Source organism: Lipophrys pholis (assembly GCF_963383615.2).
Source record: "Lipophrys pholis genome assembly, contig: SCAFFOLD_41, whole genome shotgun sequence".
NCBI lineage: Eukaryota > Metazoa > Chordata > Actinopteri > Blenniiformes > Blenniidae > Lipophrys > Lipophrys pholis.
In genome coordinates this window covers 205,039-275,095 of record NW_028291851.1, presented here as the reverse complement: position 1 = coordinate 275,095, position 70,057 = coordinate 205,039, and the positions used below count along the sequence as shown (strand labels likewise).

At 50.6% G+C, this 70,057-nt stretch overlaps 2 protein-coding genes across 7 annotated transcripts; one reads left to right on the top strand and one right to left on the bottom strand.

The window, feature by feature from the left end:
* Positions 1–9,349: 9,349 nt before the first annotated feature.
* LOC308128434 (uncharacterized protein) lies at positions 9,350–20,638 on the bottom strand. The gene is made up of 4 exons (XM_080494134.1): positions 20,330–20,638; positions 16,547–17,983; positions 11,959–12,066; positions 9,350–11,138 (listed from the first exon to the last, which is right to left on the bottom strand). The coding sequence occupies exons 1-4, from the start codon at positions 20,451–20,453 to the stop codon at positions 11,083–11,085; spliced, it is 1,725 nt and encodes a 574-aa protein (XP_080350260.1). The 5' UTR covers positions 20,454–20,638; the 3' UTR covers positions 9,350–11,082.
* A 9,641-nt stretch (positions 20,639–30,279) lies between these two features.
* On the top strand, positions 30,280–46,729 carry LOC308128430 (lysosome-associated membrane glycoprotein 2-like). Of its 6 annotated transcripts, none has more exons than XM_080494127.1 (7): positions 30,302–30,415; positions 32,814–33,199; positions 36,499–36,618; positions 39,602–39,671; positions 39,946–40,119; positions 45,561–45,742; positions 46,351–46,729. In XM_080494127.1, exons 1-6 carry the CDS (start codon positions 30,379–30,381, stop codon positions 45,698–45,700), a joined length of 927 nt encoding a protein of 308 aa, XP_080350253.1. In that variant the 5' UTR covers positions 30,302–30,378; the 3' UTR covers positions 45,701–45,742; positions 46,351–46,729. The 6 variants fall into 6 exon arrangements, with proteins under 6 accessions (XP_080350252.1, XP_080350253.1, XP_080350251.1 ...); XM_080494125.1 differs by having other exon boundaries at positions 36,442–36,618; XM_080494126.1 differs by having other exon boundaries at positions 30,280–30,415; positions 45,561–46,729.
* The last annotated feature ends 23,328 nt before the right edge of the window (positions 46,730–70,057 follow it).

Genomic DNA, 70,057 nt, shown 5'->3' with positions numbered 1-70,057 from the left:
CCCACAGCACCGGGACCCCACCTCAGCACCAGGACCCCCCCACAACGGTACGGCCCTTAAACTCCAGACTGAGATTAGTTCATCATCAGACCAACGCTCATCATAGACTTTTCTTAGTATTTGTACTTATCTGGCCTGTCTGCCTCTCTCTCTCCCTCTCTCTCTCTCTCTCTTCTATTCCTCTCTCTCTCCCTCTTCTATTCCTCTCTCTCTCCCTCTTCTATTCCTCTCTCTCTCTTCTATTCCTCTCTCTCCCTCTTCTATTCCTCTCTCTCTCCCTCTTCTATTCCTCTCTCTCCCTCTTCTATTCCTCTCTCTCTCCCTCTTCTATTCCTCTCTCTCCCTGTCCTATCCCATGTACTTCTCCCACCAACCCCCCCCCCCCCCCCCCCCCCCTTCCAGAGTCTAGGCTCCGCCCCACGCTTTCTTCCTGAAGAGGGACTTCTTATGAACTTCTCTCCATGCGAGGGAGTTTTTCCTGGTTTCCACTGTTGCTTGTTCCATCTGCTGCTCTGGAAGGTTTAGTTGGGTTCTGTTGTTCTCTATCATTGTAAGAGGTTCTGGAAGGTTTAGTTGGGTTCTGTTGTTCTCTAGCATTGTAAGAGGTTCTGGAAGGTTTAGTTGGGTTCTGTTGTTCTCTATCATTGTAAGAGGTTCTGGAAGGTTTAGTTGGGTTCTGTTGTTCTCTAGCATTGTAAGAGGTTCTGGAAGGTTTAGTTGGGTTCTGTTGTTCTCTATCATTGTAAGAGGTTCTGGAAGGTTTAGTTGGGTTCTGTTGTTCTCTATCATTGTAAGAGGTTCTGGAAGGTTTAGTTGGGTTCTGTTGTTCTCTAGCATTGTAAGAGGCTCTGGAAGGTTTAGTTGGGTTCTGTTGTTCTCTATCATTGTAAGAGGTTCTGGAAGGTTTAGTTGGGTTCTGTTGTTCTCTATCATTGTAAGAGGTTCTGGAAGGTTTAGTTGGGTTCTGTTGTTCTCTATCATTGTAAGAGGCTCTGAGATGCTTGGTGATGGGATTTAGAGCTTTACAAATAAAACTGAATTGAATTGAATTGAATATACTGCTGTGAAATCATGAATCCAGTCTCTTCTGATGTTAATAACTATTAGTTCCAGTGTTTAAATCATTATTCTTGTAACATGTTTGGTTTTAAAGTGACTGTGAACCTCATTGTAATGTTCAACGCTCTTTCTATCCCTAGAATGGAGATTGTCAAAGACCTGGAGAATCTCCCGGAACAAAATCTCCCTCCAGACCCAGTCCAGCTTGTTGAGGAAGAAGGAGATCCTCTGGCAGAGTATGTGTTCACACATTCTGTTGTTTTTAAATCATGCTGTATTCTTTAGGTTGCCCTCAGTTTAGTGACTCCAGTTTACATCTCTGAGTTGTTTTGATGGTTTAACACAGTAACAGGAGTTAAACTCTGAAGAGAAACTTTTTAGTTTAAAAATACTGAAAAACTCCAAATACATCAAAGTTTTAACTAAGAGAGTGGAAAAATATACATTTGACACAGTGCAGTTTTGCACAGCATTAGTTGTTACAGCTATTTAATTATGATGAATGTTTATTAGAAGTGTGATCAGTTGAGTTTATATATACTGCTGTGAAAGAAATCATAAATTCAGTCTTTTCTCATGTTAAGAACTGTTAGTTCCAGTGTTTACATCATTTTTCTTGTAACAGTTTTTACTTCAAGGCGACTGTGAACCTCATCCTAATGTTCAACGCTCTTTCTTTCTCTAGAACGGACAATGACGGAAAACTGAGAGGTTTTCTGAACCAATGCTTCTCACCAGAACTGGTCCAGTCAGTCCTGAATGAAGGAGGTGATCCGGCAGACGTCTCCTTCCACCCTCCTGAGGGGCAGCCTGGACCCCCTGCAGCAGTCGCCCTCCCTCAGCTGGACCATGGACAACTGTCTCAGTGTCCAACTCCACCAACGGCAGCTGCTACCTTCCATCAGGCTCATCCATCCATCCAGACGGCGCCCCAGAGTCAGGGACAGGTGAGACGTTCAGGGACCGTTCGGTGACAGGAACTTAGAGCTGTGATTTCACTTGTTAAGAAGTTAAAGATGTAGAGCAATGTGGGACTCTTCAGGGGATGAAATAGAAATTAAATGTCCACAACTGACGGTTGAGACGGTTGATCATTGAGTTTTAAAGGTAGTAAACATAGAAAATACTTTGGCTGGTTATTGTGATTAAGAAATTACATCTCTCTTAATTGCACAACAAAATATTTTAAAAAAAAGACATTTGATGAAATTACATTGAATTTATTACAAGGGATTATTCAACTCTTAAATCACTCCACAAAAACTCCCCTTTCCTCCTGCAGTCAGCCTTTAAAGACCACCTCACTCCATGTGTGTGTTGCCTCATAATCAATCAAAGTGATCAGGTGTCTCCTGGTGTTGATCTTAACAGTCTCTCAACTTGTGGAACTTGTGCATTTAACACTTTTCCTTTGTCTCCAGGATGTTGTGGGAAACCACCAGAACCTGTGTCCTGTCCACCCTGCTGCTCCTCCTGTCACCTGCAGTTCAAAGTGAGTTCACCTGTCCACTTCTGGCTGTTTGTACCTACATGAACATCATTACATTCAGCTTGTTTACCAGAGCTTCACTTCAAGCTCTGAGTCATTGCACAGTTAGAAAACCTCCGTTTATTTAGTCTCAGTCAGGCCTGAGTGTGGATCACATTGGGTGGAACACCAAACATGGGATTTATGTTTGAAATCTTCCTCAATGCTTGCTCTTAACATTTGGTTTTGGTGCCTGCAGAAAACGCAAGTGAGCCAAGCAGCCCAATGACGAGCGGACCTACGTAAAGAAGCCACCAAACGCCTTCATGCTGTTCTTTTTTTTTTTTTTTTTTCTTTTCCCTTGTCCTGTTCGGCAGCTTGGGCCAACAATATGATGTGATTGAGAGCCTTCGGAGTCAGAACAGATTTTGGTCTTGCAACAGGGAGAGACCTGGAGTCTCCTCCTGTTGCCTTCTCCGTCAGAAGATGGCATGGCTGCCGTACACGACCGGGGGGGAACGCTCAAAGAGAGAGAGAAGAGAAAAGAGAGAAAAAGGTTGAGGGAGGAGGGAGGAGGGGGGAGGGGGTAGGGGGATAACATACAATATCCTTGTTGTGCTACATATATTATTTGCAGTTATCACACTGATCCAAATATTTTCCAACTGTTTTTGGATTAAACCAGCCTGAGCAGCTCTATCTAGACAGTAAAATGATTTCTTAGATTAACCAGCCTGAGCAGCTCTATCTAGACAGTAACGTGAAGCAGGAACATGAATTAACAAAGAGGCGACAACAAAAGAGGAACATGACCTCCAAAGTTTGAGCAAATGATGATAGAGAACAAGCAACTTCAGAAGCACCTTTCGTGAGGAGTGTGTGTGTGTGTGTGTGTGTGTGTGTGTGTGTGTGTGTGTGTGTGTGTGTGTGTGTGTGTGTGTGTGTGTGTGTGTGTGTGTGTGTGTGTGTGTGTGTGTGTGTGTGTGTGTGTGTGTGTGTGTGTGTGTGTGTGTGTGTGTGTGTGTGTGTGTGTGTGTGTGTGTGTGTGTGTGTGTGTGTGGTTTGTCCACTGGGTGGGACCGGAACTGCTGTGGGGGGACCCGTGGCGAGACCCCGGGGTCCGAGGCCATCGGGCCCGGACACCGCCACCCCGGCAGACGGAAGCCCCCCAGGCCCGGGGAAACCCCAGCGAACCACCCCAGAGAGCCACGTCCCCGCCCAAAAAGCACCCGACGGAGAATGCAGAGAGGAATCCCCCCCAGGCAAGAGGGGCCCACAAGAGAAGGATAAAGGGCACAGGGCCTCAGGCCCCGACCCAAGCCGAGAAAAGGCCGGAGCAGGGCCCCCGGGCCGAGCGGGTCGAGAGCCCCCCCAACCCCGGCGGCGAGTCCCGCCGCACCCCCGGGAACAGGCCCACCCACCGCCCCCCCCCAACCCGGCAAGGCAGAGACGGCCCCAGCCGCCGCGCCCCGGACCAGCCCCGCCCCCAGACCCAGGAAAGCGAAGGCCGGCGCAGGCCCCGGTCGGAGGACAGTCAACTCTACACCCCCAGGAGCCTCATATCCCACCCGCCCCATGACCCCCCCCCCCCCGGTTTTAATTGAAATACCCAACCCCTGACCCACCCCCCACAGACACCCACCCCTGACGCAGATGCAGACGCACACACACACACACACACACACACACACTCGGGACGGTGGGGGAGTGATGACTCTCGCCCCCCCAGGCCGCCGGCCGGGCCCCCACCCGGCCACCGCGGTGTCCCAACCTCCACTAATCCAACAGCAAATGGAGAAGGAGCACCGTGCCCCAGCCCCCCCACGAGCGCCATGCCCGAGGGAGCGCGCCCCCCGCATCCCAGCCGCACTCACCCCGGGCCGGGGCGGGACCCCAGCGGGAGGTGCTGGGGGGAGCCACGTCTCCCACCCTTCCCCTGCCCTATATCTCTGACTTGGAGATCTTCACAGAATGTTTTTTCAACGTCTAGCCAGCCTTCATCTAGGGGTTTCTGATTGATCCATTTTACAACATAAAGTAGTTTATTGGCCAAATAGTAATTATAAAAATTTGGGAGTTCTAAGCCACCTTGGTCCTTGGTGTTCTGTAGTGTTTTTAAACTTATACGTGATGGTTTATTTTTCCATAAAAATTTTGAGACATGAGAATCAAGAGTGTTAAACCAGGTTTTTGGTGGTTTTGCTGGGATCATTGAGAAGATGTAGTTAATTTTAGGCAAGACCATCATTTTGATTGTTGCTACTCTCCCTATAAGTGAAATTGGGAGTGTCCTCCATCGAGTGAGGTCCTCCTCTATTGCTTTAATAAGGGGGGTGTAGTTTAAGTGTACCAAGTCTGAGAGTTTGGCTGAGACGTTAATGCCGAGATATTTGATGTTCCCTGGTTTTAGTGGGGTGTTCGGTGTGTGCTGAAATGTAGAGTTGATAGGCAAGATGACTGATTTGTTCCAATTTATAGAATATTCTGAGATTGAGGAGAATCTATCTATTAACCCTATTGTTTCTGGAAGAGAGGTCTGTGCGTTTTGCAGGAAAATTAGCACATCATCTGCATAGACACATATTTTATGTGTTACATTTGCTGTTCGTATTCCTTTTATGTTATTGTTCTGTCTGATGGCTGCTGCTAGTGGTTCGATAAAGATTGCAAAGAGAGATGGTGAGAGTGGACACCCCTGTCGGGTGCCTCTCTCAAGATTGAACCTTGAGGACATTTGGTCATTGGTTTTAACACAGGCACTGGGTGAGGTATACAGTATTTTTATCCAGGAAAGGTAATATTCTCTAAATCCAAATTTCCGTAGTGTAGCAAGTAGAAATTTCCAATTTACCCTATCAAAGGCTTTTTCTGCATCTAAGGAGGTGATAATGGCTTTTTGTTTATTGTGGTGGCAGTGGTCTATAAGATTAATTAATCTACGTGTATTGTTAGTGCAGTGGTCTATAAGATTAATTAATCTACGTGTATTGTTAGTGCAGTGGTCTATAAGATTAATTAATCTACGTGTATTATTAGTGGAGTGTCGTCCTTTAATAAACCCAGTTTGATCTGGGTGTATGATGTGGGGTGTGATTTTTTCCAGTCTGCTTGCTAATGTTTTACTAATTATTTTAAGATCTACATTGATTAGTGATATCGGCCGATAGCTAGATGGTAGTGTGGGATCTTTATCCGGTTTTAGAAGAAGACTGATATTTGCACAGTTCATATGTTGGGGGAGAGTTGAAGATTCTTTAATTTCCTCAATTATTCTGAAAAAAATAGGTGAGAGTAAAGACCATAATTCTTTGTAAAATTCAGTGGGGTATCCATCAGGTCCTGGAGCTTTACCATCAGGCATGTGCTGGAGAGCTTCCTGCAGTTCTTCAATTGAGATGGAAGCTTCTAGACCTTGGATCTGTTCTTCTTTTAATTTTGGGAGGTCGACTGTGCTCAGAAAGCTCTCTATTTCAGATTGTGAAGGGTCAATTTGTGAAGAGTAAAGTTTTTTGTAGAATTCTCTGAAAGTATTGTTTATTTCTTGTGGGTTAAAGGTGATTTTACCATTTTGAGTTTGGACTGAGGGGATCGTACATTTTTCTTTATTTCGTTTTAACTGATTGGCTAAAAGTTTGCTGGATTTATTACCATGTTCAAAGTTCTCCCAGCGTAGTCTCTGCAGTTGAAATTGTGTTTTATGTTCGATTATTTTGTTTAACTCTATTTTCAATTTTCTTAGTTCCATTAATAGGCTGTCGTCTTTGCAGGCAGCAACGTCTTTGCTGTTCTTAAAGGAGCAGAGGCCCATTGTAGCGGCGGAGCTCGGCGTTAAAGAGAGCGCTGCTGTGAATGCAGAGGTGGGAAAGAGGGTAAGTTGGCCGCTCCTACATGTTGGAGATAGAAATTCATTCCTCATGTTTAGAAGCTGGCTTGTCTTTGTGTGTCTGTGTGTGTGCTGACAATGTGTCGTCAACTCTCCACAGTGGAAGTCATTAGCAAAACTGGAGCAGCAGAAGTATTTTGAACTGGCGAGAGCAGAGGCACGACTCCATGAGGAGCAACACCCAGGCTGGTCCAGCGCCTCGAACTATATATGAACTCTCTCCTCACCTAAAACTCACCAATGTTCATATGACGTCACTAAAACTGCTCAAAAGGTTTTTGTTTTTTTATCAACGGAGTTATTAATGTATTTTCTGTTTTTAGGGTAAAAAAAGACCAAGACTGAGAGGTTCCACTCAGACTGGGGCTCCCAACCCTCCACAGACACCAGGGCAGCCTGTTATGTACTTCTGGCTTGACAACTTTGGCCAGATTCATCCGTTCCAGCCACAATCCAGCCCGTCATTCAACCCTGCAGTGACTGAACTGTTCCCTGCTTCACTTCCACAAATCAATCAATAAATATTCATTCTCTTTCTATAATCATTTGTTTTTATTACCATATGATGAGAAGCATTGTTTTATATTTTACTGTGGTGTGAATGGAGTGGGTGTGTCGGTGACATGTGGGGGTGTGTTGGTGACGGGGAGGTCTTGAAAGAGGAGGTCCGGTGTCGCACGTAAAGCACGTTGCTGTCATAAAGGGGATTTCTTCCCATCTGTGTTAGAGTAGTTTAGCCGAGCACCGGTCCGGATGTGTGGCACAAAACATTGAATCGAACTGAATCTGAACGGAGAGAAGTGAATCTGAAATACAGTGTGGATTTTATTCATGCCTTCATCTGTGTTCAAAGTGAGGATGAGGAGGTCTTGTTCCTGTACATGCTCCACTCAGCCTCAAAATGTACATGTATGATCACAGCCAGCGCCACCTGGGGGACATGCCTGCAATCGCTGACAAGGATGTGACGACCCGTCCAACTGTGCTTGTAGCTTTAATTCTGCTTAGTGTGGAGGCACATAAAAACTGGATCTTTGTTAAAGTAGGACTGGTCCTTCCGAGATGTGTCCGCTATAGAACAGATTCATCTCTGATTGATCCGTACAGAGGCAGCATAATAATCTATAAATGACAACACCAACTGTACATTTTTCTTATTTTTATCCAGCATATATATATTTATTAAGCATACAGGGGACATAATACACACACCATAAATAGATACATATAAAAGACAGTTGATTGTAATCCTTCTCAGTTGAGGCTCCACATACAGCTCTGGGGGCCCCCTGGTGGCCTGAAGGTGTCCTAGGCACAGGCCTCGTCTGCCTTTAGAAGAAATGTCCCTGGTCATAGACACCAAATCACCTAATGTATGTCCTTGGAAAGTCTCAATAAACCCCACCAAAGGATTGAACTGAGGATATTCTAGCTGTTGAGCAGGACTTCTATCCATTACACCATCATAAGTCCCAGCAGACAGATTCAGACAAATTCAATTGATTCACAGTAACCACACTTCAGAACATGTGCAGCCGTAAACTGAGGTCTGCCTCCACTCACCCTGAAGATAGCTGTCCCCCAGGGGTTAGGCCTGTGCCAAAGACTGAGACATCACCCGATTAAATCATTGGTCTGGCAAGGTCATCCGTGTCTTTTTTTCTCTCTCGGACCACATCAACATGTCCTTCAGACAAACACTGAAGACAAAGCACAAAGGTCAGAGGGGTGCGATTAGGAAAATGTCACAAGGCTTCATTAGCAGTTCTCTACAAGGTGCCTTTGAATTAAATAAATGATGTATAAATGTTCCTCTCACATGAACAAAAACATCTATTACTGATTGGAGCTGAGAGACCTTCATAAGGTGTTTCAGAGGAGATTGAGGCTCAATTGTGCGGCTGGTCTTCTATAATATATAACCAGACTTTATACAGCAGCAGGGATGGTGAGCACCGTCTCTCTCTCTCTCTCTCTCTCTCTCTCTCTCTCTCTCTCTCTCTCTCTCTCCCTCTCTCTCTCTCTACACCACCAGGAGCTCGCACTCAGTCCGGTGCAGATGTTGGTGCGTCGCAGCACATCCAGCGTGTCACGCTGATGAAGTGAAGCGCCTCCATCCTCCTCCCTCCATCCTCCTCCCTCCATCCTTCTCCCTCCATACTTCTCCCTCCATCCTTCTCCCTCCATCCTCCTCCCTCCATCCTTCTCCCTCCATCCTCCTCCCTCCATCCTCCTCCCTCCATCCTCCTCCCTCCATCCTTCTCCCTCCATCCTTCTCCCTCCATCCTCCTCCCTCCATCCTTCTCCCTCCATCCTCCTCCCTCCATCCTTCTCCCTCCATCCTCCTCCCTCCATCCTTCTCCCTCCATCCTTCTCCCTCCATCCTCCTCCCTCCATCCTTCTCCCTCCATCCTCCTCCCTCCATCCTTCTCCCTCCATCCTCCTCCCTCCATCCTCCTCCCTCCATCCTTCTCCTCCTCTGGCACCGCGCAGGACGCAGTGTCTCCAAGCACCTGCATGGATTTCAAGGAAGTGATTTGCCTCCTTCGTTTCTTTTACGCACCCTCTTGAGGGCACATTGCGGCTGGAGCGTGATGTCCTGGGTGTATTTCCTCCGGAGGCAGTTGAAGTGAGTGAAGGGAAGCCATGCGGGGAGTGGACACGTCCCTCTGTGTACTGTACGCCCAGATGTCATTTCTACAAAATGAATTAAGTACAAAATAGCTACTTCGATTTGTAAGTTTTGTTTCATTGCCAAAAACAGATATCAGCATGTTCTACTGATTAGCATTGTTAACCCTTCCTGCTTTAATCTCCTAACCGGGATTGGGGGACACAGGGGAGATCCGTCTTCTCCAGGGCCGAAGGCAGCTTTTCCTCCGGGGTTACTCCCGGAGACTTCACGCTTGTTCACAGTAGAGGTAGCACCGAAAGAACAGGCCGAAGAGTTGGGGCTTTATTGACTGACTGCACTGTAATATACACATTAAACTTTCTACCTACCCCCGGTCGCCGTGTCTGTCTCTCACTGTCATCACAGGTACTCACACAGCTGTAAGCTCCACAGGCTGATTCAGAAGGGCCTCAGTCACTCATGTTCACGCACTGAGCTGCCTGATCTACACACATTTGAGCGAGACACATCCCACAACAGAAGCCCCACCATGGACTGGTAATTAGCACTAATTCCATTCCATCTAAATAACATCAACTGGTACACAATCCCTATATCAATAGGCCTAAAATGTGAAGAGACAGCTGTGTCCAATATTACATAAATTTATAAATCAATGCAGGTCGGGTTAGTTAATTCTAATAGCAAGTGTCTATTCAGTGATAAAATTAGCAAATTTATCAGTGAACACGAGTGAAAAATATACATTGAAACGCAATTATTTCTATTTAGAAAGAGTACATTACACTTACACAATATATGAGACCTATTCTTTGGCGACCGGGAGTATTGCTGACTGACTGATCCAGTAATCAGAATACAACACTTACAAATGAAATAAAGTGTACGTATGTAAAAACATTGTCTCTTCAGCTTTTGTCTTATTTTTTTTAACAGGAACGATGAAAAAGAAAGAGCTTCTTAGAAAGTACATAGAACATTGTGAACGAGACCAGAGTCCCAAATAGACTGTAAAGCCTCTAGTGCAAATATGAACTGTTTATATGACTCACTCAAGTGACCCAGTCCCCGTACCGGTCCAGTGCTCTGTGCTGACGTTTGGGCCGTGATGCGTGCTGAGCCTGGTGGTGTGACTCTCCCTCCGCACCCCCACCATGGTCAAACATCACATGGGAAGGAGTGGATGGAGGAGACAGGATCCCACTGGAATCATTAGCAGGTGGGGCAGGCGGCCTGGAGTTGCTGGGGCCGTCACTAGTGGCAGTAGAGAAGAAGTTGTGCAGGCCGAGGTCCTGGTCTGCTGGGTCTCCATCCACAGCTGGTGGCAAGATCTCAGAAGGTGCCCAGTTCTGGGCTTGGTCCAGGACACAGGCGTTGTCCAGGGGCTCACGGCTGCGGGAATGTTTCAGTTGATCATGGTGGATGACTTTGACTTTGGCTCTGGGGCTCTTCTGGATCCGATAGACTAGATCATCCAACTGTCCCATAACAAAGAAAGGTCCTTCTTGGGAGGGAAGGAACTTTCTGACTTTATTTTTGAGGAAAGGATCTTTTGGAGTGTGACATTGAAACGTTCAACTTGGCTGTCTGACTGTGGACTGAATGGCGTGGTGTGGGTTTTCTCAATATCGAACAGACGGCACATTTCTTGGAATACCTCTAATTTGAAATCGCGTCCTTGGTCACTGTGCAGAGTGAGGCATTCCGAAACAACACACCCATTCTGTTGCGACGACGTGCACCACTGTCACAGCCTTTTTCGTCTGGGATTGGAAATGATTCAGTCCATTTTGTAAAATACTCCTCTATTACGAACACATAACAGTTTTTGCGATCCGTCTCATTGAGTGGGCCCACAATGTCCAGTGCAATACACTCCATGGGGGCTCCAACCCTGACCGTTCCCATGGGTGCTTGTGGAGTTTTGCGGGGTCTGGCTCTGCATGCACAGTCAGTACAAGTCTGCTCAGGCACACGGATCCAGACCACCCGGACTATTACCTGCTGCTGGTTTGCATCCAAACAGGTTCAGGTCCTTCACCTCTCAGTACCACCAGCTGCTCCAACACCACCAGGAGCTTCTGCTGCTGAACCTCAAGGAGATCAGAGAGGAAAACAGCAACAACAATCATGTCCCAGCTTCTTTTCATCATAAACAAAACATGCTTGCAGCACTGCATTATGTAATGATGGTGCAATATGTAACAAGGTGACACATTTTCAACTCATTAAGTCGTAACGCAGCATTTTTTAAATAATCTGCTGTATTTTGTAATAAAATTCTTGAATGCATATTCTAATAAACTTTGCCACTTTTTTTAAAAACATATTGCAACAGTTTATTACAGAATGTGGGTTAAATAATTAAATGCACTCAGTGGCACTTACAATCTAGTTTCATTTCTTCAAGCAAAAAGAAATGGCTGGTGGAAATACTGACTGGCTGTTAACTTTTAAAATCTACCAGCCACTATTGCAGGTGATCTAAAGTTCAACCTGATTTAGAGCCCTGCATTCTACAATTGCTCTGCCGGCAGGACATGAGCAAAAGCAAAGAGGGACTTATAATTCTAGTCCAACTGAATCATATTTTTTTTATCATGATTAAACATAGAACCATGCATACGGATTAAGGACGAAATGTATTACATAGCACACCAAATTATTACATTTCTCAAAAGTGGAACACCCATATTTTGTAATAACTTGTTGCATATGGCAAAATGTGGCAAAGTTTATTACAAAATGCGTTCAAGAATTTTATTACAAAATGTGGCCTTATTACATAATAAGTTGAAAATGTATTACATCATTACAAATTGCACAATTATTAATAATAGGGTGATCCAATAGTCTTAAAGTTTAAAGGAGTGTGTTTGTGTTTCCTCCGTCTGCCGGTCCACCATGAAGCACCTGCTGAAGACGGTGGAAAGTGGGATTCAGGCCAGCAGCTTGGTCTCGCCGTACCCCTGCAGCACTGCAATGCTGTGAGGGTGTCGTCTGCAGCCCTGCAGCTCTTTTCTGCCACACACATTTACATTCAAGAGGGAAGAAGAAATTCTTCTCACTTCATCTGTCTGCTGTGACATTCATCCTCTTTTCCACTTTTTACTGTAAAAACCCCCCAAACAAACACATTTGCTGATGATGTCAATAAGTTTGACGAATCGGCTGTTCACGGCAGCGAACACGCCAACCAGGTGGAGCGCAGGAAGCAGCGTCTCCTGGAGCAGATCCAGTCCCACCGGTTCCAGGACTGGGACCAGGATCAGGATCCTGAGATTCATTGGTACAGCTCGGAGTGGCCGGCACAGCTCCCGTTCTTCAGCCCCGACCTGGACTCACGGAACCACAAAGCAACAGGTCCGAATCCACAAACACGTCAGATCATTCGATGTGGTTTCTCCTTGATTTCACCATCAAAGGATCTTTGACCTTTCTTTGTTTGTGCTTAACAAAATGCAATAAGCCATCCAGTCCAATTTAAGTAGTTTTACAAAAGTAAATAAAAGCCCCAAATGTTAATGAATAGGAAAAACTCTGCAAAAATTTGAGCAACTGCTGCCAGAAAATCAGTCATCAAGCTGAGTCAGCCTTCATAATCATAGCATTTGTACTCAGTGTAACTAACACTAGTTGTTGATGTTGCCAGAAGATCATTTATAAATCAATTTTACTCTCTGAGGAAAGTTAACAAAACTACCCTGTATAAAGCCAAACCTCCATCAGACAGCACTGTCAAGATTATGATGACGATCACCTCCAGAAACTGTTTCCCGGGTCCCTGGACATGTTTCCCTGCTGTAGGCAAACGAGGGTGCCCACTCTTTGCCTACACGTCACACAGACGCACACCTACGCGTCACGCACGCACGCACGCACGCACGCACACACACACGCTTACCTGCGGCTGGAACTGTCAAACCGAGGTACTTCCGGGTTCGCGGTTAAGAGCGCTTAGTGGCGCGCAAAAAGAAACAGGGTGATACCATTATAGGGCGTATAATTGGTATACCCTATGGTACCGGGCTTAAACCGGCCTGAAGAATCCGGTATGAAAAGGGCTTTCCCTGTGGACAATTATGTAAACGTTTATAATTGTTTGCAGAATGTTTTGTGTCAGTTACTTAAGTTGTGTAAAGAAAACCCGGTAAGGGATAGTTGGTTTTCCCGAGGGAGGGGCTTGTAGTATAAAGGAGAGCTCTGTTCACTTAAACGGGGCTGTCGCTGAGCCTAGGAGGATGGTGGGTTGTTAGCTGGAAATAAGAAAGTCAATGTCCTCTACAGAATTAGTTTTGTTTCTTTTGTTCTAGTTTAAATCCTGCACTGTAAATATGAGCACTTTGTTGTAAATAAAACCACCCCAAACTGCAGTCTGCCGACTGGCCATCATTTTGTTGCATCGTGTTCTTTTTTTGGAAACTGGACCCGTGACAAAGATCACTGCCCTCTTCCTTCAAAAAGCTGCGGGCGGATCTCATGTGGCAGTTCTTTGCCCCTGGGCAGCAGCTTCCCACGTGACAGCCATCGGGACTCGCTGGGAAACACAACGGCCGTGTGATGGGAGCCCATTTCCTCACAGAGCTGAACAACTCTGGGCTTTGACTCCTCCTGTTTCCATGGAACTGACGGCCAGAGGGGGGAGGAGGACCACAATACTCTACTCAAGGAAAACTACAATCACTTTGAGAAAGCTTTACTCAAGTTCAAGTTAAATTACTAGTCTGAACATGTACTCAAGTAAAAGTATCTCATATAAAAGGTCCTCAGAGTAAAAGTTACTTAGTTACTCTTGGCAGTGGGAGAACGGTCTTCAGTTGTTAAATAAATAGTTTGAGACGAGGAAATCATTGCATGTTTCCACTGAAGAGTTTTACTTCCATGATATGTACTTCAGTACGTGTTGCAGGTAAACAAACAGTAGTTTTTCCTCCGTAGTGTAAAAAGAGAGAAAAATGAAATTACGACTCATTAATGTTAAATAAAAACAGTGAAGAACAAAAGCCATTGGATTCACGTCAACATTTTACTTCCATTACTTCAAAGTTCACATCTGCTCATACAAGATTTTTAACCTCACATTTTCCAAACCACAGAAAGCAGCATTGTTAGAACTACTAATGAAAAGTGCTTCTTTAACCTTCATTATCAAGCAGGGACCTTTCGTCAGCCTCTGTGCAGTTCAACACAAATGGAAACCAAACTGATTGAAATCTTCTCATTTTGGTGACAAAGCAGAAACTAAATGATTTCCTGAAGCGTCTCAACAGGGTTTAAATCAGCAATGTTGACTTCAAACTGGAGGAGACCTTGTGATTCTGGGCTCAAGCTGGACTTCCTGAACCACATCTGTTGGAGCTCCATTCCCATCTCCACCTGTCCAAGTGTCCTTGAGCAAGACACTGAACCCCAAACTGCTCCCAGTGGATGGACTGAGTGCCTTGCCATTGGTGTGTGAATGAATGGGTGAATGTGATGAACAGTGTAAAGCACTTTGGGGCCTGCTAAAGGCCTCTGCATCCTCCCATAAGAAGAAGAAGAAAAGTTCAGCGCTGACGTCAGCCAGCTGCTGGAAAACATGCTTGTTCAGCAGGAGAGTTCATACTCTCACCCCCTCACAGCTGACACTTCTGTAAAACCTTTTAACTTTTCAACTGCAGCTTATTTCTCACTTCAAGCGTTTTCAGAAATACATTTCTCTGAAGTGTTTCAGTAAGAAAAGAGAAAGTTTGTGTCCAGGACATGATGTTGGTCTGGTTTTAACTGCAGGAACTGACAGTCCTGACGGTTGGTACTGCTGAACAAAAAGTCTCTGGCCAGAGGGAGCTGGCTGAAGAACATGACATCATTTAGTAAGGCAAGACTCTGGAGTGCCCAACTTTCTTCTTCTTCTTATGGAGGATGAATCGGCTTTTATACGCTGGAAAAACACTATATAAGTGAAATCCATCCACACATCTCACATAGAGTCTTTCAGGATTTCATCTCTTTATGGGTTTTCATGTGTCGCCGCAATTTTCTACGATCACAGAAACTTTTCCCACATGTTTCACAAGAATACGGCTTCTCACCTGTGTGAGTTCTCTTGTGTATCTTCAAATCATTTGATACACTGAAACTTTTCCCACATGTTTCACAAGAATACGGCTTCTCACCTGTGTGAGTTCTCTTGTGTATCTTCAAATCATTTGATAGACAGAAACTTTTCCCACATGTTTCACAAGAATACGGCTTCTCACCTGTGTGAGTTCTCTTGTGTTTCTTCAAACTATTTGATCCCTTGAAACTTTTCCCACATGTTTCACAAGAATACGGCTTCTCACCTGTGTGAATTCTCTTGTGTATCTTCAAATCATTTGATACACAGAAACTTTTCCCACATGTTTCACAAGAATACGGCTTCTCACCTGTGTGAATTCTATTGTGTATCTTCAAATCATTTGATACACTGAAACTTTTCCCACATGTTTCACAAGAATACGGCTTCTCACCTGTGTGAGTTCTCTTGTGTATCTTCAAACTATTTGATTCACTGAAACTTTTCCCACATGTTTCACAAGAAAATGGTTTCTCACCTCTGTGTGAATTTTTTTGTGTCTCGTCAAATTAGCCTGTCGAGTGAAGCGTTTACCACATGTTTCACAAGAATACGGCTTCTCACCTGTGTGAATTATCTTGTGTATCTTCAAATCATTTGATACACTGAAACTTTTCCCACATGTTTCACAAGAATACGGCTTCTCACCTGTGTGAATTCTCTTGTGTATCTTCAAATGACTCCCTCCACTGAAACCTTTCCCACATGTTTCACAAGAAAATGGTTTCTCACCTGAGTGAATTTTTTTGTGTCTCGTCAAACTAGCCTGTCGAATGAAGCATTTACCACATGTTTCACAAGAATACGGCTTCTCACCTGTGTGAGTTTTCTTGTGTATCTTCAAATATTTTGATACACTGAAACTTTTCCCACATGTTTCACAAGAATACGGCTTCTCACCTGTGTGAGTTCTCTTGTGTATCTTCAAATCATTTGATACACTGAAACTTTTCCCACATGTTTCACAAGAATACGGCTTCTCACCTGTGTGATTTCTCTTGTGTATCTTCAAATCATTTGATCCTCTGAAACTTTTCCCACATGTTTCACAAGAATAAGGCTTCTCACCTGTGTGAGTTCTCTTGTGTCTCATCAAATCATTTGATCCACTGAAACTTTTCCCACATGTTTCACAAGAAAATGGTTTCTCACCTGAGTGAGTTTTCTTGTGTCTCGTCAAATTAACCTGTTGAATGAAACTTTTCCCACATGTTCTACAAGAATACGGCTTCTCACCTGTGTGAATTCTCTTGTGTATCTTCAAATCATTTGATCCTCTGAAACTTTTCCCACATGTTTCACAAGAATAAGGCTTCTCACCTGAGTGAGTTTTTTTGTGTCTCGTCAAATTACCCTGTTCAATGAAGCATTTCCCACATGTTTCACAAGAATACGGTTTCTCACCTGTGAGAGTTCTCTTCTGCACCAACAAACCATCCTGTCCGGTGGAACTTTTAACAAAGATTTCACCACTTTTCTTCTTATCATTGAAAGTTGTTAAATTCTGACGTAATCTAGGTTTTTTCGGGACCATAGTTCCACATGTTTCCTCACAAAGAAGCTTTTCACATTCAGCCTGCTTCTCTGACACAGGGCATTTGTCCACACAATCACTCTGAAACATGCTTCTTCTTTTCATCTCTGCATTTCTACTTGATTCTGAGTCAACAAGTTTTTTCACATCGTGGACTTCAGAGTCATGAGAGAGGAACTGCTCAGTGTCTGGTACTTCTTCTGGTTCACTCAGGGAACTTTGTTCCTCAATTGAAGGAACGCTAAAGGAATCACCTTCAAACTTCAGTAGAAGCCGCTCTCCTTCCTGGCTGGTACAGAGTTCCTGGTGCCCCTCAATCTGTGGAGGTTCTGGTTCTACTGGTTCCTCTTTGATCTGTGGAGGTTCTGGTTCTTCTGGTTCCTCTTTGATCTGTGGAGGTTCTGGTTCTTCTGGCTCCCCTTTGATCCGTGGAGGTTCTGGTTCTACTGGTTCCTCTTTGATCTGTGGAGGTTCTGGTTCTTCTGGCTCCCCTTTGGTCCGTGGAGGTTCTGGTTCCTTTTTGATCTGTGGAGGATCTGGGTCTACTGGTTCCTCTTTGATCTGTTGAGGTTCTGGTTCTTGTTCCTCTTTTATCTGTGCAGGTCCTGGTTCTTCTGGTTCCTCTTTAATCTGTGGAGGTTCTGGTTCTTCTAGTTCCTCTTTGATTTGTGGAAGTTCTGGTTCTTCTTTCATATGTGGACTTTCTGGTTCCTCTTTGATCCGTGGACGTTCTGGTTCTTCTGGTTCCATTTTGATCTGTGGAGGTTCTGGTTCTTCTTTGATCCATGGAGGGTCTGGTTCTTCTGGTTCCTCTTTGATTTGTGAAGGTTCTGGTTCATCTGGTTCCTTTTTGCTCTGTGGAGGTTCTGGTTGTTCTGGTTCCTCTTTGATCTGTGAAGGTTCTGGTTGTTCTGGTTCCTCTTTGATCTGTGGAGGTTCTGGTTGTTCTGGTTCCTCTTTGATCTGCGGAGGTTCTGGTTGTTCTGGTTCCTCTTTGATCTGCGGAGGTTCTGGTTGTTCTGGTTCCTCTTTGATCTGCGAAGGTTCTGGTTGTTCTGGTTCCTCTTTGTTCTGTGGAGGTTCTGGTTGTTCTGGTTCCTCTTTGATCTGTGAAGGTTCTGGTTGTTCTGGTTCCTCTTTGATCTGTGAAGGTTCTGGTTGTTCTGGTTCCTCTTTGATCTGTGAAGGTTCTGGTTGTTCTGGTTCCTCTTTGATCTGTGAAGGTTCTGGTTCTTCCTGCTCCAGACTGGAGTTTGTTCCCGGTTTAAAGAGCTGCTCCTCCCTACAGTCACGGTGCAGTTGGAGCTCTGGAGAGACAAAAAAGTACAAAATAAAAGTTACATTACTTCTACAGCTCCCGATTTAAAATGACTCAGACGAGTAATTTCATTACAATAAAATCACCTGAGGGAATTATGGCAATGAATTAAAGATGAAAACCAAATGTGTTAAAGGACCAATGAAAATATGAGCAGTAATAAAAAAGAGAATGAAAATGTCTGGTTCAATCTGCAGGGCGACTAAAATAGGAAAGAATTTAGATTTTCTTCCTTCAACCATAAACGGGGGATTTCATAGGAGGGAATCCAAATGGCTGCTCTATATTGGACGGCTTTTCAAAAAGGGAAAATAGGAAACCATTTGAGCAGCTGAAAACTGAATTTGATCTGCCAACACAAGACTTTTATAAATTCTTACTAATTAGAAGCCGTCTTCTAAAACACAAAGGATGGGAATTCTTAGGTAAAGAACCAAATGAAGTAGAGAAAGTACTAATGACCAAGCTGGAGAAGAAGAAGAAAGTCTTTTCAAAGCTTTAGAAAGCAGCTGAACAAGACAACAACATGAGCTTTAAATAGAAATGGCAAAGTGAAAGAAAGAAGAATTGGGGGGAATCATTTAAAGAAGGACATCAAAGGTTTAGGAGCATTATATGGAAAGAAGGTGAATGAAATGAAAAACACAAGATGTTCTGGTCCCACTAAATATGTCCTAATATAGTAAAACATGTGATCAATGCTGGAGGGGTTGTGGTCCAGTAGGAGACTAGAGACATATATTCTGGGACCGTCCCAAACTCAGAGAATATTGGAAAAATATACAGAAAGAGATCAAAAGAATCTTGGATGAAAACATTGATTTAGACCTGAAATGATTTTTATTGGGTTTTAAACCCAATAATAGAATGTTACTTATTGTAGAAAAGTAAAAGATTAGAGTGTGCTGGCTGGAACCAAACCCCCCCTGCATAAAGCAATGGTGGGACCCAATCAAAGATGTGCTGACTATGGAACAAGTAAGAGCAAGGTTCCAAAACAAAGTGAAGGAATGTGAAGACCTGTGGTCTCCCTATATACAAAGGAGGATTCTAACAGAATCACCCCACAAGGGACTTACTTCATTATTTACAAAGCACTCTCATTAACATCTACTGGTTGGTTGGTTTTGATTTGAATTAACATCTCTAACTAAGGTATTTACTTGTTGTGTTTGCATGAAGCAGATTTGTTTTAGGATCATTTCATTACATTATTTAGACATTTAAGAAGCGGGTGTCTGGACACATGGTGAAAGGGGGAGAAGAATAAAGAGGTAGAAAGGTAGACAGACATTCTAGGAAGGAGACGGAGGGCATCCATCTTTCTCTTTCTTTTTCCTTCTCTTGATTGGATGGAAGGTTTTTTAACAGACCTTCAGTACGGCTGTTTGTATGGAGGGACGGCTGTTTAAAGTAGGAATGGAAAAGACAAGTTTCATTGATCTACAATCTATTTATTTATCTTTTCATTTACTTAATGACAAAAGACTAGATTAATAGGAGGAACAGAGGAGGAAGAGAAGGGAGGGTCCCACATTTGTTGATGATGTCATTTAGTTGTTTGGTTCTTTTGGTTTTTATGTCCTTCTAAACAGATATTGGAAATGTATTTGTAAGATAAGAATACTGCATGTACCATACTCATATGCTGATTTGAACAAATAAAATAAAAAAGGAAGTGTAACAATCTTTTCAAACATCTTAGATGTTCATATTTCTAAAACTCTAGTTGCTGAAGTATTTTAACTTGATAATTCTTCCATGTTGTCATTTGGAGCCTCACTGTTCCAGAGACAAGAGGTTTACATTCTTCCAGGTGCTTTGGCCTCCATGTTCCTCCATGTTGGTTTCACTGATACTCAGAGACAATCGTCTTTTAATATGGAAACCTGGAGCCAGGAAGTGTCTGCATCCTGAGGCTGGAGGCTTGAGGAGGGACTATTCTCTGCTGTGATTGGACTGGAGAGGACAGGAAGTGACCAAACACAGGAAGTGACCAAACAATGCAAATCCACTGAAATCAGAAATGATTAAGAAAAATCCCCTCTAGGTTTTGTCAATGGCTGCTCATATTATTATTTTAACCTTGTTTCAATGTATTGTCAGGTAGTTCCAGGTGATTCTAGACGCTCTTCTCCTGTTTCTGACTTCAACTACAACTGTGTATTGATTAAAACCTGGAAACATGGAAAAGAGTCAAAGTCTGAGTTCAATCCAAGTTTCCCTCCAGAAACACAAATCCTGCTTCTGTGTGCGGTGGATAAACCAAACCCAGTCAGAACAATGGAGATCCTGCTCCAGTCACATTCATGTGTTCATTCCCACTTTTCCAGACCTGTTCTGTGGAGCTTGATTTGAGGGTTCCAGATGGTTTCCAGCAGTCTGTGCTGAATATCAACCTCCTCCTCGTGCTGGACGATAGTTTGTTCAAACTCTCCCAAAGCCTGAACTGAACTCATTGTTGCTGCACGAGATGAAATGTTTCCTCTGTGAGACACGACAACACAGCCGAGAGAGTCCAACAAGCTCCAAACAGTAGTGGAGGGCGGCTCGAGCTAAAATATCCACGTATTCTCCGTGGCTCTGCACACTCCTGGAACGCCACTCGCGCTTGCTCCATTCCTCCCGTTCCTGTTTCCGGTCTGATGTCACGTGACCACCCAGGAACCATAGACATAAACACACGAGACTCCGCGCAGCCTGTGTCCGCCCAGCGCTCCGATACGTCAGAGCGGCCGCCATCTTGTGAGGGGCAAGTCTGCCCCGTCAGCCTAAACAACTCTGTGTGACAGCGACGTGTTTCTGAAGAAAACCACGCAAATATACATTTACAGGACTGTGAAGAATTATTGCTTTCATTTTTAATTCATTAAACTAAAAAGTATTTCATTTATATATTTATTCAATGTAGCATACTTAGAGAAAGTATTGAGAGGAAATGGAAGCAGTCTGAAGACGGGACATTGGGACGCTGTCCTCTCCTTTTAGAGCAACAACATGATGGAGCCATGACAACAATATATAAAGTCTTTATTTACACACAATATGGCATTTATGTACAATGAACATGTACATTAGTACAAGTTATAACTTTTTGTGTAACAAATTTAGATTTGTTTTTTACATATTTACACACAATAACATATTTACCTGTTATACTTTCATTTATTTGTACATAGTTACCTTTAATATTACATAGAAAATACTAGTTAGATATTTACCTATTCCATATTTATTTATTGACACATTTATCTATTATTCCATATTATATGACATATTCTCTTCCAGCTCTTCAGTTATTAGATGTTTCCCTCTCAGTTCCTCCAGAAGACCCCCCACTGTGCTCTTTGCCCTCCGTTCTCCATCTCTTCATTCCTCTCCTCTCTTCTCAGACTCTCCACCTCGGCCATGGCTTCACTGAGTCTGGCTGTCAGAGCATCAGGACATGTGGGCAGTGATAGGAGAGGTCCTAGTGAGGACCAGATGGACCTGTTCAGAGTCCTGTGTTATCACATTCATTCACTGCTTGTTCAACGTGCAACCAGTTGATCTGCTCTCCTAATCAATATATATAATAATACTGTCTGTGTACATGTCAGTATGTCTAACAGGAGTGAGGGGTGACATGTTGCTCAGCTGTTTGAGAACAGCCAGACAGAACTTCCTACTGGGATCAGGCTGAGGTTCTCCTGCTGGAACAGGCGGGGAACAGAACACTGACTGGTTCTGAGACACTGGTTCTTTAGAAATGTAATATTCTCCACACTGTAACTAAAAGAGCCTCCGTCAGATGAACCCAATAGACCTTGATATTGTTGTTGTTGTTTGAGGGCGAGCTTAAGCCAGGGAATAGAGAGCATTCCCCACGGCTCCAGCTCATCTATGTCCCAAGTTAATGTTATATGATCTAAACACAACGACAACAACAATAAATATGTTTGTCCTCCCTGTGGAAGGTAATCCCACGCTGTCCATTGTCCTCATTGTCTCTGTTTGGACAACCTAAAGCAGAACAGTGATGTGGTATCGTTGCTGAAGTCCTGACAAATGCCCCTCCCAAGATGGCGGACGCACTGACCGATGTTCCTGCCAGTCGGTGAGGCGTCTAGTGTATATGTCTATGTTGTGAACGGCTGCATAATGACGCAGGTATGTGACATCATCAGCAGAGAGAGATGAGACTGTGGCCGTTTTCCAATACCTATACTTGTCTATACTTGTGCTCTCGTGTACTCGTGAAACGTCATCAGTGGGAGACCAAGTACTGTTCCAATTCTTAGGCCGTTGTAGGTACCAGATCTGTCCGGGCTACCAGATCTGTCCGGGGCGGGGCTTGCGCATGCGCCTGTCGATGACGTCACACAATGTGACTTACGGCAACTCCATCTGGACAAACTACATTACGGATTCATTGATGAATAGATAGATCGATAGATAGATAGATGGATGGATGGATGGATGGATGGATGGATGGATGGATGGATGGATGGATGGATGGATGGATGGATGGATGGATGGATAGATAGATAGATAGATAGATAGATAGATAGATAGATAGATAGATAGATAGATAGATAGATAGATAGATAGATAGATAGATAGATAGATAGATAGATAGATAGATAGATAATTACTGTTACTTTTTGTTTGACATATTTTTGTATAGTTTTCATTATTAATATACACACACCTGGACAAAATCTTTGGTACACCTTTGTTAATCAAAGAAATACCCACAATGGCCAGAGAAATATCTTGAATCTGACAAAATTAAAAATAAATAAAAATGTAATGATTTTTCCTCCTTGGTTGTCTCCCATGAAGTCTACTGTGGCTCAAACAATGACGAATGGTGCAATCTGACACTGATGTACCTTGACCTTGGAGTTGATCTTTAATTTATTGGGGTATTGTTATGGGCTCTTTTGTTACCATTCATATTATCCATGTCTTTACTTTGTCATCAGTTTTCCTCCTGTGGCCACGTCCAGAGAGAGTGGCTACAGTCCCGTGGATCTAAAATTTCTGTATAATATGTGAAACTGTCATCACAGGAGCATCAAGCTGCTCTCATTGCGGGGCAAGTTGTGAAGACAGCCAATCAGAGCGAAGCTCAGAGGGCAGGTGGCTGTAAGTGAAAGCAGCTGAGACTTTTAAGAGACGTCTAAACTTTACACATTTTGCAGGACGTCTACGCATCAGTTCCATTGATTACGTTATATTTATATGATGTAACGTTGCAGTCTTAGTTACACAGTTTTGCTTGATTCCAGTTTACTTGCAGTATCACTTTACCTTCGCTCATTAAGCACTAGAAGAAGGTGTGTTGCCGTGCAACAGCAGCAGCAGCAGGTCACAAACTACTGGAATGACATCTGGTCACACGTCACACGTGACAACCAGGACAAGAAGCTAAAGGTGCGCTACCCAAGTGGCTGCACGGTACAACAGCTCCTGACTTTTTCCTACTTTTTTCCTATTTTCTCCTACTAACTGTTCTTATAGTGGATCTTTTTTGTACGACAATCATCCTGTCACAAGATGGACAGAACTCTGGCCAAGTCTGTCCTGGTTTTTCTCATTTTAATAACTTTACTGGCTACACCTGTGATCGCGGATGCCGGGCGCTGTGGCGGTCCTATAGTTTACACTCGGGATCAGCTGTTAGCCCTCGGTAACGCAGCTAAGCTAACCGGCCAAAGACCCGATGTTCCACCCGGGCTGAAGAGAAAGACCCGATGTTCCCCCCGGGCTGAAGAAAAAAAACCCGATGTTCCCCCCTGGGCTGAAGAGAAAGACCCGATGTTCCCCCCTGGGCTGAAGAGAAAGACCTGATGTTCCCCCCGGGCTGAAGAGAAAGACCTGATGTTCCCCCCGGGCTGAAGAGAAAGACCCGATGTTCCCCCCGGGCTGAAGAGGAGGAGACGGGGGGGCCGTGCCGGGGTAAAACACTGCAACAGGAAGCGACGCTACAAACCCATCCTCCCATCGATCGTCACCGGGAACGTAAGATCCCTTACAAACAAGATGGACGAGCTCGCGGCGCTAACCCGGCATCAGAGGGAATATCAGGAATGTAGCCTGATGCTATTCACGCAGACCTGGCTAACGGAGCTAACACCGGACTAGAACGTTCCGCTGGATGGTTTCCACCTGACAGGAGACAGGACAAAGGAAGGTCAGAGGAAAGGAGGAGGGCTGGCAGTGTTTGTGAACGATAGACGGTGTAATCCCGGTACATCACTGTTAAAGAACAACTCTGCTGTCAGGACATTGAACTGTTAGCGGTTAGCATGAGTATTACCTGCCGCGGGAATTCTCACAGGTTATGGCGATAACTGCGTACGTTCCCCCTCTGCTAACGCCCACGCAGCGTGTGATGTCCTGCACTCGCTCACAAACAGGCTGCAGACACACCACCCACAGGCTCTCCTCCATCACCGGGGACTTTAATCATGCCTCTCCTTCCTCCACCCTGTCCACCTTCAAACAATATGTCACCTGCTGCACCAGAGACAATAAAATACTGGACCTTTTCTATGCCAACACCAAGGGGGGATACCCCTCATCTCCTCTCCCTCCCCTTGGCCGATCAGATCACAACCTTGTGCCCCTCCTGCCTGTGTACAAACCTCTGGTACACAGACAACCAGCTGTGACCCGCACAATTAACATCTGGTCCGATGAGGCAGAAGAGGCTCTCAAAGACTGTTTTGAGACAACTGCATAGGAAGGGTTCTATGAGGACCACGGGGAGGACATCGACGGCCTCACAAACTGCATCACAGACTACATAAACTTCTGTGTGGATTACACGGTACCCACCAAGACCATACGCTGGTTTGCCAACAGCAAACCGTGGATCACTCCTGAGATAAGGGCCGTCCTCAGGGACAAAAGGACGGCCTGTGAATCAAAAGACAGGGAGGAGATGAGGACTGTGCAGAGAGAGCTGAGGAGGAAGATCAGGGAGGGGAAAAGCAGCTACAGGAGGAAGATGGAGGAACAGCTGCAGCAGCGGAATGTCAGCGGAGTCTGGAAGGACCTGAAAGCGATCTCGGGTCACAAGGACTCCAACACCGAGCTGGTTCTGGACCAGGAGGGGGTGAATGATCTGAACATTTTCTTCAACAGATTTGAACAGACATCCGCCCCTCCCCCGACCCATTCTATCCCGCTGAAATCACCACCACCAGCTGTCCCCACCCCCATCCCACCCCCCTGCACACTGCTCTCTGCTCCCCTCAGTGTCAGCCACACCCTCACTCCCACAACTACCCCCCCACAGCCCCCCTGCTCCAGCCTGTCCTTCACAACAGCCCAGGTGAACAGAGAGCTGAGGAGGCTAAAGGTCAGGAAGGCTACCGGTCCGGATGGCATCAGCTCCAGACTCCTCAGAACCTGTGCAGACCAGCTCAGTGGGGTCATGGGGCACATGTTCAACCTGAGCCTTCAACTGGGGAGAGTACCACAGCTCTGGAAGACGACCTGTGTGGTACCGGTGCCGAAGATCTCCCGCCCCAAGGACTTCAACCACTTCAGGCCGGTGGCGCTGACATCACACCTGATGAAGACCTTGGAGAGGTTGGTCCTTCTCCATCTGGACCCCCTGGTGAGCTCATCGATGGACCAGCTGCAGTTGGCCTACCAGCCAGGCATCGGGGTGGAGGACGCTGTCCTCTACCTCATGGAGAGATCTCTCTCTCACCTGGAGAGGGCTGGGAGCACTGTGAGGATCATGTTCTAGGATTCCTCCAGAGCTTTCAACACCATCCAGCCCACGCTTCTGGAGGACAAGCTGCAGCACACTGGAGTCGACCCACACCTCACATCCTGGCTCCTGGACTACCTGACCAACCGGCCACAGTTTGTGAGGACACGGGACTGTGTGTCTGACCTGGTCATCTGCAGTACGGGGGCTCCACAGGGGACGGTCCTGGCTCCCTTCCTCTTCACCCTCCACACTGCAGACTCCTCCCACAACACATCCACCTGTCACCTGCAGAAGTTCTCTGACGACTCCGCCATCATCGGCCTCATCACCAACGACAACGAGGCGGAGTACAGAGAACTCAACCTGGACTTTGTGGACTGGTGCCAGCGGAACCACCTCCTGATCAATGCGGGTAAAACCAAAGAGCTGGTGGTGGACTTCCGCAGGCGGAGACCCACTCCCCCTACACCGGTGAACATCCAGGGAAAGGACATTGAGATAGTGGACTCTTCTAAGTACCTGGGTGTTCACCTGAACAATAAACTGGACTGGTCTGACACCACCCAAGCTCTCTACAAGAAGGGCCAGAGCAGACTCCATCTACTGCGGAGACTCAGGTCCTTTGGACTGCAGGGAGCGCTCCTGAGGACCTTTTATGACTCAGTGGTGGCATCAGCCATCTTCTATAGAGTGGTCTGCTGGAGCAGCAGCACTCCGGCTGCAGACAGGAACCAACTGAACCAACTGGTGAGGAAGGCCAGCTCTGTCCTGGGCTGCCCCCCCTGGACCCTGTGGAGGTGGTGGGAGACAGGAGGATGTTGAAGAAGCTTTCATCCCTGATGGAGACCGTCTCCCACCCCCTACATGGTACCGTCACATCACTGGGCAGCTCCGTCAGTGACAGGCTTCTCCACCCGCGGTGTCTGAAGGAGAGACTCCGCCGGTCCTTCCTCCCTGCTGCAGTCAGACTCTTCAACCAAGCCTGCTCCCAGGAGACCACTGCACACCACCACCGGACAATATCACTCCACTCCAACTGGGCAAGAAGTAGTGCTATAACTATAATAATCTATAAGAACGTATTTACTATGTAAAATACATCCACCCCCATATTCTGTACATGTCCACACTTATAGGCTCCGTGTGTATATTCTTCTATTATATTGTATTTGTATCTGCTTTTTTTAGTTCCTGCTATGTGTACTTCTTTCTCTGTACTATCCTGCTGCTGTACCACTGCACATTTCTCCACACGTGAGATAAATAAAGGGATATCTTATCTTATCTTATCTAAGAAGACCGTCTGTAAACAGTGTGGAGCAGAAATCAGTGGGAAAACTCCACCAAGCTCAAGCGGCACTGACAGACTTCTCATCCAGAATTACATGTGAAGGGAAACACACATGCTGAGGTTATTTGATGGGATAAAGCACCACGTTTCAGCTAAACTTGGAATAAAAGAGAAGCTAAAAGAACCTACCTCTGAACTGTATCGATTAGAAGATTGACTCACTGAACTAATATGAGTATAAGTATAAATATTCAATGTGCTCAAATTGAATCAAATGTGTTTTATTATAGTGACGGTGTGTGTGTGTGTGTGTGTGTGTGTGTGTGTGTGTGTGTGTGTGTGTGTGTGTGTGTGTGTGTGTGTGTGTGTGTGTGTGTGTGTCTGTGTCTGTGTCTGTGTGTGAGTGTGTGTGTGTCTGTGTGTGTGTCTGTGTCTGTGTCTGTGTGTGTGTGTGTGTGTGTGTGAGTGTGTGTGTGAGTGTGTGTGTGTGTGTGTGTGTGTGTGTGTGTGTGTGTGTGTGTGTGTGTGTGTGTGTGTGTCTGTGTCTGTGTGTGTGTGTGTGTGTGTGAGTGTGTGTGTGAGTGTGTGTGTGTCTGTGTGTGTGTCTGTGTCTGTGTCTGTGTGTGTGTGTGTGTGTGTGTGAGTGTGTGTGTGAGTGTGTGTGTGTGTGTGTGTGTCTGTGTCTGTGTGTGTGTGTGTGTGTGTGTGTGTCTGTGTCTGTGTCTGTGTCTGTGTCTGTGTGTGTGTGTGTGTGTGTGTGTGTGTGTGTGTGTGTGTGTGTGTGTGTGTGTGTGTGTGTGTGTGTGTGTGTGTGTGTGAGTGTGTGTGTGAGTGTGTGTGTGTGTGTGTGTGTGTGTGTGTGTGTCTGTGTCTGTGTGTGTGTGTGTGTGTGTGTGTGTGTGTCTGTGTCTGTGTCTGTGTCTGTGTGTGTGTGTGTGTGTGTGTGTGTGTGTGTGTGTGTGTGTGTGTGTGTGTGTGTGTGTGTGTGTGTGTTCCGGAGGATCAGCAAGCTTGTTTTCACAACTTTTGTGAAAATGCCATGCTCACGTTTTTGACATCAAGAATGACATAAAATACATGTTTTGTAATATACAACTGTTAAACCTGTCTGTATTGCATATTAAAACTTGAATACCATTCTATACCATACTGGTGGATATTTCTTATGACTGGATATTGTGGAGAAACACTTCATCGACTAAGTCCACCATGGATGTCGTCATATTTTATTGACTAAACTAGACTAAGACTAAAACGGTTTCAGATGACTAAACTAGACTAAGACTAAAACGGTTTCAGATGACTAAACTAGACTAAGACTAAAACGGTTTCAGATGACTAAACTAGACTAAGACTAAAACGGTTTCAGATGACTAAACTAGACTAATACTAAAACGGTTTCAGATGACTAAACTAGACTAAGACTAAAACGGTTTCAGATGACTAAACTAGACTAAGACTAAAACGGTTTCAGATGACTAAACTAGACTAAGACTAAAACGGTTTCAGATGACTAAACTAGACTAAGACTAAAACGGTTTCAGATGACTAAACTAGACTAATACTAAAACGGTTTCAGATGACTAAACTAGACTAAGACTAAAACGGTTTCAGATGACTAAACTAGACTAAGACTAAAACGGTTTCAGATGACTAAACTAGACTAATACTAAAACGGTTTCAGATGACTAAACTAGACTAAGACTAAAACGGTTTCAGATGACTAAACTAGACTAAGACTAAAACGGTTTCAGATGACTAAACTAGACTAAAGCTAAATGGTGTACTATGGGTACTCAAAAGACTAAGTCAGAATTTCTAACAGTGGTATAGTCATACAAGCCAACACTGATTTTGAGTCAGCAGGTCAGATGACTTGGGAATTATTGTGTTAGAATTAGTGACAGCTGGCCAATAGAGGGCGCTAACTATAAAACTTATTCCAAAAAATGTCACAAAATCCTTGATGCATTTGCTCTGAACCACAACAACCGAGGTATGGTTTAATCATGACCTCTAATGCAAAGTGCATGATTATGGAGAGCTGACTTGTGACTCCTGGTTAGCTCTACACGGTGGTTCTTAAGATGTCATCACATCAATTGAAGCACATCTTTTCCTTTCAGTGGAGGTTTTGGTGACTGGCAGCAAGAGTTGTTGGTCTTTGTGTGTGAGATTGAAACCGTGCTGTGTGTTCTGCTTCCTGCTGTCAGTGACATCCTGGTGTTTGCCTTCTGAGGCGTGTTTGAGTGGCAGGCTAGGAAACCTCTTATCTTTGGTTCTGACTGGATGTGAACGACTGTTCCATGCATGGTGCCATGCATGCATATTGTCGCTGCTGCAGTAGAAAATAAACTAGAGATGCTTCCCAGCATTGTCAGTGAAAGATGGAGCTCCCATAACCAGCAGAACATGATCCGAGCAGAAGTCCTGCATCGGAATAGAACCGCAGCACGTTAGCAGAGTGGAAGGATAAGGACATCCTGCAGCTGGGAATTGGGATCATTCCTCGTTGGGGAGGTTTCAGTTCCCTATTTTACAGCATTCACTTGACAACAACAGAGAAGTCCAGCAGTGTGGCTCTATGCTGCTCTAGAATATAGAGCTTTTAGCTTCAGGCGTCTTATTGCTGCTCTAGAATATAGCGCTTTTAGCTTCAGGCGTCTTATTGCTGCTCTAGAATATAGAGCTTTTAGCTTCAGGCGTCTTATTGCTGCTCTAGAATATAGAGCTTTTAGCTTCAGGCGTCTTATTGCTGCTCTAGAATATAGAGCTTTTAGCTTCAGGCGTCTTATTGCTGCTCTAGAATATAGAGCTTTTAGCTTCAGGCGTCTTATTGCTGCTCTAGAATATAGAGCTTTTAGCTTCAGGCGTCTTATTGCTGCTCTAGAATATAGAGCTTTTAGCTTCAGACGTCTTATTGCTGCTCTAGAATATAGAGCTTTTAGCTTCAGACGTCTTAGTTCCTCCAGAAATACACTATAGAGTATCTTTGAAGTAATAATGTGAGTATCGGATCGGGAAAGTATCGGTATCGGCCGATACTCGATTCTGAAAAACCGGATCGGTATCAGGAGCCAAGATGTGTGATGGGGACGTCCCTACTATCTATTTATTTCTTTACTGTGACTGTCTTATTGAGATCATGTTTCTATTACTGTTCCAGGAGCCAAAGCTTCTATCACATCCTCTTGTTTAGGTAAACTGTCACCAGGACCAGGTGTGGACGTTCATTCAGATCAGGTGATTTATGTGTGGGCGGGGCTTCTCGCCCGAAGCCACGCCTCCCTGCATAATGACACCGACGCAGCTGCACTCGAACGCAGCACAAGCAGGTCGACGCACGCAGAGTTAGTATCGGGAGCAGAGAGCTGAAACCATGAAGGCTGCCGTGCTCATGGGCTGCTTCCTCACAGGTAGTCAATCAATTCATCTGTCTGTCTGTCTCTCTCTCTCTCTCTCTCTCTCTCTCTCTCTGTCTCTCTCTCTCTCTCTGTCTCTCTCTCTCTCTCTCTCTCTCTCTCTCTCTCTCTCTCTGTCTCTCTCTCTCTCTGTCTCTCTCTCTCTCTCTCTCTCTTCAGACTGATGATTTAAAACTTGTTCATTGTTTTTCTAACTTCCCTGCTCGGTGGATTAAACTGAAGAACCAGAGCAGGTCGTCACGTGAGCTGAGAGAAAACACTGACACTTCCTCAAACAATCCAGGAAGTGACAGTTCATCTGATACTATTCTAACGCTGAAGGTTTAATGCTGAAGGTTTAATGCTGAAGGTTTGATGCTGAAGGTTTGATGCTGAAGGTTTGATGCTGAAGGATTGATGCTGAAGGATTAATGCTGAAGGTTTAATGCTGAAGGTTTAATGCTGAAGGATTAATGCTGAAGGTTTAATGCTGAAGGATTAATGCTGAAGGTTTGATGCTGAAGGTTTGATGCTGAAGGATTAATGCTGAAGGATTAATGCTGAAGGTTTGATGCTGAAGGTTTGATGCTGAAGGATTAATGCTGAAGGTTTGATGCTGAAGGTTTGATGCTGAAGGTTTGATGCTGAAGGTTTGATGCTGAAGGTTTGATGCAGGTTTAATGCTGAAGGTTTATTGCTGAAGGTTTGATGCTGAAGGTTTGATGCTGAAGGTTTGATGCTGAAGGTTTGATGCTGAAGGTTTGATGCTGAAGGATTGATTCTGAAGGATTAATGCTGAAGGTTTGATGCTGAAGGTTTGATGCTGAAGGTTTGATGCAGGTTTAATGCTGAAGGTTTGATGCTGAAGGTTTGATGCTGAAGGTTTGATGCTGAAGGTTTGATGCTGAAGGTTTGATGCTGAAGGATTAATGCTGAAGGATTGATGCTGAAGGATTAATGCTGAAGGATTGATGCAGGTTTAATGCTGAAGGTTTGATGCTGAAGGATTAATGCTGAAGGTTTGATGCTGAAGGTTTGAAGCTGAAGGATTAATGCCGAAGGTTTGATGCAGGTTTAATGCTGAAGGTTTGATGCTGAAGGATTAATGCTGAAGGTTTGATGCAGGTTTGATGCTGAAGGTTTGATGCTGAAGGTTTGATGCTGAAGGATTAATGCTGAAGGTTTGATGCAGGTTTGATGCTGAAGGATTAATGCTGAAGGTTTGATGCTGAAGGTTTGAAGCTGAAGGATTAATGCTGAAGGTTTGATGCAGGTTTAATACTGAAGGTTTGATGCTGAAGGTTTGATGCAGGTTTAATGCTGAAGGTTTGAAGCTGAAGGTTTAATGCTGAAGGTTTAATGCTGAAGGTTTAATGCTGAATGTTTGATGCTGAAGGTTTGATGCTGAAGGATTAATGCTTAAGGTTTGATGCTGAAGGTTTGATGCTGAAGGATTAATGCTGAAGGTTTAATGCTGAAGGTTTGATGCTGAAGGTTTGATGCTGAAGGTTTGAAGCTGAAGGATTAATGCTGAAGGTTTGATGCAGGTTTAATGCTGAAGGTTTGATGCTGAAGGATTAATGCTGAAGGTTTGATGCTGAAGGTTTGATGCAGGTTTAATGCTGAAGGTTTGATGCTGAAGGATTGATGCTGAAGGATTGATGCTGAAGGATTAATGCTGAAGGTTTGATGCTGAAGGTTTGATGCTGAAGGTTTGATGCTGAAGGTTTGATGCTGAAGGATTAATGCTGAAGGTTTGATGCTGAAGGTTTGATGCAGGTTTAATGCTGAAGGTTTGATGCTGAAGGATTGATGCTGAAGGATTAATGCTGAAGGTTTGATGCAGGTTTGATGCTGAAGGTTTGATGCTGAAGGTTTAATGCTGAAGGTTTGATGCTGAAGGTTTGATGCTGAAGGTTTGATGCTGAAGGATTAATGCTGAAGGTTTGATGCTGAAGGTTTGATGCTGAAGGTTTGATGCAGGTTTAATGCTGAAGGTTTGATGCTGAAGGTTTGATGCTGAAGGTTTGATGCTGAAGGTTTGATGCTGAAGGATTAATGCTGAAGGTTTGATGCTGAAGGTTTGATGCTGAAGGTTTGATGCCTTGAAAAAAGAATTTAAAAGTTGACTGGAAAACGTCTTAACTTTCTGACGACATGTGAAGAAGAATTCTTGAGGGTATTCTACATTAATAAGGTGGTGTTTTAGTCGGAGTGGCCGGAACCTGCAGAACCAGAGTCAAATGAGGTGGAGAAACCTGCAGAACCAGAGTCAGAGGAGGAGGATAACCCTGCAGAAGCAGACTCTGAGGAGATGTTCATAGTGTTGCTCCATCATGTACCACAGGTCTTCCAGGTATCGTCCAGCCTTGATGTGTCAATGAATAATTAATGTCTCTGTCTCTCATTGAAGCTTTGTCTCTGACTGAGACCACCCAGGTCTCCAGACCCGCTGCAACAATGTCACCTGCAGACGCATTTAGCTCCATCATCACCACCACCACCACCACCACCACCACCACCACCACCACCCCTGGTCCCACCACCACCACCCCTGGTCCCACAAACACCACCACCCCTGGTCCCACCACCCCTGGTCCCACAAACACCACCACCACCCCTGGTCCCACAAACACCACCACCACCCCTGGCCCCACCACCACCACCTCAACAACTGCCCATCCACCTACCCCGACTCCCCCTTCCAATGTGACGGTGGGAAACTACACCCTGATGAAGGACAAAGCGGTCTGTCTGATGGCTCTGATGGCGCTTCAGATCCGGTTGCAGACCCCAGAGGTACTTTAGATTTGTCAACAAACAGAAATCAGAAGATTGGATTGAGATCCAGTTTCCTCTAGATCATGCAGCAACTTCTGACACAGCTTTAGTTGAGGTTCAACAAACTCGGAGTCTCTCCTGAACTCTGAGTCGACCGACTCTGACATGAAACTCTGAGTTTCCGGTTCTAGAACAGCTGATCTGAATTACTTCAATCAACTCTGAGTATTTTCACCTTGAATTATTCGCCTGAACAACAAAAATAAAAAGTTTCATCAATGGAGCCCCGATACCTCCGGTCGCTATGGCAACAGACCCAAAACCCTGTTCTTTCACAGTAAAGTACTAGAAAAAACCCTGTTCTTTGACAGTAAAGTACTAGAAAAAACCCTGTTCTTTCACAGTAAAGTACCAGAGTAAACTCCGTTCTTTCACAATAAAATACCAGAATAAACCCTGTTCTTTCACAGTAAAGTTCCAGAATAAACCATGTTCTTTCACAGTAAAGTACCAGAATAAACCCAGTTCTTTCACAGTAAAATATCAGATTAAACCCAGTTCTTTCACAGTAAAGTGCCAGAATAAACCCAGTTCTTTCACAGTAAAGTCCCAGATTAAACCCAGTTCTTTCACAGTAAAGTTCCAGAATAAACCCTGTTCTTTCACAGTAAAGTTCCAGATTAAACCCAGTTCTTTCACAGTAAAGTACCAGAATAAACCCTGTTCTTTCACAGTAAAGTACCAGAATAAACCCAGTTCTTTCACAGTAAAGTACCAGATTAAACCCAGTTCTTTCACAGTAAAGTACCAGAATAAACCCAGTTCTTTCACAGTAAAGTTCCAGAATAAACCCCGTTCTTTCACAATAAAATACCAGAATAAACCCTGTTCTTTCACAGTAAAATATCAGAATAAACCCAGTTCTTTCACAGTAAAGTACCAGATTAAACCCAGTTCTTTCACAGTAAAGTACTAGAATAAACCCAGTTCTTTCACAGTAAAGTACCAGATTAAACCCAGTTCTTTCACAGTAAAGTACCAGATTAAACCCAGTTCTTTCACAGTAAAGTTCCAGAATAAACCCAGTTCTTTCACAGTAAAGTACTAGAATAAACCCAGTTCTTTCACAGTAAAGTCCCAGAATAAACCCAGTTCTTTCACAGTAAAGTACTAGAATAAACCCTGTTCTTTCACAGTTAAGTTCCAGTGCTGCAGCAGAGGAGAGAGACAGACTGGCAGGAAGTTGCTGCTACAGTCAACACATGAGTTTGAACGCTCTCCTCCATTGACTAAACATTTAAATAAAGATGGCAGTGGACGGGGAGAAGTGATTAGTGTAAAATCTGAGTTTCATTGTGGAGCAATCCAACAGGAGGAATTTCCCACATGGGGAATTCCTACAGTGCAAGAACAATCTCATCTGGGCTGAAAGACTCGTGATGTGACTCATCTCAAATTATTTCTGGAAGCTTCAGGTGGGAGGAGCCAGTAGAAACTCAGGGTTTCCTCTACAAAACCTGCCAGTGAGCAGGTCACGTATGTTCAGAGTCTGTTACCATGGTAACTTAGAGCTTAACTCAGCTCGCTGTTTGTGACCGATAACTCAAAGTTTCCCTCATTGCAGGGTTAATGTACTCATAATGATAATTTCACTTCAGCTGCTTTCTGGAATGGCCCCTGCTTTCCTCTGACCCCCTGCTTTCCTCTGACCCCCTGCTTTCCTCTGACCCCCTGCTTTCCTCTGACCCCCTGCTCTCCTCTGACCCCCTGCTTTCCTCTGACCCCCTGCTTTCCTCTGACCCCCTGCTTTCCTCTGACCCCCTGCTTTCCTCTGACCCCCTGCTTTCCTCTGACCCCCTGCTTTGCTCTGGATACTGCAGGAGGGGCTGACCCCCTGCTTTCCTCTGACCCCCTGCTTTCCTCTGACCCCCTGCTTTGCTCTGACCCCCTGCTTTCCTCTGACCCCCTGCTTTCCTCTGACCCCCTGCTTTCCTCTGACCCCCTGCTTTGCTCTGGATACTGCAGGAGGGGCTGACCCCCTGCTTTCCTTCCTCTGGATACTGCAGGAGGGGCTGACCCCCTGCTTTGCTCTGGATACTGCAGGAGGGGCTGACCCCCTGCTTTGCTCTGGATACTGCAGGAGGGGCTGACCCCCTGCTTTCCTTCCTCTGGATACTGCAGGAGGGGCTGACCCCCTGCTTTCCTTCCTCTGGATACTGCAGGAGGGGCTGACCCCCTGCTTTGCTCTGGATACTGCAGGAGGGGCTGACCCCCTGCTTTCCTTCCTCTGGATACTGCAGGAGGGGCTGACCCCCTGCTTTCCTTCCTCTGGATACTGCAGGAGGGGCTGACCCCCTGCTTTGCTCTGGATACTGCAGGAGGGGCTGACCCCCTGCTTTCCTTCCTCTGGATACTGCAGGAGGGGCTGACCCCCTGCTTTGCTCTGGATACTGCAGGAGGGGCTGACCCCCTGCTTTGCTCTGGATACTGCAGGAGGGGCTGACCCCCTGCTTTCCTTCCTCTGGATACTGCAGGAGGGGCTGACCCCCTGCTTTGCTCTGGATACTGCAGGAGGGGCTGACCCCCTGCTTTCCTTCCTCTGGATACTGCAGGAGGGGCTGACCCCCTGCTTTCCTTCCTCTGGATACTGCAGGAGGGGCTGACCCCCTGCTTTGCTCTGGATACTGCAGGAGGGGCTGACCCCCTGCTTTCCTTCCTCTGGATACTGCAGGAGGGGCTGACCCCCTGCTTTGCTCTGGATACTGCAGGAGGGGCTGACCCCCTGCTTTGCTCTGGATACTGCAGGAGGGGCTGACCCCCTGCTTTCCTTCCTCTGGATACTGCAGGAGGGGCTGACCCCCTGCTTTGCTCTGGATACTGCAGGAGGGGCTGACCCCCTGCTTTCCTTCCTCTGGATACTGCAGGAGGGGCTGACCCCCTGCTTTGCTCTGGATACTGCAGGAGGGGCTGACCCCCTGCTTTCCTTCCTCTGGATACTGCAGGAGGGGCTGACCCCCTGCTTTGCTCTGGATACTGCAGGAGGGGCTGACGCAGCTTTAAGGAGTTTGAGGAAGTGAAAACGTTTCCATGTGATTCTCTCAGTGACAATGAAAGATTGAACTTGTGTCATTTTGGTGTGGACACTTGCAGCAGCTGTTGTGGTCAGAAGTCCTGCAGGACTGTGGACTGTAGTCCAGGGCCTGGGTATTCAGTCTCTGGTCCTCCCTGAAACATCCCTTTTTTTAATCACACTTTGCAAGGTTAGTCCACAGGCCAGGTCTTTCACCCCCCCAGGCTCACCACGTCTGTCTCTTCAGGCCACTGGAACCTTCATTGTTCAGCCTCAGAAAACCCAAACTGAAGGAAGCTGTAAAGACTCCACCGCTAACCTGACACTGGTCTTCACCGAGGGCTTCATCAGCTTCCTCTACAACAAGGTGCGGGTACCTTCCTCTCTTTTCACTCTCATCACCACTTCTCATCTGGAGGGGGGGACAGAAGAATGTAAGACTCCACGTGATGAGGGAAGAAACTGAGTGCCGTCAGCAGTGACCATCAGAAATGTATTTACTAACTTTAACAGTAAATATGAGTCATTCTGAATAGTCATGCAGCTTTAGATTTTCTTTTTTTAATAACTTTTTTATTAGTAGTTTCACAGGTTACCATAACCCCCAAAACAATCCAGTGTAATGCAGGAAAAAGTAATCCGTAAATGAGAGGGTCCCCAGCTCCCACTCCCAGGACTCCATTGGGCCCAAAACTGGGCTGTCACTGATCGGATTAATAAGACTGGAGATCAGATAAACACTTGGGTACAACGACCATTTTAACCAAATGAACTCTGCCCACTAAGGGTAATAGAAGCTGAGCCCATCTATCAAAATCAAGCTTCCATCGTACAAGGAGGGGAGAGAAATCTTTTGAGAAAAGTTGATCAATTAATCAAGTCTGGGCTATATTTTTAGCTGCAGTATTGATGGGAAGAAATTGGCTCTTGTTGAGATTCAGGTTCTAACCAGAATAGAACCCACATTTGTCAAGGATATCGAGAACCACGGGGAGCGAAGGAGCCAGATTGGATAGGTACAATAGGAGGTCGTCGGCATAGAACGACAGCTTGTGAACTTTTCCTGCACGAGTTCTGCCCTCAAACTCCACTTCCTGTCATAGCCAGATAGCTAGAGGTTCACTGGCTGGGGCAAACAAGAGTGGGGCAGGAGGCAGCCCTGCCTAGTTCCTCTGTAAAGGGAGAATGAGGTAGACTGGAGACCATCTAGATGTACTGAGGCCACTGGGCTAGCAGAAAGCAATTTAATCCAGGAGATGAACTCCAAACTGAAAGCACATTTCTGCAAAATAAAATCAAGATATTTCCATTCCACCCTGACGAAGGCCTTTTCCGCTTCTAGTGAAATAATTACTTCAGGGAAACTGGAACTGGGAGAGTTGATGATGTTTCAGAGCCTCCTTGTATTATGGAATGAAGGTCTTCCCAGCATGAATCCTGTTTGATCAGTTCACATTATGTTGGATAGGACCTGCTGTGAACGTTGGGCGAGGATCTTTGACAGGATGTTCAGGTCTACATTTAGAAAGAGATTGGTCTAGAACTGCCCCAAAGATATTTCAACAGTAAAGCCATCAGGGTTTGTCCTTTCTGCAGTGAGATGATAGCTTCCTGCACCTCCTTGATGGAGATTGGCTGCCCAGTTCACCACTCAAGTCTTCATTAATTTTAGGAAAGACAATATACGGAGAGGGTTATCTCCCTCCCACACCTCTGTCGGGCACTGTGAGGAGTAGAGGTCTGAGTAAAACTGACAAAATATCTGATTAATCTCCACAGGATCTGAGGTAACTTCATCGGTTGTGGATTTGATCTTCGGGATCAGGCTGGATGGCGTCGCCGCCCGTGTCTGATGAGCTAGCAGTCTTCCTGCTTTACTTCCGCCAAGAATAACTGTTTCTGTGTATTAGTTGTAGATAATTAGTCAAATTTAGACTGGAGCTGAAGGCGTTCTTTATAAAGATGGGGGGAGGGTTGACGCGTATAAGAGATCAACTGGATATGTTCCCTCAGTAATCACCTCTGACTCAGTCTGCTCTGCTTTCCTTAGCGTTGAGACGTAAGATAGAATGTGCCCACGTATGACTGCCTTAAAGGTTTCCCACAGCGTGGGTCCAGAGCTCTCTCGAGAGTCATTGGTATCCAGAACCAGACCCATCTGAGCACCAAGGAATTCTGCAAATGGAGCTTGGGCAGCTTTCGATTTTCACTGTCAAAGGATACTGTCAATGAAGGTGAAAAGTTATAATCAAAGAAGATCTGCTGCAGCGGCTCCTCCCGATTGGCCCTAAAAGTTATAATCAAAGAAGATCTGCTGCAGCGGCTCCTCCCGATTGGCCCTAAAAGTTATAATCAAAGAAGATCTGCTGCAGCGGCTCCTCCCGATTGGCCCTAAAAGTTATAATCAAAGAAGATCTGCTGCAGCGGCTCCTCCCGATTGGCCCTAAAAGTTGAAGAGCACATGTGAATTCCCGTCTTTCACTGGAGCACTGAAGAAAGTAGTCAACTTGGTCTGCCGGCACACATTCCAGTGTTCTTCTGAGAAATGATCTTGATTGTCCCTTTAGAGGACATTCTACTGCCAACAGAGGACACTGTCCAGCCATACACAATGAGTTTAAGAAAATCCACACGAGGCAGGTGTATAACTGGACATGCTTTTGCTGCTTTCATGTGACAAGACAAACTATGAACTGTTGCATCCAGCCCTCAGATCCACACGCTGGCTGGTCCCTGGGATCCACACGCTGGCTGATCCCTGGGATCCACACGCTGGCTGGTCCCTGGGATCCACACGCTGGCTGGTCCCTGGGATCCACACGCTGGCTGATCCCTGGGATCCACACGCTGGCTGGTCCCTGGGATCCACACGCTGGCTGATCCCTGAGATCCACACGCTGGCTGGTCCCTGGGATCCACACGCTGGCTGGTCCCTGGGATCCACACGCTGGCTGATCCCTGAGATCCACACGCTGGCTGGTCCCTGGGATCCACACGCTGGCTGATCCCTGGGATCCACACGCTGGCTGATCCCTGGGATCCACACGCTGGCTGGTCCCTGGGATCCACACGCTGGCTGGTCCCTGGGATCCACACGCTGGCTGATCCCTGGGATCCACGCCTGGGATCCACACGCTGGCTGGTCCCTGGGATCCACACGCTGGCTGGTCCCTGGGATCCACACGCTGGCTGATCCCTGGGATCCACACGCTGGCTGGTCCCTGGGATCCACACGCTGGCTGATCCCTGGGATCCACGCCTGGGATCCACACGCTGGCTGATCCCTGGGATCCACACGCTGGCTGATGAGACCACCTTCCATCACGAGTTGTCCTTTTTTCTCTCCTCAGAGCGTTCAGGATGACCGCGTCTACGTCAACGCCCTGAGCTTCAATCTGTCCTATGCTTTCATCCAAGGAGGTGTGTGTGTGTGTGTGTGTGTGTGTGTGTGTGTGTGTGTGTGTGTGTGTGTGTGTGTGTGTGTGTGTGTGTGTGTGTGTGTGTGTGTGTGTGTGTGTGTGTGTGTGTGTGTGTGTGTGTGTGTGTGTGTGTGTGTGTGTGTGTGTGTGTGTGTGTGTGTGTGTGTGTGTGTGTGTGTGTGTGTGTGTGTGTGTGTGTGTGTGTGTGTGTGTGTGTGTGTGTGTGTGAGAGATTAAAAAGTCTGTCAGGCTCAACAGGACTTCCATTTCTCCAGGTAATAAGAGCCACAGTGCGGAGAACAAGACGGTGCATCTGTTCAGTGCCAGAGTGGGACACTCGTACTCCTGCAGGGGGGAATCGCTGGACATGGGCCGTGGATTGTTCCTGGATGTCACTCAAGACAGGATGCAGGCCTTTAATCTGACCAAGGCCAACGAGTTCGGCACCCGTAAGTGTGTTGGTACCGACCCAGCCGGTCATACAGCTGCAGTGAGGGCTGACCCCAGTCTGAAGGAAGAACCAGAGACAAACACAGGGACAGCCCTGAGTCTGCATGCAGCACCAAACCGCTCACACTGAAGCTAGACCAGAGACATGTAGTCAGGGTAGGCATTATGATTTAGTTTTCATTGTCAGACGGCAGAACCTGTTGGTTTGAAAGTGTCAGCATTTTGTGCTTTTCACAGCCTAAATGACTCAACACCGCCATCTCCTGGTATGGCAGAGAGGCTGCACAAGTCACTCACTCCTTGGCTGTTTAATGTGAAGGCCACGCCCTCTCCTGAAGGTCATGCCCCCATCATGAAGGCCACGCCCCTCCTGAAGGCCAGGCCCCACCAGAAGGCCACACCCTCTTCAGATGGCCACACCTACTCCAGAAGTCTATGCCCTCTCATGAAGTCTATGCCCTCTCATGAAGGCCACGCCCTCTCCAGAAGGCCAGGCCCCTCCAGAAGGCCACGCCCTCTCCTGAAGGCCACGCCCTCTCCTGAAGGTCACGCCCCCATCATGAAGGCCACGCCCCTCCTGAAGGCCAGGCCCCACCAGAAGGCCACACCCTCTTCAGATGGCCACACCTACTCCAGAAGTCTATGCCCTCTCATGAAGTCTATGCCCTCTCATGAAGGCCACGCCCTCTCCAGAAGGCCAGGCCCCTCCAGAAGGCCACGCCCTCTCCTGAAGGCCACGCCCTCTCCAGAAGGCCACGCCCTCTCCAGAAGGCCACGCCCTCTCCAGAAGGCCACGCCCTCTCCTGAAGGCCACGCCCCTCCTGAAGGCCACACCTACTCCTGCTGGACATATCCAGTGTATGGATGTTTGCTCATGGGCAGTCAGTTCTCCAATATGAAAATCATTTAGGTAAAAAGACGGGTCACTATGCTGCCTTTGGGCTAACCGTGCTATGCTAAATGCTAAAGGTACGTTCACAGTGCATTAGTGAATTGATACAGCGCGGCTACGCTCTCTAGCTAGTTGGCGGGTTAACAGGCAGGATGGCAGCTGTAGAGACGATAAAGACATTTTCACTACTTTCTTTAGAGGACAAACAGTCACTTTAAAAGATGAGAGACCTGAGCTACAGACCTCCAGCAACAGACAGATCAGAACATTGTTCTACTTTCATGTCAATCTGGGGAGCAGACGTTCTGCACGAGTGGTTTCACCACCACAGACGTTCTACAGGAGTGGTTTCATCACCACAGACAGGAGTGGTTTCATCACCACAGACAGGAGTGGTTTCATCACCACAGACACTCTGCAGGAGTGGTTTCATCACCACAGACAGGAGTGGTTTCATCACCACAGACAGGAGTGGTTTCATCACCACAGACAGGAGTGGGTTCATCACCACAGACACTCTGCAGGAGTGGTTTCATCACCACAGACAGGAGTGGTTTCATCACCACAGACAGGAGTGGTTTCATCACCACAGACACTCTGCAGGAGTGGTTTCATCACCACAGACAGGAGTGGTTTCATCACCACAGACAGGAGTGGTTTCATCACCACAGACAGGAGTGGTTTCATCACCACAGACACTCTGCAGGAGTGGTTTCATCACCACAGACAGGAGTGGTTTCATCACCACAGACACTCTGCAGGAGTGGTTTCATCACCACAGACAGGAGTGGGTTCATCACCACAGACACTCTGCAGGAGTGGTTTCATCACCACAGACAGCAGTGGTTTCATCACCACAGACAGGAGTGGTTTCATCACCACAGACACTCTGCAGGAGTGGTTTCAGCACCACAGACAGGAGTGGTTTCATCACCACAGACAGGAGTGGTTTCATCACCACAGACAGGAGTGGTTTCATCACCACAGACACTCTGCAGGAGTGGTTTCAGCACCACAGACAGGAGTGGTTTCATCACCACAGACAGGAGTGGTTTCATCACCACAGACAGGAGTGGTTTCATCACCACAGACACTCTGCAGGAGTGGTTTCAGCACCACAGACAGGAGTGGTTTCATCACCACAGACACTCTGCAGGAGTGGTTTCATCACCACAGACGTTCTACAGGAGTGGTTTCATCACCACAGACAGGAGTGGTTTCATCACCACAGACAGGAGTGGTTTCATCACCACAGACACTCTGCAGGAGTGGTTTCATCACCACAGACAGGAGTGGTTTCATCACCACAGACAGGAGTGGTTTCATCACCACAGACACTCTGCAGGAGTGGTTTCATCACCACAGACAGGAGTGGTTTCATCACCACAGACAGGAGTGGTTTCATCACCACAGACAGGAGTGGTTTCATCACCACAGACAGGAGTGGGTTCATCACCACAGACACTCTGCAGGAGTGGTTTCATCACCACAGACAGGAGTGGTTTCATCACCACAGACAGGAGTGGTTTCATCACCATAAACACTCTGCAGGAGTGGTTTCATCACCACAGACAGGAGTGGTTTCATCACCACAGACAGGAGTGGTTTCATCACCACAGACAGGAGTGGTTTCATCACCACAGACACTCTGCAGGAGTGGTTTCATCACCACAGACAGGAGTGGTTTCATCACCACAGACACTCTGCAGGAGTGGTTTCATCACCACAGACAGGAGTGGGTTCATCACCACAGACACTCTGCAGGAGTGGTTTCATCACCACAGACAGCAGTGGTTTCATCACCACAGACAGGAGTGGTTTCATCACCACAGACACTCTGCAGGAGTGGTTTCAGCACCACAGACAGGAGTGGTTTCATCACCACAGACAGGAGTGGTTTCATCACCACAGACAGGAGTGGTTTCATCACCACAGACACTCTGCAGGAGTGGTTTCAGCACCACAGACAGGAGTGGTTTCATCACCACAGACAGGAGTGGTTTCATCACCACAGACAGGAGTGGTTTCATCACCACAGACACTCTGCAGGAGTGGTTTCAGCACCACAGACAGGAGTGGTTTCATCACCACAGACACTCTGCAGGAGTGGTTTCATCACCACAGACAGGAGTGGTTTCATCACCACAGACACTCTGCAGGAGTGGTTTCAGCACCACAGACAGGAGTGGTTTCATCACCACAGACAGGAGTGGTTTCATCACCACAGACAGGAGTGGTTTCATCACCACAGACGCTCTACCGTCAGAGTTGTTTCCATTTTCTCTGTTTGAGTTTCCAACATGAACAACAGACGCTCTGCTCTGCCAGGCCATGAGACTGATCTTGTGGGGAGAGTCTGCAGACTTTTACCCTCTGGTGGTGATTCAAATGTCTTCCAGTGTCTCGTTAGTGTTGGTCAGGATTATGTTGTGTTTTGTGAGGGGGGTGCAGTATAGTGTGTTTTGGGGGGAAATATGCAGACTGCTCTGGGGGGAACATGCAGACACTGTGGGAGGGAACATGCAGACTGTGCTTATAGTGTGTTTTAGGGGGAATATGCAAACTGTCCTAGGGGGAGACATGCAGACTGCTCTGGGGGGAACATGCAGACACTCTCGGGGGGAACATGCAGACTTCTCTGGGGTGGGATATGCAAACTATCCTAGGGGGGTACTTGCAGACTGTCCTCACAGTGTGTTTGGGGGGTACTTGCAGACTGTCCTCACAGTGTGTTTGGGGGGGGAATTGCAGACTGTCCTAGGAGGGTACTTGCAGACTGTCCTCACAGTGTGTTTGGGGGGGGAATTGCAGACTGTCCTAGGAGGGTACTTGCAGACTGTCCTCACAGTGTGTTTGGGGGGGAATTGCAGACTGTCCTAGGAGGGTACTTGCAGACTGTCCTCACAGTGTGTTTGGGGGGGAATTGCAGACGGTCCTAGGGGGGTACTTGCAGACTGTCCTGGAGGGAACATGCAGACTGTCCTCAGTGTGTTTGTGGGGGAATTGCAGACTGTCCTAGGGGGGTACTTGCAGACCGTCCTGGAGGGAACATGCAGACTGTCCTCACAGTGTGTTTGGGGGGTACTTGCAGACTGTCCTGGAGGGAACATGCAGACTGTCCTCAGAGTGTGTTTGGGGGGGAATTGCAGACTGTCCTGGAGGGGTACTTGCAGACTGTCCTCACAGTGTGTTTGGGGGGGAATTGCAGACTGTCCTAGGGGGGGTACTTGCAGACCGTCCTGGAGGGAACATGCAGACTGTCCTCAGTGTGTTTGGGGGGGGATTGCAGACTGTCCTAGGGGGGTACTTGCAGACTGTCCTCACAGTGTGTTTGGGGGGGAATTGCAGACTGTCCTAGGGGGGTACTTGCAGACTGTCCTGGAGGGAACATGCAGACTGTCCTCAGTGTGTTTGGGGGGGGATTGCAGACTGTCCTCACAGTGTGTTTGGGGGGGAATTGCAGACTGTGCTAGGGGGGTACTTGCAGACTGTCCTCACAGTGTGTTTGGGGGGGAATTGCAGACTGTCCTAGGAGGGTACTTGCAGACTGTCCTCACAGTGTGTTTGGGGGGGAATTGCAGACGGTCCTAGGGGGGTACTTGCAGACTGTCCTGGAGGGAACATGCAGACTGTCCTCAGTGTGTTTGTGGGGGAATTGCAGACTGTCCTAGGGGGGTACTTGCAGACCGTCCTGGAGGGAACATGCAGACTGTCCTCACAGTGTGTTTGGGGGGTACTTGCAGACTGTCCTGGAGGGAACATGCAGACTGTCCTCAGAGTGTGTTTGGGGGGGAATTGCAGACTGTCCTGGAGGGGTACTTGCAGACTGTCCTCACAGTGTGTTTGGGGGGGAATTGCAGACTGTCCTAGGGGGGTACTTGCAGACCGTCCTGGAGGGAACATGCAGACTGTCCTCAGTGTGTTTGGGGGGGGATTGCAGACTGTCCTAGGGGGGTACTTGCAGACTGTCCTCACAGTGTGTTTGGGGGGGAATTGCAGACTGTCCTAGGGGGGTACTTGCAGACTGTCCTGGAGGGAACATGCAGACTGTCCTCAGTGTGTTTGGGGGGGAATTGCAGACTGTCCTAGGGGGGTACTTGCAGACTGTCCTGGAGGGAACATGCAGACTGTCCTCAGTGTGTTTGGGGGGGGGATTGCAGACTGTCCTAGGGGGGTACTTGCAGACTGTCCTCACAGTGTGTTTGGGGGGGAATTGCAGACTGTCCTGGAGGGGTACTTGCAGACTGTCCTCACAGTGTGTTTGGGGGGGAATTGCAGACTGTCCTAGGGGGGTACTTGCAGACTGTCCTCACAGTGTGTTTGGGGGGGGATTGCAGACTGTCCTAGGGGGGTACTTGCAGACTGTCCTCACAGTGTGTTTGGGGGGGAATTGCAGACTGTGCTAGGGGGGTACTTGCAGACTGTCCTCACAGTGTGTTTGGGGGGGGATTGCAGACTGTCCTAGGGGGGTACTTGCAGACTGTCCTCACAGTGTGTTTGGGGGGGAATTGCAGACTGTCTTCACGCCTGCTGTGGTCTGTGTTGCAGCTGACCCGTGTCCTGCCGACCAGCCAAACTACCGTGTGGCGGTGGCGGTGGGAGTGACGCTGCTGGTGCTGCTGGTTGTGGTTCTGCTGGTCTACCTGCTGGGCCGCCGGAGGAGGACTGATGGATACCAGTCTCTGTGAGCTCCACCTGGACCTGCTGCGGCAGAGAGCCTGTTTCTTCAGGTCTCTCATTCTCCCCTTCCTTTGTTTGCACTGTTTGCTTGGAGGCTGCAGAGCCTCAGCTGAGCCCTGCTGCTCGCCTGTAGGGGGCGCCACAGGAGCAGGTTGCCAGGGATTTGCTGTTTCACCTCATTTCTTTGGTTGATTGATTTCATCCTGATTTTGTTTTTTCCTCTTAAAATGTAAAACACATTTTCTGTGCTTTGGAGTGTTGAGACAATTTGTTTTTAAAACCATGAGAATAGTTGCAGATTATATTTAAAACACTGCAGATTATCATTGGCAGAAAAATCCAGCCTCCATATTATAATCTGACCTCTAGATTATTGTCACAACAGCCTTCAGATTATTATCAGGCCAACAGGTTGTAATCCACCATACAGATTATAATCCATTTTAAAGATTTTAATCCAGCCTGCAGATCATCGTTAGAACGGCAGGCACATTATAATTCAGCCTTTTGACAGTTAGAACAGCGAGTAGATTATAATCCGGCCTGTTGAATTCATTCAGATCCAGAACTCATCAAGAAGCACTGACAGGCTCCCTCCTCAGTCTTTGTGCTCTTTAGTGGAACTGTTGGAGCACTAAAAAGATGTTCTCTACTTCAGGGAGGTGCAGTCTGCAAAGATCCGTACATTCTACAAATACTTGGTAGAACTTCTTCCTCCTGACGTTCTCTGGCTGTTCTCCTGTCAGCGCCTGGTTCCGTCCTCACATACACAACTGATTAGGAATCTGCATCATATACATCGTGTGTGTGTGTGTGTGTGTGTGTGTGTGTGTGTGTGTGTGTGTGTGTGTGTGTGTGTGTGTGTGTGTGTGTGTGTGTGTGTGTGTGTGTGTGTGTGTGTGTGTGTGTGTGTGTGTGTGTGTGTGTGTGTGTGTGTGTGTGTGTGTGTGTGTGTGTGTGTGTGTGATTCCTCCATGTTACTTTCCTGTCCCAATGAACTGTGATTGACAGATTATTAAAGATGTCTCTGCACTGCTCCTCACATGGGTCGAGTCTTTCTGTCCACATCAATCAGAGGATGAGACATTTAGTATTTTCAGAAACAATAGAATCCAACTGAGTTCTGCAAAAGGTGGAGTTTGTAGTTTCTTAGATGAACGTGTAATAGAGTCAATTAGAAGCTTCAGAGCTGCAAATAGCAGCACATACCCCTCCTTCAACCTGCTTCACTAGTCACTGGTTAACCTGCGTCACTGGTTAACCTGCTTCACTAGTCACTGGTTAACCTGCTTCACTGGTCACTGGTTAACCTGCGTCACTGGTCACTGGTTAACCTGCTATACTGGTGAACCTGCTTCACTGGTCACTGGTTAACCTGCTTCACTGGTTAACCTGCTTTACTAGTCACTGGTTAACCTGCTATACTGGTGAACCTGCTTCACTGGTCACTGGTTAACCTGCTTCACTGGTGAACCTGCTTCACTGGTTAACCTGCTTCACTAGTCACTGGTTAACCTGCTTCACTGGTCACTGGTTAACCTGCTATACTGGTGAACCTGCTTCACTGGTCACTGGTTAACCTGCTTCACTGGTCACTGGTGAACCTGCTTCACTGGTTAACCTGCTTCACTGGTCACTGGTTAACCTGCTTCACTAGTCACTGGTGAACCTGCTTCACTGGTGAGGGTAGGGAGGTAGAGACTGAGGGGGTGGAGACTGAGGGGGTGGAGACTGAGGAGGAAGTATGTCCCTCGGAAGTCTTTTGTGTGGCGGCCATGATAAGGACTGTCTGAATTCTCAATAAGGCTTGTTACTTCCTTTAGAACCTCCTTTAGCCTAGGAACCACTGATGCTTCCTTTAGAACCTCCTATAGCCTTGGAACCACTGATGCTTCCTTTAGAACCTCCTTTAGCCTTGGAACCACTGATGCTTCCTTTAGAACCTCATTTAGCCTTGGAACCACTGATGCTTCCTTTAGAACCTCCTCTAGCCTAGGAACCACTGATGCTTCCTTTAGAACCTCCTCTAGCCTAGGAACCACTGATGCTTCCTTTAGAACCTCATTTAGCCTAGGAACCACTGATGGTTCCTTTAGAACCTCCTTTAGCCTTGGAACCACTGATGCTTCCTTTAGAACCTCCTTTAGCCTTGGAACCACTGATGCTTCCTTTAGAACCTCCTTTAGCCTAGGAACCACTGATGCTTCCTTTAGAACCTCATTTAGCCTTGGAACCACTGATGCTTCCTTTAGAACCTCCTCTAGCCTAGGAACCACTGATGCTTCCTTTAGAACCTCCTCTAGCCTAGGAACCACTGATGCTTCCTTTAGAACCTCATTTAGCCTAGGAACCACTGATGGTTCCTTTACCAAAGGAGACCAGCTCATGTTCCCCCACAATTCCTTGCAGCGACAACATTTAAAGGAACCCGCTCATCGGAGCGTTCAGGGAAACTCAGGATGACTGAAGAAGGAGCAGATCATGTAAGTTACCAAAGCAATAATCTGCCTAGAACCACTTGAAATCCTCTAGAACCCAGATGAACTTTTTCTAGTTCATTTTCAGAAACTTGTAGTTCTTTCCCCACCATGGCAGACGTCACTAACTAGAGCCGCCGTCGCTTTATTATGACGTCACTAAGGGAAAGTCTGACTGCCTCACCACCGTGATCTCCTTTACTAACTCCTATAGGAAGCCTCCTAACACCTTTCCTAACTCCTTTAGGAAGCCTCCTAACACCTTTCCTTAACTCCTTTAGGAAGCCTCCTAACACCTTTCCTTAACTCCTTTAGGAAGCATCCTAACACCTTTCCTAACTCCTTTAGGAAGTCTCCTAACACCTTTCCTAACTCCTTTAGGAAGCCTCCTAACACCTTTCCTAACTCCTTTAGGAAGCATCCTAACACCTTTCCTAACTCCTTTAGGAAGCCTCCTAACTCTTTTACTAACTCCTTCAGGAAGCCTCCTAACTCCTTTACTAACTCCTTTAGGAATCCTCCTAAACCTTTTAGTAACTCCTTTAGGAAGCATCCTAACTCCTTTACTAACTCCTTCAGGAAGCCTCCTAACACCTTTCCTTAACTCCTTTAGGAAGCCTCCTAACTCCTTTACTAACTCCTTTAGGAAGCCTCCTAACACCTTTCCTAACTCCTTTAGTAAGCCTCCTAACACCTTTCACTAACTCATTTAGGAAGCCTCCTAACTCCTTTACTAACTCCTTTAGGAAGCCTCCTAACACCTTTCCTAACTCCTTTAGGAAGTATCCTAACACCTTTCCTTAACTCCTTTAGGAAGCCTCCTAACACCTTTCCTTAACTCCTTTAGGAAGCCTCCTAACACCTTTCACTAACTCCTTTAGGAAACCTCCTAAACCTTTCAGTAACTCCTTTAGGAAGCATCCTAACACATTTACTAACTCCTTTAGGAAGCCTCCTAACTCCTTTCCTTAACTCCTTTAGGAAGTCTCCTAACACCTTTCCTTAACTACTTTAGGAAGCCTCCTAACACCTTTCACTAACTCCTTTAGGAAGCCTCCTAACACCTTTACTGACTCCTTTAGGAAGTCTCCTAACACCTTTCCTTAACTCCTTTAGGAAGCCTCCTAACTCCTTTACTAACTCCTTTAGGAAGCCTCCTAACTCCTTTCCTTATCTCCTTTAGGAAGCCTCCTTACTCCTTTCCTTATCTCCTTTAGGAAGCATCCTAACTCCTTTCCTTATCTCCTTTAGGAAGCCTCCTTACTCCTTTCCTTATCTCCTTTAGGAAGCCTCCTTACTCCTTTCCTTATCTCCTTTAGGAAGCCTCCTTACTCCTTTACTAACTCCTTTAGGAAGCCTCCTTACTCCTTTCCTTATCTCCTTTAGGAAGCCTCCTTACTCCTTTACTAACTCCTTTAGGAAGTCTCCTAACACCTTTCCTTGTCTCCTTTAGGAAGCCTCCTAACTCCTTTCCTTAACTCCTTTAGGAAGCCTCCTAACACCTTTCCTTATCTCCTTTAGGAAGCCTCCTTACTCCTTTCCTTATCTCCTTTAGGAAGCCTCCTTACTCCTTTCCTTATCTCCTTTAGGAAGCCTCCTTACTCCTTTACTAACTCCTTTAGGAAGCCTCCTTACTCCTTTCCTTATCTCCTTTAGGAAGCCTCCTTACTCCTTTACTAACTCCTTTAGGAAGTCTCCTAACACCTTTCCTTGTCTCCTTTAGGAAGCCTCCTAACTCCTTTCCTTAACTCCTTTAGGAAGCCTCCTAACACCTGTCCTTAACTCCTTTAGGAAGCCTCCTAACACCTTTCACTAACTCCTTTAGGAAACCTCCTAAACCTTTCAGTAACTCCTTTAGGAAGCATCCTAACACATTTACTAACTCCTTTAGGAAGCCTCCTAACTCCTTTCCTTAACTCCTTTAGGAAGTCTAACACCTTTCCTTAACTACTTTAGGAAGCCTCCTAACACCTTTCACTAACTCCTTTAGGAAGCCTCCTAACACCTTTACTAACTCCTTTAGGAAGTCTCCTAACACCTTTCCTTAACTACTTTAGGAAGCCTCCTAACACCTTTCACTAACTCCTTTAGGAAGCATCCTAACACATTTACTAACTCCTTTAGGAAGCCTCCTAACACCTTTCCTTAACTCCTTTAGGAAGCCTCCTAACTCCTTTCCTTATCTCCTTTAGGAAGCCTCCTAACTCCTTTCCTTATCTCCTTTAGGAAGCCTCCTTACTCCTTTCCTTATCTCCTTTAGGAAGCCTCCTAACTCCTTTACTAACTCCTTTAGGAAGCCTCCTAACTCCTTTCCTTATCTCCTTTAGGAAGCCTCCTTACTCCTTTCCTTATCTCCTTTAGGAAGCATCCTAACTCCTTTCCTTATCTCCTTTAGGAAGCCTCCTAACTCCTTTCCTTATCTCCTTTAGGAAGCCTCCTTACTCCTTTCCTTATCTCCTTTAGGAAGCCTCCTAACTCCTTTCCTTATCTCCTTTAGGAAGCCTCCTTACTCCTTTCCTTATCTCCTTTAGGAAGCCTCCTAACACCTGGGTTAGGGTTAGAGGCTGTTGCAGTCGTCCAGGCGTGAGGACACAATGCGTGGATGATCATTTGGAGGTCTTCTCTGGACATCATGGACCTGAGCTTGGTGATGTTAGGGAACTGAAAGCAGCAGGTCTTTACCAGCTGTCTCCAGTGATGGTCCAGGGACATGGACGGGTCAAAGATCAGCCCTAAGTTCCTCAGCTTTGTTTTGGCTGAAAGGCTCAGTTCACCCAGGTTCTGTTTGGTAGAGGGGGGACCACTATCTGGGGACATAAGTGCTTACCAAACCCTCTGTAGAGCGGTGTTTACCAACCCCCCTGTAGAGCGGTGCCTACCAACCCCCCTGTAGAGCGGTGTTTACCAAACCCTCTGTAGAGCGGTGCTTACCAAACCCTCTGTAGAGCGGTGTTTATCAGACCCTCTGTAGAGCGGTGTTTACCAGACCCTCTGTAGAGCGGTGTTTATCAGAGCCTCTGTAGAGCGGTGTTCATCAGAGCCTCTGTAGAGCTGTGTTTACCAGACCCTCTGTAGAGCGATGTTTATCAGAGCCTCTGTAGAGCGGTGATTACCAGACCCTCTGTAGAGCGGTGTTTATCAGAGCCTCTGTAGAGCAGTGTTTATCAGAGCCTCTGTAGAGCTGTGTTTACCAGACCCTCTGTAGAGCGATGTTTATCAGAGCCTCTGTAGAGCGGTGTTTACCAGACCCTCTGTAGAGCGGTGTTTATCAGAGCCTCTGTAGAGCAGTGTTTACCAAAGCCTCTGTAGAGCGGTGTTTACCAGACCCTCTGTATAGCGGTGTTTACCAGACCCTCTGTAGAGCGGTGCTTACCAGACCCTCTGTAGAGCGGTGCTTACCAGACCCTCTGTAGAGCGGTGTTTACCAGACCCTCTGTAGAGCGGTGCTTACCAGACCCTCTGTAGAGCGGTGCTTACCAGACCCTCTGTAGAGCGGTGTTTACCAGACCCTCTGTAGAGCGGTGTTTATCAGAGCCTCTGTAGAGCGGTGTTCATCAGAGCCTCTGTAGAGCTGTGTTTACCAGACCCTCTGTAGAGCGATGTTTATCAGAGCCTCTGTAGAGCGGTGTTTACCAGACCCTCTGTAGAGCGGTGTTTATCAGAGCCTCTGTAGAGCAGTGTTTATCAGAGCCTCTGTAGAGCTGTGTTTACCAGACCCTCTGTAGAGCGGTGTTTATCAGAGCCTCTGTAGAGCGGTGTTCATCAGAGCCTCTGTAGAGCTGTGTTTACCAGACCCTCTGTAGAGCGATGTTTATCAGACCCTCTGTAGAGCGGTGTTTATCAGAGCCTCTGTAGAGCGGTGCTTACCAGACCCTCTGTAGAGCGGTGTTTACCAGACCCTCTGTAGAGCGGTGTTTATCAGACCCTGATTGAAACACATCAGAGATGTTATGAGACTCCAGAAATGAGGACAGTTACAATGAGACCACTTCATCCTTCCATCCATGTTCCTTCTCTTACCGGGTCTCATCGGGTGGTCCGGGTCACGGGGGGGGGGAGCCTTCCTGCAGGTGCTGCAGGTGCTGAGACCACACGAAGACGTTTTCCATCAGATTGTCCAAAAGGGATGTTTAGAAATGGTCCTGAAGTTCCTGAGGGTCCAGATTGGGTTTTTAACTTTCGGTTCCACAAGAGCGAGTTTGAACAGATTAGGGAACCTGCCTGAAGAGAGCGACGGATTAAAAACCCTGGTCCTGTTGGGTCAAAGGTATAGAGGTATACATCACATAGAGCCTAGACGGCCGTGTGTCTTCAGAACTGGAGGACGGGTTCATTTTAGCCACCAGAGCAGAGACGTCTTCAAGACACACAGGATTAAAAGAGGACCACAGTTAGGAGGAGGTTCATTTGGAGATGGGCTCTGTGAGGAGGTGGAGACTGGGAGGAGGAGGAGACTGGGAGGAGGAGGAGACTGGGAGGAGGAGGAGACTGGGAGGTGGTGGAGACTGTGAGGAGGTGGCGACTGGGAGGTGGTGGAGACTGCGCGGAGGTGGCGACTGGGAGGTGGTGGAGACTGAGGGGGGGTGGAGACTGAGGGGGAGCGGAGACTGGGAGGTGGTGGAGACTGTGAGGAGGAGGGAGACTGAGGGGGGGTGGAGACTGTGAGGAGGGCGACTGTGAGGAGGTGGAGACTGTGAGGTGGTGGAGACTGTGAGGAGGTGGAGACTGGGAGGTGGTGGAGACTGCGCGGAGGGAGACTGAGGGGGGGTGGAGACTGTGAGGAGGTGGAGACTGTGAGGAGGGAGACTGTGAGGAGGTGGAGACTGTGAGGAGGGACACTGTGAGGAGGTGGAGACTGGGAGGTGGTGGAGACTGTGAGGTGGTGGAGACTGGGAGGAGGAGGAGACTGTGAGGAGGTGGAGACTGTGAGGAGGAGGAGACTGGGAGGAGGTGGAGACTGTGAAGAGGGAGACTGTGAGGAGGAGGAGACTGTGAGGAGGAGGAGACTGTGAGGAGGTGGAGACTGGGAGGAGGTGGAGACTGGGAGGAGGAGGAGACTTGGAGGTGGTGGAGACTGGGAGGAGGAGGAGACTGGGAGGTGGTGGAGACTGTGATGAGGGAGACTGGGAGGTGGTGGAGACTGGGAGGAGGAGACTGTGAGGAAGGAGACTGGGGGGGGTGGAGACTGGGAGGTGGTGGAGACTGGGAGGAGGAGGAGACTGGGAGGAGGAGGAGACTGGGAGGAGGTGGAGACTGTGAGGAGGTGGGAGACTGTGAGGAGGTGGAGACTGTGAGGAGGAGGAGACTGTGAGGAGGGGGACACTGTGAGGAGGTGGAGACTGGGAGGTGGTGGAGACTGAGGGGGGGTGGAGACTGAGGGGGAGCGGAGACTGGGAGGTGGTGGAGACTGCGCGGAGGGAGACTGAGGGGGGGTGGAGACTGTGAGGAGGTGGAGACTGTGAGGAGGGGGACACTGTGAGGAGGTGGAGACTGGGAGGTGGTGGAGACTGGGAGGTGGTGGAGACTGAGGGGGGGTGGAGACTGTGAGGAGGAGGGAGACTGAGGGGGGGGTTAAGACTGTGAGGAGGTGGAGACTGGGAGGTGGTGGAGACTGCGCGGAGGGAGACTGTGAGGTGGTGGAGACTGAGGAGGTGGAGACTGGGAGGTGGTGGAGACTGTGAGGAGGTGGAGACTGTGAGGAGGAGGTGACTGTGAGGAGGTGGAGACTGAAGAGGTGGAGACTGGGAGGTGGTGGAGACTGCGCGGAGGGAGACTGTGAGGTGGTGGAGACTGTGAGGAGGTGGAGACTGGGAGGTGGTGGAGACTGGGAGGAGGAGGAGACTGGGAGGAGGAGGAGACTGGGAGGTGGTGGAAACTGGGAGGAGGAGGAGACTGGGAGGAGGAGGAGACTGGGAGGTGGTGGAGACTGCGCGGAGGGAGACTGAGGGGGGGTGGAGACTGTGAGGAGGTGGAGACTGGGAGGTGGTGGAGACTGCGCGGAGGTGGAGACTGGGAGGTGGTGGAGACTGAGGGGGGGTGGAGACTGAGGGGGAGCGGAGACTGGGAGGTGGTGGAGACTGTGAGGAGGAGGGAGACTGAGGGGGGGTGGAGACTGTGAGGAGGGCGACTGTGAGGAGGTGGAGACTGGGAGGTGGTGGAGACTGCGTGGAGGGAGACTGAGGGGGGGTGGAGACTGTGAGGAGGTGGGAGACTGTGAGGAGGTGGAGAATGTGAGGAGGTGGAGACTGTGAGGAGGTGGAGACTGTGAGGAGGAGGTGACTGTGAGGAGGTGGAGACTGAGGAGGTGGAGACTGGGAGGTGGTGGAGACTGTGAGGAGGTGGAGACTGTGAGGAGGAGGTGACTGTGAGGAGGTGGAGACTGAGGAGGTGGAGACTGGGAGGTGGTGGAGACTGCGCGGAGGGAGACTGAGGGGGGATGGAGACTGTGAGGAGGTGGAGACTGTGAGGAGGTGGAGACTGTGAGGAGGGAGACTGTGAGGAGGAGGAGACTGTGAGGAGGTGGAGACTGGGAGGTGGTGGAGACTGTGAGGTGGTGGAGACTGTGAGGAGGTGGAGACTGGGAGGTGGTGGAGACTGCGCGGAGGGAGACTGAGGGGGGGTGGAGACTGTGAGGAGGTGGGAGACTGTGAGGAGGTGGAGACTGTGAGGAGGGACACTGTGAGGAGGTGGAGACTGGGAGGTGGTGGAGACTGTGAGGTGGTGGAGACTGGGAGGAGGAGGAGACTGTGAGGAGGTGGAGACTGTGAGGAGGAGGAGACTGGGAGGAGGTGGAGACTGTGAAGAGGGAGACTGTGAGGAGGTGGAGACTGGGAGGAGGTGGAGACTGGGAGGAGGTGGAGACTTGGAGGTGGTGGAGACTGGGAGGAGGAGGAGACTGGGAGGTGGTGGAGACTGGGAGGTGGTGGAGACTGGGAGGAGGTGGAGACTGTGAGGAGGAGGAGACTGTGAGGAAGGAGACTGAGGGGGGGTGGAGACTGTGAGGAGGTGGAGACTGGGAGGTGGTGGAGACTGGGAGGAGGAGGAGACTGGGAGGTGGTGGAGACTGCGCGGAGGGAGACTGAGGGGGGGTGGAGACTGTGAGGAGGTGGAGACTGGGAGGTGGTGGAGACTGCGCGGAGGTGGCGACTGGGAGGTGGTGGAGACTGAGGGGGGGTGGAGACTGAGGGGGAGCGGAGACTGGGAGGTGGTGGAGACTGTGAGGAGGAGGGAGACTGAGGGGGGGTGGAGACTGTGAGGAGGGCGACTGTGAGGAGGTGGAGACTGTGAGGTGGTGGAGACTGTGAGGAGGTGGAGACTGGGAGGTGGTGGAGACTGCGCGGAGGGAGACTGAGGGGGGGTGGAGACTGTGAGGAGGTGGAGACTGTGAGGAGGGAGACTGTGAGGAGGTGGAGACTGTGAGGAGGGACACTGTGAGGAGGTGGAGACTGGGAGGTGTTGGAGACTGTGAGGTGGTGGAGACTGGGAGGAGGAGGAGACTGTGAGGAGGTGGAGACTGTGAGGAGGAGGAGACTGGGAGGAGGTGGAGACTGTGAAGAGGGAGACTGTGAGGAGGAGGAGACTGTGAGGAGGAGGAGACTGTGAGGAGGTGGAGACTGGGAGGTGGTGGAGACTGGGAGGAGGAGGAGACTGGGAGGAGGAGGAGACTGGGAGGTGGTGGAGACTGTGATGAGGGAGACTGGGAGGAGGAGGAGACTGGGAGGTGGTGGAGACTGGGAGGAGGTGGAGACTGTGAGGAGGAGGAGACTGTGAGGAAGGAGACTGGGGGGGGTGGAGACTGGGAGGTGGTGGAGACTGGGAGGAGGAGGAGACTGGGAGGAGGAGGAGACTGGGAGGAGGTGGAGACTGTGAGGAGGTGGGAGACTGTGAGGAGGTGGAGACTGTGAGGAGGAGGAGACTGTGAGGAGGTGGAGACTGTGAGGAGGGGGACACTGTGAGGAGGTGGAGACTGGGAGGTGGTGGAGACTGAGGGGGGGTGGAGACTGAGGGGGAGCGGAGACTGGGAGGTGGTGGAGACTGTGAGGAGGAGGGAGACTGAGGGGGGGTGGAGACTGTGAGGAGGGCGACTGTGAGGAGGTGGAGACTGGGAGGTGGTGGAGACTGCGCGGAGGGAGACTGAGGGGGGGTGGAGACTGTGAGGAGGTGGAGACTGTGAGGAGGGGGACACTGTGAGGAGGTGGAGACTGGGAGGTGGTGGAGACTGGGAGGTGGTGGAGACTGAGGGGGGGTGGAGACTGTGAGGAGGAGGGAGACTGAGGGGGGGGTTAAGACTGTGAGGAGGTGGAGACTGGGAGGTGGTGGAGACTGCGCGGAGGAAGACTGAGGGGGGGTGGAGACTGGGAGGAGGAGGAGACTGGGAGGAGGAGGAGACTGGGAGGTGGTGGAGACTGCGCGGAGGGAGACTTTGAGGTGGTGGAGACTGAGGAGGTGGAGACTGGGAGGTGGTGGAGACTGTGAGGAGGTGGAGACTGTGAGGAGGAGGTGACTGTGAGGAGGTGGAGACTGAAGAGGTGGAGACTGGGAGGTGGTGGAGACTGCGCGGAGGGAGACTGTGAGGTGGTGGAGACTGTGAGGAGGTGGAGACTGGGAGGTGGTGGAGACTGGGAGGAGGAGGAGACTGGGAGGAGGAGGAGACTGGGAGGTGGTGGAGACTGGGAGGAGGAGGAGACTGGGAGGAGGAGGAGACTGGGAGGTGGTGGAGACTGCGCGGAGGGAGACTGAGGGGGGGTGGAGACTGTGAGGAGGTGGAGACTGGGAGGTGGTGGAGACTGCGCGGAGGTGGAGACTGGGAGGTGGTGGAGACTGAGGGGGGGTGGAGACTGAGGGGGAGCGGAGACTGGGAGGTGGTGGAGACTGTGAGGAGGAGGGAGACTGAGGGGGGGTGGAGACTGTGAGGAGGGCGACTGTGAGGAGGTGGAGACTGGGAGGTGGTGGAGACTGCGTGGAGGGAGACTGAGGGGGGGTGGAGACTGTGAGGAGGTGGGAGACTGTGAGGAGGTGGAGAATTTGAGGAGGTGGAGACTGTGAGGAGGTGGAGACTGTGAGGAGGAGGTGACTGTGAGGAGGTGGAGACTGAGGAGGTGGAGACTGGGAGGTGGTGGAGACTGTGAGGAGGTGGAGACTGTGAGGAGGAGGTGACTGTGAGGAGGTGGAGACTGAGGAGGTGGAGACTGGGAGGTGGTGGAGACTGCGCGGAGGGAGACTGAGGGGGGGTGGAGACTGTGAGGAGGTGGAGACTGTGAGGAGGAGGAGACTGTGAGGAGGGAGACTGTGAGGAGGAGGAGACTGTGAGGAGGTGGAGACTGGGAGGTGGTGGAGACTGTGAGGTGGTGGAGACTGTGAGGAGGTGGAGACTGGGAGGTGGTGGAGACTGCGCGGAGGGAGACTGAGGGGGGGTGGAGACTGTGAGGAGGTGGGAGACTGTGAGGAGGTGGAGACTGTGAGGAGGGACACTGTGAGGAGGTGGAGACTGGGAGGTGGTGGAGACTGTGAGGTGGTGGAGACTGGGAGGAGGAGGAGACTGTGAGGAGGTGGAGACTGTGAGGAGGAGGAGACTGGGAGGTGGTGGAGACTGTGAAGAGGGAGACTGTGAGGAGGTGGAGACTGGGAGGAGGTGGAGACTGGGAGGAGGAGGTGACTGTGAGGAGGTGGAGACTATGAGGAGGTGGAGACTGTGAGGAGGTGGAGACTGTGAGGAGGAGGAGACTTGGAGGTGGTGGAGACTGGGAGGAGGAGGAGACTGGGAGGTGGTGGAGATTGTGATGAGGGAGACTGGGAGGAGGAGGAGACTGGGAGGTGGTGGAGACTGGGAGGTGGTGGAGACTGGGAGGAGGTGGAGACTGTGAGGAGGAGGAGACTGTGAGGAAGGAGACTGAGGGGGGGTGGAGACTGTGAGGAGGTGGAGACTGTGAGGAGGAGGAGACTGTGAGGAGGTGGAGACTGGGAGGTGGTGGAGACTGCGCGGAGGGAGACTGTGAGGAGGTGGAGACTGTGAGGAGGAGGAGACTGTGAGGAGGTGGAGACTGGGAGGTGGTGGAGACTGGGAGGTGGTGGAGACTGGGAGGAGGAGGCGACTGGGAGGAGGAGGAGACTGGGAAGAGGTGGAGACTGTGAGGAGGGAGACTGGGAGGAGGTGGAGACTGTGAGGAGGTGGAGACTTTGAGGAGGAGGAGACTGTGAGGAGGTGGTGGAGACTGTGAGGAGGAGGAGACTGTGAGGAGGTGGAGACTGGGAGGTGGTGGAGACTGGGAGGTGGTGGAGACTGCGCAGAGGGAGACCGAGGGGGGGTGGAGACTGTGAGGAGGTGGAGACTGGGAGGTGGTGGAGACTGTGAGGAGGGAGACTGTGAGGAGGAGGAGACTGTGAGGAGGTGGTGGAGACTGTGAGGAGGAGGAGACTGTGAGGAGGTGGAGACTGGGAGGTGGTGGAGACTGTGAGGAGGAGGAGACTGTGAGGAGGTGGAGACTGGGAGGTGGTGGAGACTGCGCGGAGGGAGACTGAGGGGGTGTGGAGACTGTGAGGAGGTGGAGACTGTGAGGAGGAGGAGACTGTGAGGAGGTGGAGACTGGGAGGTGGTGGAGACTGAGGGGGGGTGGAGACTGTGAGGAGGAGGGAGACTGAGGAGGGGTTAAGACTGTGAGGAGGGCGACTGTGAGGAGGTGGAGACTGGGAGGTGGTGGAGACTGCGCGGAGGAAGACTGAGGGGGGGTGGAGACTTTGAGGAGGTGGGAGACTGGGAGGAGGAGGAGACTGTGAGGAGGTGGAGACAGAGGAGGTGGAGACTGGGAGGTGGTGGAGACTGCGCGGAGGGAGACTGAGGGGGGGTGGAGACTGTGAGGAGGTGGAGACTGTGAGGAGGAGGAGACTGTGAGGAAGTGGAGACTGGGAGGTGGTGGAGACTGTGAGGTGGTGGAGACTGTGAGGAGGAGGTGACTGTGAGGAGGTGGAGACTGAGGAGGTGGAGACTGGGAGGTGGTGGAGACTGCGCGGAGGGAGACTGAGGGGGGGTGGAGACTGTGAGGAGGTGGAGACTGTGAGGAGGAGGAGACTGTGAGGAAGTGGAGACTGGGAGGTGGTGGAGACTGTGAGGTGGTGGAGACTGTGAGGAGGTGGAGACTGGGAGGTGGTGGAGACTGTGAGGAGGTGGAGACTGTGAGGAGGGAGACAGTGAGGAGGTGGAGACTGGGAGGTGGTGGAGACTGTGAGGTGGTGGAGACTGGGAGGAGGAGGAGACTGTGAGGAGGTGGAGACTGTGAGGAGGTGGAGACTGGGAGGAGGTGGAGACTGGGAGGAGGAGGAGACTGTGAGGAGGAGGAGACTGTGAGGAGGTGGAGACTGGGAGGAGGTGGAGACTGGGAGGAGGAGGTGACTGTGAGGAGGTGGAGACTGGGAGGAGGTGGAGACAGTGAGGAGGAGGAGACTTGGAGGTGGTGGAGACTGGGAGGAGGAGGAGACTGGGAGGTGGTGGAGACTGCGCGGAGGGAGACTGAGGGGGGGTGGAGACTGTGAGGAGGTGGGAGACTGTGAGGAGGTGGAGAATGTGAGGAGGTGGAGACTGTGAGGAGGAGGGAGACTGGGAGGTGGTGGAGACTGAGGGGGGGTGGAGACTGGGAGATGGTGGAGACTGTGAGGAGGGAGACTTTGAGGAGGTGGAGACTGTGAGGAGCTGGAGACTGTGAGGAGGTGGAGACTGAGGAGGTGGAGACTGGGAGGTGGTTGAGACTGGGAGGTGGTGGAGACTGAGGGGGGGTGGAGACAGTGAGGAGGTGGAGACTTTGAGGAGGAGGAGACTGTGAGGAGGTGGAGACTGTGAGGAGGGAGACTGGGAGGAGGAGGAGACTGTGAGGAGGTGGAGACTGGGAGGTGGTGGAGACTGGGAGGAGGAGGAGACTGGGAGGTGGTGGCGACTGTGAGGAGGGAGACTGGGAGGAGGAGGAGACTGTGAGGTGGTGGAGACTGGGAGGTGGTGGAGACTGTGAGGTGGAGGAGACTGTGAGGAGGTGGAGACTGTGAGGAGGTGGAGACGGTGAGGAGGAGGAGACTGTGAGGAGGTGGAGACTGGGAGGTGTTGGAGACTGTGAGGAGGTGGAGACTGTGAGGAGGTGGAGACTGGGAGGTGGTGGAGACTGAGGGGGGGTGGAGACTGAGGGGGAGCGGAGACTGGGAGGTGGTGGAGACTGTGAGGAGGAGGGAGACTGAGGGGGGGTGGAGACTGTGAGGAGGGCGACTGTGAGGAGGTGGAGACTGGGAGGTGGTGGAGACTGCGCGGAGGGAGACTGAGGGGGGGTGGAGACTGTGAGGAGGTGGAGACTGTGAGGAGGGGGACACTGTGAGGAGGTGGAGACTGGGAGGTGGTGGAGACTGGGAGGTGGTGGAGACTGAGGGGGGGTGGAGACTGAGGGGGGGTGGAGACTGTGAGGAGGAGGGAGACTGAGGGGGGGGTTAAGACTGTGAGGAGGTGGAGACTGGGAGGTGGTGGAGACTGCGCGGAGGAAGACTGAGGGGGGGTGGAGACTGGGAGGAGGAGGAGACTGGGAGGAGGAGGAGACTGGGAGGTGGTGGAGACTGCGCGGAGGGAGACTGTGAGGTGGTGGAGACTGAGGAGGTGGAGACTGGGAGGTGGTGGAGACTGTGAGGAGGTGGAGACTGTGAGGAGGAGGTGGCTGTGAGGAGGTGGAGACTGAAGAGGTGGAGACTGGGAGGTGGTGGAGACTGGGAGGTGGTGGAGACTGCGCGGAGGGAGACTGTGAGGTGGTGGAGACTGTGAGGAGGTGGAGACTGGGAGGTGGTGGAGACTGGGAGGAGGAGGAGACTGGGAGGAGGAGGAGACTGGGAGGTGGTGGAGACTGGGAGGAGGAGGAGACTGGGAGGAGGAGGAGACTGGGAGGTGGTGGAGACTGCGCGGAGGGAGACTGAGGGGGGGTGGAGACTGTGAGGAGGTGGAGACTGGGAGGTGGTGGAGACTGCGCGGAGGTGGAGACTGGGAGGTGGTGGAGACTGAGGGGGGGTGGAGACTGAGGGGGAGCGGAGACTGGGAGGTGGTGGAGACTGTGAGGAGGAGGGAGACTGAGGGGGGGTGGAGACTGTGAGGAGGGCGACTGTGAGGAGGTGGAGACTGGGAGGTGGTGGAGACTGCGTGGAGGGAGACTGAGGGGGGGTGGAGACTGTGAGGAGGTGGGAGACTGTGAGGAGGTGGAGAATTTGAGGAGGTGGAGACTGTGAGGAGGTGGAGACTGTGAGGAGGAGGTGACTGTGAGGAGGTGGAGACTGAGGAGGTGGAGACTGGGAGGTGGTGGAGACTGTGAGGAGGTGGAGACTGTGAGGAGGAGGTGACTGTGAGGAGGTGGAGACTGAGGAGGTGGAGACTGGGAGGTGGTGGAGACTGCGCGGAGGGAGACTGAGGGGGGGTGGAGACTGTGAGGAGGTGGAGACTGTGAGGAGGAGGAGACTGTGAGGAGGGAGACTGTGAGGAGGAGGAGACTGTGAGGAGGTGGAGACTGGGAGGTGGTGGAGACTGTGAGGTGGTGGAGACTGTGAGGAGGTGGAGACTGGGAGGTGGTGGAGACTGCGCGGAGGGAGACTGAGGGGGGGTGGAGACTGTGAGGAGGTGGAGACTGTGAGGAGGGACACTGTGAGGAGGTGGAGACTGGGAGGTGGTGGAGACTGTGAGGTGGTGGAGACTGGGAGGAGGAGGAGACTGTGAGGAGGTGGAGACTGTGAGGAGGAGGAGACTGGGAGGAGGTGGAGACTGTGAAGAGGGAGACTGTGAGGAGGTGGAGACTGGGAGGAGGTGGAGACTGGGAGGAGGAGGTGACTGTGAGGAGGTGGAGACTGTGAGGAGGTGGAGACTGGGAGGAGGTGGAGACTGGGAGGAGGAGGAGACTGTGAGGAGGAGGAGACTGGGAGGAGGTGGAGACTGGGAGGAGGAGGTGACTGTGAGGAGGTGGAGACTGGGAGGAGGTGGAGACAGTGAGGAGGAGGAGACTTGGAGGTGGTGGAGACTGGGAGGAGGAGGAGACTGGGAGGTGGTGGAGACTGCGCGGAGGGAGACTGAGGGGGGGTGGAGACTGTGAGGAGGTGGGAGACTGTGAGGAGGTGGAGAATGTGAGGAGGTGGAGACTGTGAGGAGGAGGGAGACTGGGAGGTGGTGGAGACTGAGGGGGGGTGGAGACTGGGAGATGGTGGAGACTGTGAGGAGGGAGACTTTGAGGAGGTGGAGACTGTGAGGAGCTGGAGACTGTGAGGAGGTGGAGACTGAGGAGGTGGAGACTGGGAGGTGGTTGAGACTGGGAGGTGGTGGAGACTGAGGGGGGGTGGAGACAGTGAGGAGGTGGAGACTTTGAGGAGGAGGAGACTGTGAGGAGGTGGAGACTGTGAGGAGGGAGACTGGGAGGAGGAGGAGACTGTGAGGAGGTGGAGACTGGGAGGTGGTGGAGACTGGGAGGAGGAGGAGACTGGGAGGTGGTGGCGACTGTGAGGAGGGAGACTGGGAGGAGGAGGAGACTGTGAGGTGGTGGAGACTGGGAGGTGGTGGAGACTGTGAGGTGGAGGAGACTGTGAGGAGGTGGAGACTGTGAGGAGGTGGAGACGGTGAGGAGGAGGAGACTGTGAGGAGGTGGAGACTGGGAGGTGTTGGAGACTGTGAGGAGGTGGAGACTGTGAGGAGGTGGAGACTGGGAGGTGGTGGAGACTGAGGGGGGGTGGAGACTGAGGGGGAGCGGAGACTGGGAGGTGGTGGAGACTGTGAGGAGGAGGGAGACTGAGGGGGGGTGGAGACTGTGAGGAGGGCGACTGTGAGGAGGTGGAGACTGGGAGGTGGTGGAGACTGCGCGGAGGGAGACTGAGGGGGGGTGGAGACTGTGAGGAGGTGGAGACTGTGAGGAGGGGGACACTGTGAGGAGGTGGAGACTGGGAGGTGGTGGAGACTGGGAGGTGGTGGAGACTGAGGGGGGGTGGAGACTGCGCGGAGGGAGACTGTGAGGTGGTGGAGACTGTGAGGAGGTGGAGACTGGGAGGTGGTGGAGACTGCGCGGAGGAAGACTGAGGGGGGGTGGAGACTGGGAGGAGGAGGAGACTGGGAGGAGGAGGAGACTGGGAGGTGGTGGAGACTGCGCGGAGGGAGACTGTGAGGTGGTGGAGACTGAGGAGGTGGAGACTGGGAGGTGGTGGAGACTGTGAGGAGGTGGAGACTGTGAGGAGGAGGTGGCTGTGAGGAGGTGGAGACTGAAGAGGTGGAGACTGGGAGGTGGTGGAGACTGGGAGGTGGTGGAGACTGCGCGGAGGGAGACTGTGAGGTGGTGGAGACTGTGAGGAGGTGGAGACTGGGAGGTGGTGGAGACTGGGAGGAGGAGAAGACTGGGAGGAGGAGGAGACTGGGAGGTGGTGGAGACTGGGAGGAGGAGGAGACTGGGAGGAGGAGGAGACTGGGAGGTGGTGGAGACTGCGCGGAGGGAGACTGAGGGGGGGTGGAGACTGTGAGGAGGTGGAGACTGGGAGGTGGTGGAGACTGCGCGGAGGTGGAGACTGGGAGGTGGTGGAGACTGAGGGGGGGTGGAGACTGAGGGGGAGCGGAGACTGGGAGGTGGTGGAGACTGTGAGGAGGAGGGAGACTGAGGGGGGGTGGAGACTGTGAGGAGGGCGACTGTGAGGAGGTGGAGACTGGGAGGTGGTGGAGACTGCGTGGAGGGAGACTGAGGGGGGGTGGAGACTGTGAGGAGGTGGGAGACTGTGAGGAGGTGGAGAATTTGAGGAGGTGGAGACTGTGAGGAGGTGGAGACTGTGAGGAGGAGGTGACTGTGAGGAGGTGGAGACTGAGGAGGTGGAGACTGGGAGGTGGTGGAGACTGTGAGGAGGTGGAGACTGTGAGGAGGAGGTGACTGTGAGGAGGTGGAGACTGAGGAGGTGGAGACTGGGAGGTGGTGGAGACTGCGCGGAGGGAGACTGAGGGGGGGTGGAGACTGTGAGGAGGTGGAGACTGTGAGGAGGAGGAGACTGTGAGGAGGGAGACTGTGAGGAGGAGGAGACTGTGAGGAGGTGGAGACTGGGAGGTGGTGGAGACTGTGAGGTGGTGGAGACTGTGAGGAGGTGGAGACTGGGAGGTGGTGGAGACTGCGCGGAGGGAGACTGAGGGGGGGTGGAGACTGTGAGGAGGTGGAGACTGTGAGGAGGGACACTGTGAGGAGGTGGAGACTGGGAGGTGGTGGAGACTGTGAGGTGGTGGAGACTGGGAGGAGGAGGAGACTGTGAGGAGGTGGAGACTGTGAGGAGGAGGAGACTGGGAGGAGGTGGAGACTGTGAAGAGGGAGACTGTGAGGAGGTGGAGACTGGGAGGAGGTGGAGACTGGGAGGAGGAGGTGACTGTGAGGAGGTGGAGACTATGAGGAGGTGGAGACTGTGAGGAGGTGGAGACTGTGAGGAGGAGGAGACTTGGAGGTGGTGGAGACTGGGAGGAGGAGGAGACTGGGAGGTGGTGGAGATTGTGATGAGGGAGACTGGGAGGAGGAGGAGACTGGGAGGTGGTGGAGACTGGGAGGTGGTGGAGACTGGGAGGAGGTGGAGACTGTGAGGAGGAGGAGACTGTGAGGAAGGAGACTGAGGGGGGGTGGAGACTGTGAGGAGGTGGAGACTGTGAGGAGGAGGAGACTGTGAGGAGGTGGAGACTGGGAGGTGGTGGAGACTGCGCGGAGGGAGACTGTGAGGAGGTGGAGACTGTGAGGAGGAGGAGACTGTGAGGAGGTGGAGACTGGGAGGTGGTGGAGACTGGGAGGTGGTGGAGACTGGGAGGAGGAGGCGACTGGGAGGAGGAGGAGACTGGGAAGAGGTGGAGACTGTGAGGAGGGAGACTGAGGGGGGGTGGAGACTGTGAGGAGGTGGAGACTGTGAGGAGGTGGGAGACTGTGAGGAGGTGGAGACTGTGAGGAGGGAGACTGAGGGGGGGTGGAGACTGTGAGGAGGTGGAGACTGTGAGGAGGTGGAGACTGTGAGGAGGAGGAGACTGTGAGGAGGTGGTGGAGACTGTGAGGAGGAGGAGACTGTGAGGAGGTGGAGACTGGGAGGTGGTGGAGACTGGGAGGTGGTGGAGACTGCGCAGAGGGAGACCGAGGGGGGGTGGAGACTGTGAGGAGGTGGAGACTGGGAGGTGGTGGAGACTGTGAGGAGGGAGACTGTGAGGAGGAGGAGACTGTGAGGAGGTGGTGGAGACTGTGAGGAGGAGGAGACTGTGAGGAGGTGGAGACTGGGAGGTGGTGGAGACTGTGAGGAGGAGGAGACTGTGAGGAGGTGGAGACTGGGAGGTGGTGGAGACTGCGCGGAGGGAGACTGAGGGGGGGTGGAGACTGTGAGGAGGTGGAGACTGTGAGGAGGAGGAGACTGTGAGGAGGTGGAGACTGGGAGGTGGTGGAGACTGAGGGGGGGTGGAGACTGTGAGGAGGAGGGAGACTGAGGGGGAGTGGAGACTGTGAGGAGGAGGGAGACTGAGGGGGGGTTAAGACTGTGAGGAGGGCGACTGTGAGGAGGTGGAGACTGGGAGGTGGTGGAGACTGAGGGGGGGTGGAGACTGTGAGGAGGAGGGAGACTGAGGGGGGGTTAAGACTGTGAGGAGGGCGACTGTGAGGAGGTGGAGACTGGGAGGTGGTGGAGACTGCGCGGAGGAAGACTGAGGGGGGGTGGAGACTGTGAGGAGGTGGGAGACTGGGAGGAGGAGGAGACTGTGAGGAGGTGGAGACTGAGGAGGTGGAGACTGGGAGGTGGTGGAGACTGCGCGGAGGGAGACTGAGGGGGGGTGGAGACTGTGAGGAGGTGGAGACTGTGAGGAGGAGGAGACTGTGAGGAAGTGGAGACTGGGAGGTGGTGGAGACTGTGAGGTGGTGGAGACTGTGAGGAGGAGGTGACTGTGAGGAGGTGGAGACTGAGGAGGTGGAGACTGGGAGGTGGTGGAGACTGCGCGGAGGGAGACTGAGGGGGGGTGGAGACTGTGAGGAGGTGGAGACTGTGAGGAGGAGGAGACTGTGAGGAAGTGGAGACTGGGAGGTGGTGGAGACTGTGAGGTGGTGGAGACTGGGAGGTGGTGGAGACTGCGCGGAGGGAGACTGTGAGGAGGTGGAGACTGTGAGGAGGAGGAGACTGTGAGGAGGTGGAGACTGGGAGGTGGTGGAGACTGGGAGGTGGTGGAGACTGGGAGGAGGAGGCGACTGGGAGGAGGAGGAGACTGGGAAGAGGTGGAGACTGTGAGGAGGGAGACTGAGGGGGGGTGGAGACTGTGAGGAGGTGGAGACTGTGAGGAGGTGGGAGACTGTGAGGAGGTGGAGACTGTGAGGAGGGAGACTGAGGGGGGGTGGAGACTGTGAGGAGGTGGAGACTGTGAGGAGGTGGAGACTGTGAGGAGGAGGAGACTGTGAGGAGGTGGTGGAGACTGTGAGGAGGAGGAGACTGTGAGGAGGTGGAGACTGGGAGGTGGTGGAGACTGGGAGGTGGTGGAGACTGCGCAGAGGGAGACCGAGGGGGGGTGGAGACTGTGAGGAGGTGGAGACTGGGAGGTGGTGGAGACTGTGAGGAGGGAGACTGTGAGGAGGAGGAGACTGTGAGGAGGTGGTGGAGACTGTGAGGAGGAGGAGACTGTGAGGAGGTGGAGACTGGGAGGTGGTGGAGACTGTGAGGAGGAGGAGACTGTGAGGAGGTGGAGACTGGGAGGTGGTGGAGACTGCGCGGAGGGAGACTGAGGGGGGGTGGAGACTGTGAGGAGGTGGAGACTGTGAGGAGGAGGGAGACTGAGGGGGAGTGGAGACTGTGAGGAGGAGGGAGACTGAGGGGGGGTTAAGACTGTGAGGAGGGCGACTGTGAGGAGGTGGAGACTGGGAGGTGGTGGAGACTGAGGGGGGGTGGAGACTGTGAGGAGGAGGGAGACTGAGGGGGGGTTAAGACTGTGAGGAGGGCGACTGTGAGGAGGTGGAGACTGGGAGGTGGTGGAGACTGCGCGGAGGAAGACTGAGGGGGGGTGGAGACTGTGAGGAGGTGGGAGACTGGGAGGAGGAGGAGACTGTGAGGAGGTGGAGACTGAGGAGGTGGAGACTGGGAGGTGGTGGAGACTGCGCGGAGGGAGACTGAGGGGGGGTGGAGACTGTGAGGAGGTGGAGACTGTGAGGAGGAGGAGACTGTGAGGAAGTGGAGACTGGGAGGTGGTGGAGACTGTGAGGTGGTGGAGACTGTGAGGAGGAGGTGACTGTGAGGAGGTGGAGACTGAGGAGGTGGAGACTGGGAGGTGGTGGAGACTGCGCGGAGGGAGACTGAGGGGGGGTGGAGACTGTGAGGAGGTGGAGACTGTGAGGAGGAGGAGACTGTGAGGAAGTGGAGACTGGGAGGTGGTGGAGACTGTGAGGTGGTGGAGACTGTGAGGAGGTGGAGACTGGGAGGAGGTGGAGACTGGGAGGAGGAGGAGACTGTGAGGAGGAGGAGACTGTGAGGAGGTGGAGACTGGGAGGAGGTGGAGACTGGGAGGAGGAGGTGACTGTGAGGAGGTGGAGACTGGGAGGAGGTGGAGACAGTGAGGAGGAGGAGACTTGGAGGTGGTGGAGACTGGGAGGAGGAGGAGACTGGGAGGTGGTGGAGACTGCGCGGAGGGAGACTGAGGGGGGGTGGAGACTGTGAGGAGGTGGGAGACTGTGAGGAGGTGGAGAATGTGAGGAGGTGGAGACTGTGAGGAGGAGGGAGACTGGGAGGTGGTGGAGACTGAGGGGGGGTGGAGACTGGGAGATGGTGGAGACTGTGAGGAGGGAGACTTTGAGGAGGTGGAGACTGTGAGGAGCTGGAGACTGTGAGGAGGTGGAGACTGAGGAGGTGGAGACTGGGAGGTGGTTGAGACTGGGAGGTGGTGGAGACTGAGGGGGGGTGGAGACAGTGAGGAGGTGGAGACTTTGAGGAGGAGGAGACTGTGAGGAGGTGGAGACTGTGAGGAGGGAGACTGGGAGGAGGAGGAGACTGTGAGGAGGTGGAGACTGGGAGGTGGTGGAGACTGGGAGGAGGAGGAGACTGGGAGGAGGAGGAGACTGGGAGGTGGTGGCGACTGTGAGGAGGAGGAGACTGTGAGGTGGTGGAGACTGGGAGGTGGTGGAGACTGTGAGGTGGAGGAGACTGTGAGGAGGTGGAGACTGTGAGGAGGTGGAGACGGTGAGGAGGAGGAGACTGTGAGGAGGAGGAGACTGTGAGGAGGTGGAGACTGGGAGGTGGTGGAGACTGGGAGGAGGAGGAGACTGGGAGGTGGTGGAGACTGTGAGGAGGGAGACTGGGAGGAGGAGGAGACTGGGAGGTGGTGGATACTGGGAGGTGGTGGAGACTGTGAGGTGGAGGAGACTGTGAGGAGGTGGAGACTGTGAGGAGGTGGAGACTGTGAGGAGGAGGAGACTGTGAGGAGGTGGAGACTGGGAGGTGTTGGAGACTGTGAGGAGGTGGAGACTGTGATTAGGAGGAGACTGGGAGGTGGTGGAGACTGCGCGGAGGGAGACTGAGGGGGGGTGGAGACTGTGAGGAGGTGGAGACTGTGAGGAGGAGGAGACTGTGAGGAGGTGGAGACTGGGAGGTGGTGGAGACTGCGCGGAGGGAGACTGTGAGGAGGTGGAGACTGTGAGGAGGAGGAGACTGTGAGGAGGTGGAGACTGGGAGGTGGTGGAAACTGGGAGGAGGAGGAGACTGGGAGGCGGAGGAGACTGTGAAGAGGTGGAGACTCCGAGGAGGTGGAGACTGTGAGGAGGTGGAGACTGAGGAGGTGGGAGACTGTGAGGAGGTGGAGACTGTGAGGAGGGAGACTGTGAGGAGGTGGAGACTGTGAGGAGGGAGACTGAGGGGGGGTGGAGACTGTGAGGAGGTGGAGACTGTGAGGAGGAGGAGACTGTGAGGAGGTGGAGACTGGGAGGTGGTGGAGACTGCGCGGAGGGAGACTGAGGGGGGGTGGAGACTGTGAGGAGGAGGAGACTGTGAGGAGGTGGAGACTGTGAGGTGGTGGAGACTGCGCGGAGGGAGACTGTGAGGAGGAGGAGACTGGGAGGTGGTGGAGACTGCGCGGAGGGAGACTGAGGGGGGGTGGAGACTGTGAGGAGGTGGAGACTGTGAGGAGGAGGAGACTGTGAGGAGGTGGAGACTGGAAGGTGGTGGAGACTGGGAGGTGGTGGAGACTGAGGGGGGATGGAGACTGAGGGGGAGTGGAGACTGGGAGGTGGTGGAGACTGTGAGGAGGTGGAGACTGTGAGGAGGAGGTGACTGTGAGGAGGTGGAGACTGAGGAGGTGGAGACTGGGAGGTGGTGGAGACTGCGCGGAGGGAGACTGAGGGGGGGTGGAGACTGTGAGGAGGTGGAGACTGTGAGGAGGAGGTGACTGTGAAGAGGTGGAGACTGTGAGGAGGTGGAGACTGGGAGGTGGTGGAGACTGTGGGGTGGTGGAGACTGGGAGGTGGTGGAGACTGAGGGAGGGTGGAGACTGAGGGGGGGTGGAGACTGGGAGGTGGTGGAGACTTTGAGGAGGAGGAGACTGTGAGGAGGTGGAGACTGTGAGGAGGTGGCGACTGGGAGGTGGTGGAGACTGGGAGGTGGTGGGGACTGTGAGGAGGTGGAGACTGTGAAGAGGAGGAGACTGTGAGGAGGTGGAGACTGTGAGAAGGAGGAGACTGTGAGGAGAAGGAGACTGTGAGGAGGTGGAGACTGTGAGAAGGAGGAGACTGTGAGGAGGTGGAGACTTGGAGGTGGTGGAGACTGGGAGGAGGAGGAGACTGGGAGGTGGTGGAGACTGGGAGGAGGAGGAGACTGTGAGGAGGAGGAGACTGTGAGGAGGTGGAGACTGTGAGAAGGAGGAGACTGTGAGGAGGTGGAGACTTGGAGGTGGTGGAG

Excerpts from the sequence above, each read along its gene's own strand:
- LOC308128434 (XM_080494134.1), bottom strand. The coding sequence starts at position 20,453 with ATGAGTTCAGTTCAGGCTTTGGGAGAGTTTGAACAAACTATCGTCCAG. Across the intron at positions 17,984-20,329 it reads AATCAAGCTCCACAGAACAG|AGCTCCAACTGCACCGTGAC; the intron begins GTCTGGAAAAGT and ends TTGTCTCTCCAG. Across the intron at positions 11,139-11,958 it reads CTTTCCACCGTCTTCAGCAG|GTTCAGCAGCAGAAGCTCCT; the intron begins GTGCTTCATGGT and ends GATCTCCTTGAG.
- LOC308128430 (XM_080494125.1), top strand. The coding sequence starts at position 30,379 with ATGAAGGCTGCCGTGCTCATGGGCTGCTTCCTCACAG. Across the intron at positions 33,200-36,441 it reads TCCGGTTGCAGACCCCAGAG|GTTAGTCCACAGGCCAGGTC; the intron begins GTACTTTAGATT and ends ACACTTTGCAAG. Across the intron at positions 36,619-39,601 it reads TCAGCTTCCTCTACAACAAG|AGCGTTCAGGATGACCGCGT; the intron begins GTGCGGGTACCT and ends TTCTCTCCTCAG.